Genomic DNA, 71,472 nt, shown 5'->3' on the forward strand with positions numbered 1-71,472 from the left:
CATTTAGAACGTGAGGCAACACTCTATTCACTTCACACAGTGAATTGAAGTGTTGGAACAGACTGCTTCTCTTTCAGAGAAATGCATGTGAGTTTCTTCCTAATGCTTTCAAGTAGCTTAAGGCACTATCAAAGGAAAGTGATTTTCTCTGAAAGGACAGCATTTAGAAAGTGAAGCAACACTCCATTCACTTCGCACAGTGAATTGAAGTGTTGGAACAGACTGCTTCTCTTTCAGAGAAACACATGTGAGTTTCTACCTAATGCTTGCAAGTAGCTTAAGGCACTTTCAAAGGAAAGTGATTTTCTCTGAAAGGACAGCATTTAGAAACTGAAGCAACACTCCGTTCACTTCGCACAGTGAATTGAAGTGTTGGAACAGACTGCTTCTCTTTAAGAGAAACGCATGTGAGTTTTTTGTGAATGCTTGAAAGTAGTTTAAGGCACTTTCAAAGGAAAGTGATTTTCTCTGAAAGGACAGCATTTAGAAAGTGAAGCAACACTCCATTCACTTCGCACAGTGAATTGAAATGTTGGAACAGACTGCTTCTCTTTCAGAGAAACACGTGTGAGTTTCTTCCTAATGCTTGCAAGTAGCTTAAGGCACTTTCAAAGGAAAGTGATTTTCTCTGAAAGGACAGCATTTAGAAAGTGAAGCAACAATCCATGCACTTCGCACAGTGAATTGAAGTGTTGGAACCGACTGCTTCTCTTTCAGATAAACGCATGTGAGTTTCTGGTGAATGCTTGTAAGTAGCTTAAAGCACTTTCAAAGGACAGTGATTTTCTCTGAAAGGACAGCATTTAGAAAGTGAAGCAACACTCCATTCCCTTCGTGCAGTGAATTGAAGTGTTGGAACAGAGTGCTTCTCTTTCATATAAACGCATTAGTGTTTCTTGTGAATGCTTGCAAGTTGCTTAAGGCACTTTCAAAGGAAAGTGATTTTCTCTGAAAGGACATAATTTAGAAAGTGAAGCAACACTCCATTCACTTCGCACAGTGAATTGAAGTGTTGGAACAGACTGTTTCTCTTTCAGAGAAATGCATGTGAGTTTCTGTTGAATGCTTGTAAGCAGCTTAAGGCACTTTCAAAGGAAAGTGATTTTCTCTGAAAGGACAGCATTTAGAAAGTGAAGCAACACTCCATTCACTTCGCACATTGAATTGAAGTGTTGGAAAAGACTGCTTCTCTTTCAGAGAAACGCATGTGAGTTTCTGGTGAATGCTTGTAAGTAGCTTAAGGCACTTTCAAAGGAAAGTGATTTTCTCTGAAAGGACAGCATTTAGAAAGTGAGGCAACATTCCATTCACTTCACACAGTGAATTGAAGTGTTGGAACAGACTGCTTCTCTTTCAGAGAAACGCATGTGAGTTTCTTCCTAATGCTTGCAAGTAGCTTAAGGCACTTTCAAAGGAAATTGATTTTCTCTGAAAGGACAGCATTTAGAAAGTGAAGCAACACTCCATTCACTTCGCACAGTGAATTGAAGTGTTGGAACAGACTGCTTCTCTTTCAGAGAAACGCATGAGTTTCTGGTGAATGCTTGTAAGTAGCTTAAGGCACTTTCAAAGGAAAGTGATTTTCTCTGAAAGGACAGCATTTAGAAAGTGAAGCAACACTCCATTCACTTCGCACAGTGAATTGAAGTGTTGGAACAGACTGCTTCTCTTTCAGAGAAATTCATGTGAGTTTAAGTTGAATGCTTGTAAGTAGCTTAAGGCACTTTCAAAGGAAAGTGATTTTCTCTGAAAGGACAGCATTTAGAAAGTGAAGCAACACTCCATTCACTTCGCAGAGTGAATTGAAGTTTTGGAACAGACTGCTTCTCTTTCAGAGAAACGCATGTGAGTTTCTGGTGAATGCTTGTAAGTAGCTTAAGGCACTTTCAAAGGAAAGTGATTTTCTCTGAAAGGACAGCATTTAGAAAGTGAAGCAACACTCCATTCACTTCGCACAGTGAATTGAAGTGTTGGAACAGACTGCTTCTCTTTCAGAGAAACGCATGTGAGTTTCTGGTGAATGCTTGTAAGTAGCTTAAGGCACTTTCAAAAGAAAGTGATTTTCTCTGAAAGGACAGCATTTAGAAAGTGAAGCAACACTCCATTCACTTCGCACAGTGAATTGAAGTGTTGGAACAGACTGCTTCTCTTTCAGAGAAACGCATGTGAGTTTCTGGTGAATGCTTGTAAGTAGCTTAGGGCACTTTCAAAGGAAAGTGATTTTCTCTGAAAGGACAGCATTTAGAAAGTGAAGCAACACTCCATTCACTTCGCACAGTGAATTGAAGTGTTGGAACAGACTGCTTCTCTTTCAGAGAAATGCATGTGAGTTTCTGTTGAATGCTTGTAAGCAGCTTAAGGCACTTTCAAAGGAAAGTGATTTTCTCTGAAAGGACAGCATTTAGAAAGTGAAGCAACACTCCATTCACTTCGCACATTGAATTGAAGTGTTGGAACAGACTGCTTCTCTTTCAGAGAAACGCATGTGAGTTTCTTGTGAATGCTTGCAAATTGCTTAAGGCACTTTCAAAGGAAAGTGATTTTCTCTGAAAGAACAGCATTTCGAAACTGAAGCACAACTCCATCCACTTCGCACAGTGAATTGAAGTGTTGGAACACACTGCTTCTCTTTAAGAGAAACGCATGTGAGTTTTTTGTGAATGCTTGAAAGTAGTTTAAGGCACTTTCAAAGGAAAGTGATTTTCTCTGAAAGGACAGCATTTAGAATGTGAAGCAACACTCCATTCACTTCGCACAGTGAATTGAAGTGTTGGAACAGACTGCTTCTCTTTCAGAGAAACGCATGTGAGTTTCTGGTGAATGCTTGTAAGTAGCTTAAGGCACTTTCAAAGGAAAGTGATTTTCTCTGAAAGGACAGCATTTAGAACGTGAGGCAACACTCTATTCACTTCACACAGTGAATTGAAGTGTTGGAACAGACTGCTTCTCTTTCAGAGAAATGCATGTGAGTTTCTTCCTAATGCTTTCAAGTAGCTTAAGGCACTATCAAAGGAAAGTGATTTTCTCTGAAAGGACAGCATTTAGAAAGTGAAGCAACACTCCATTCACTTCGCACAGTGAATTGAAGTGTTGGAACAGACTGCTTCTCTTTCAGAGAAACACATGTGAGTTTCTACCTAATGCTTGCAAGTAGCTTAAGGCACTTTCAAAGGAAAGTGATTTTCTCTGAAAGGACAGCATTTAGAAACTGAAGCAACACTCCGTTCACTTCGCACAGTGAATTGAAGTGTTGGAACAGACTGCTTCTCTTTAAGAGAAACGCATGTGAGTTTTTTGTGAATGCTTGAAAGTAGTTTAAGGCACTTTCAAAGGAAAGTGATTTTCTCTGAAAGGACAGCATTTAGAAAGTGAAGCAACACTCCATTCACTTCGCACAGTGAATTGAAATGTTGGAACAGACTGCTTCTCTTTCAGAGAAACACGTGTGAGTTTCTTCCTAATGCTTGCAAGTAGCTTAAGGCACTTTCAAAGGAAAGTGATTTTCTCTGAAAGGACAGCATTTAGAAAGTGAAGCAACAATCCATGCACTTCGCACAGTGAATTGAAGTGTTGGAACCGACTGCTTCTCTTTCAGAGAAACGCATGTGAGTTTCTGGTGAATGCTTGTAAGTAGCTTAAAGCACTTTCAAAGGACAGTGATTTTCTCTGAAAGGACAGCATTTAGAAAGTGAAGCAACACTCCATTCCCTTCGTGCAGTGAATTGAAGTGTTGGAACAGAGTGCTTCTCTTTCATATAAACGCATTAGTGTTTCTTGTGAATGCTTGCAAGTTGCTTAAGGCACTTTCAAAGGAAAGTGATTTTCTCTGAAAGGACATAATTTAGAAAGTGAAGCAACACTCCATTCACTTCGCACAGTGAATTGAAGTGTTGGAACAGACTGTTTCTCTTTCAGAGAAATGCATGTGAGTTTCTGTTGAATGCTTGTAAGCAGCTTAAGGCACTTTCAAAGGAAAGTGATTTTCTCTGAAAGGACAGCATTTAGAAAGTGAAGCAACACTCCATTCACTTCGCACATTGAATTGAAGTGTTGGAAAAGACTGCTTCTCTTTCAGAGAAACGCATGTGAGTTTCTGGTGAATGCTTGTAAGTAGCTTAAGGCACTTTCAAAGGAAAGTGATTTTCTCTGAAAGGACAGCATTTAGAAAGTGAGGCAACATTCCATTCACTTCACACAGTGAATTGAAGTGTTGGAACAGACTGCTTCTCTTTCAGAGAAACGCATGTGAGTTTCTTCCTAATGCTTGCAAGTAGCTTAAGGCACTTTCAAAGGAAATTGATTTTCTCTGAAAGGACAGCATTTAGAAAGTGAAGCAACACTCCATTCACTTCGCACAGTGAATTGAAGTGTTGGAACAGACTGCTTCTCTTTCAGAGAAACGCATGAGTTTCTGGTGAATGCTTGTAAGTAGCTTAAGGCACTTTCAAAGGAAAGTGATTTTCTCTGAAAGGACAGCATTTAGAAAGTGAAGCAACACTCCATTCACTTCGCACAGTGAATTGAAGTGTTGGAACAGACTGCTTCTCTTTCAGAGAAATTCATGTGAGTTTAAGTTGAATGCTTGTAAGTAGCTTAAGGCACTTTCAAAGGAAAGTGATTTTCTCTGAAAGGACAGCATTTAGAAAGTGAAGCAACACTCCATTCACTTCGCAGAGTGAATTGAAGTTTTGGAACAGACTGCTTCTCTTTCAGAGAAACGCATGTGAGTTTCTGGTGAATGCTTGTAAGTAGCTTAAGGCACTTTCAAAGGAAAGTGATTTTCTCTGAAAGGACAGCATTTAGAAAGTGAAGCAACACTCCATTCACTTCGCACAGTGAATTGAAGTGTTGGAACAGACTGCTTCTCTTTCAGAGAAACGCATGTGAGTTTCTGGTGAATGCTTGTAAGTAGCTTAGGGCACTTTCAAAGGAAAGTGATTTTCTCTGAAAGGACAGCATTTAGAAAGTGAAGCAACACTCCATTCACTTCGCACAGTGAATTGAAGTGTTGGAACAGACTGCTTCTCTTTCAGAGAAATGCATGTGAGTTTCTGTTGAATGCTTGTAAGCAGCTTAAGGCACTTTCAAAGGAAAGTGATTTTCTCTGAAAGGACAGCATTTAGAAAGTGAAGCAACACTCCATTCACTTCGCACATTGAATTGAAGTGTTGGAACAGACTGCTTCTCTTTCAGAGAAACGCATGTGAGTTTCTGGTGAATGCTTATAAGTAGCTTAAGGCACTTTCAAAGGAAAGTGATTTTCTCTGAAAGGACAGCATTTAGAAAGTGAGGCAACACTCCATTCACTTCACACAGTGAATTGAAGTGTTGGAACAGACTGCTTCTCTTTCAGAGAAACGCATGTGAGTTTCTTCCTAATGCTTGCAAGTAGCTTAAGGCACTTTAAAAGGAAAGTGATTTTCTCTGAAAGGACAGCATTTAGAAAGTGAAGCAACACTCCATTCACTTCGCACAGTGAATTGAAGTGTTGGAACAGACTGCTTCTCTTTCAGAGAAACGCATGAGTTTCTGGTGAATGCTTGTAAGTAGCTTAAGGCACTTTCAAAGGAAAGTGATTTTCTCTGAAAGGACAGCATTTAGAAAGTGAAGCAACACTCCATTCACTTCGCACAGTGAATTGAAGTGTTGGAACAGACTGCTTCTCTTTCAGAGAAATTCATGTGAGTTTAAGTTGAATGCTTGCAAGTAGCTTAAGGCACTTTCAAAGGAAAGTGATTTTCTCTGAAAGGACAGCATTTAGAAAGTGAAGCAACACTCCATTCACTTCGCAGAGTGAATTGAAGTTTTGGAACAGACTGCTTCTCTTTCAGAGAAACGCATGTGAGTTTCTGGTGAATGCTTGTAAGTAGCTTAAGGCACTTTCAAAGGAAAGTGATTTTCTCTCAAAGGACAGCATTTAGAAAGTGAATCAACACTCCATTCACTTCGCACATTGAATTGAAGTGTTGGAACAGACTGCTTCTCTTTCAGAGAAACGCATGTGAGTTTCTGGTGAATGCTTGTAAGTAGCTTAAGGCACTTTCAAAGGAAAGTGATTTTCTCTGAAAGGACAGCATTTAGAAAGTGAAGCAACACTCCATTCACTTCTCACAGTGAATTGAAGTGTTGGAACAGACTGCTTCTCTTTCAGAGAAACGCATGTGAGTTTCTGGTGAATGCTTGTAAGAAGCTTAAGGCACTTTCAAAGGAAAGTGATTTTCTCTGAAAGGACAGCATTTAGAAACTGAAGCAACACTCCATTCACTTCGCACAGTGAATTGAAGTGTTGGAACAGACTGCTTCTCTTTCAGAGAAACGCATGTGAGTTTTTTGTGAATGCTTGAAAGTAGTTTAAGGCACTTTCAAAGGAAAGTGATTTTCTCTGAAAGGACAGAATTTAGAAAGTGATGCAACACTCCATTCACTTCGCACAGTGAATTGAAGTGTTGGAACAGACTGCTTCTCTTTCAGAGAAACGCATGTGAGTTTCTTCCTAATGCTTGTAAGTAGCTTAAGGCACTTTCAAAGGAAAGTGATTTTCTCTGAAAGGACTGCATTTAGAAAGTGAAGCAACAATCCATGCACTTCGCACAGTGAATTGAAGTGTTGGAACCGACTGCTTCTCTTTCAGAGAAACGCATATGAGTTTCTGGTGAATGCTTGTAAGTAGCTTAAGGCATTTTCAAAGGACAGTGATTTTCTCTGAAAGGACAGCATTTAGAAAGTGAAGCAACACTCCATTCCCTTCGTGCAGTGAATTGAAGTGTTGGAACTGAGTGCTTCTCTTTCATATAAACGCATTAGTGTTTCTTGTGAATGCTTGCAAATTGCTTAAGGCACTTTCAAAGGAAAGTGATTTTCTCTGAAAGGACATAATTTAGAAAGTGAAGCAACACTCCATTCACTTCGCACAGTGAATTGAAGTGTTGGAACAGACTGTTTCTCTTTCAGAGAAATGCATGTGAGTTTCTGTTGAATGCTTGTAAGCAGCTTAAGGCACTTTCAAAGGAAAGTGATTTTCTCTGAAAGGACAGCATTTAGAAAGTGAAGCAACACTCCATTCACTTCGCACATTGAATTGAAGTGTTGGAAAAGACTGCTTCTCTTTCAGAGAAACGCATGTGAGTTTCTGGTGAATGCTTGTAAGTAGCTTAAGGCACTTTCAAAGGAAAGTGATTTTCTCTGAAAGGACAGCATTTAGAAAGTGAGGCAACACTCCATTCACTTCACACAGTGAATTGAAGTGTTGGAACAGACTGCTTCTCTTTCAGAGAAACGCATGTGAGTTTCTTCCTAATGCTTGCAAGTAGCTTAAGGCACTTTCAAAGGAAATTGATTTTCTCTGAAAGGACAGCATTTAGAAAGTGAAGCAACACTCCATTCACTTCGCACAGTGAATTGAAGTGTTGGAACAGACTGCTTCTCTTTGAGAGAAACGCATGAGTTTCTGGTGAATGCTTGTAAGTAGCTTAAGGCACTTTCAAAGGAAAGTGATTTTCTCTGAAAGGACAGCATTTAGAAAGTGAAGCAACACTCCATTCACTTCGCACAGTGAATTGAAGTGTTGGAACAGACTGCTTCTCTTTCAGAGAAATTCATGTGAGTTTAAGTTGAATGCTTGTAAGTAGCTTAAGGCACTTTCAAAGGAAAGTGATTTTCTCTGAAAGGACAGCATTTAGAAAGTGAAGCAACACTCCATTCACTTCGCAGAGTGAATTGAAGTTTTGGAACAGACTGCTTCTCTTTCAGAGAAACGCATGTGAGTTTCTGGTGAATGCTTGTAACTAGCTTAAGGCACTTTCAAAGGAAAGTGATTTTCTCTGAAAGGACAGCATTTAGAAAGTGAAGCAACACTCCATTCACTTCGCACAGTGAATTGAAGTGTTGGAACAGACTGTTTCTCTTTCAGAGAAATGCATGTGAGTTTCTGTTGAATGCTTGTAAGCAGCTTAAGGCACTTTCAAAGGAAAGTGATTTTCTCTGAAAGGACAGCATTTAGAAAGTGAAGCAACACTCCATTCACTTCGCACATTGAATTGAAGTGTTGGAAAAGACTGCTTCTCTTTCAGAGAAACGCATGTGAGTTTCTGGTGAATGCTTGTAAGTAGCTTAAGGCACTTTCAAAGGAAAGTGATTTTCTCTGAAAGGACAGCATTTAGAAAGTGAGGCAACACTCCATTCACTTCACACAGTGAATTGAAGTGTTGGAACAGACTGCTTCTCTTTCAGAGAAACGCATGTGAGTTTCTTCCTAATGCTTGCAAGTAGCTTAAGGCACTTTAAAAGGAAAGTGATTTTCTCTGAAAGGACAGCATTTAGAAAGTGAAGCAACACTCCATTCACTTCGCACAGTGAATTGAAGTGTTGGAACAGACTGCTTCTCTTTCAGAGAAATGCATGAGTTTCTGGTGAATGCTTGTAAGTAGCTTAAGGCACTTTCAAAGGAAAGTGATTTTCTCTGAAAGGACAGCATTTAGAAAGTGAAGCAACACTCCATTCACTTCGCACAGTGAATTGAAGTGTTGGAACAGACTGCTTCTCTTTCAGAGAAATTCATGTGAGTTTAAGTTGAATGCTTGCAAGTAGCTTAAGGCACTTTCAAAGGAAAGTGATTTTCTCTGAAAGGACAGCATTTAGAAAGTGAAGCAACACTCCATTCACTTCGCAGAGTGAATTGAAGTTTTGGAACAGACTGCTTCTCTTTCAGAGAAACGCATGTGAGTTTCTGGTGAATGCTTGTAAGTAGCTTAAGGCACTTTCAAAGGAAAGTGATTTTCTCTCAAAGGACAGCATTTAGAAAGTGAATCAACACTCCATTCACTTCGCACATTGAATTGAAGTGTTGGAACAGACTGCTTCTCTTTCAGAGAAACGCATGTGAGTTTCTGGTGAATGCTTGTAAGTAGCTTAAGGCACTTTCAAAGGAAAGTGATTTTCTCTGAAAGGACAGCATTTAGAAAGTGAAGCAACACTCCATTCACTTCGCACAGTGAATTGAAGTGTTGGAACAGACTGCTTCTCTTTCAGAGAAACGCATGTGAGTTTCTGGTGAATGCTTGTAAGTAGCTTAAGGCACTTTCAAAGGAAAGTGATTTTCTCTGAAAGGACAGCATTTAGAAAGTGAAGCAACACTCCATTCACTTCGCACAGTGAATTGAAGTGTTGGAACAGACTGCTTCTCTTTCAGAGAAACGCATGTGAGTTTTTTGTGAATGCTTGAAAGTAGTTTAAGGCACTCTCAAAGGAAAGTGATTTTCTCTGAAAGGACAGAATTTAGAAAGTGATGCAACACTCCATTCACTTCGCACAGTGAATTGAAGTGTTGGAACAGACTGCTTCTCTTTCAGAGAAACGCATGTGAGTTTCTTCCTAATGCTTGTAAGTAGCTTAAGGCACTTTCAAAGGAAAGTGATTTTCTCTGAAAGGACTGCATTTAGAAAGTGAAGCAACAATCCATGCACTTCGCACAGTGAATTGAAGTGTTGGAACCGACTGCTTCTCTTTCAGAGAAACGCATATGAGTTTCTGGTGAATGCTTATAAGTAGCTTAAGGCACTTTAAAAGGAAAGTGATTTTCTCTGAAAGGACAGCATTTAGAAAGTGAAGCAACACTCCATTCACTTCGCACAGTGAATTGAAGTGTTGGAACAGACTGCTTCTCTTTCAGAGAAATGCATGAGTTTCTGGTGAATGCTTGTAAGTAGCTTAAGGCACTTTCAAAGGAAAGTGATTTTCTCTGAAAGGACAGCATTTAGAAAGTGAAGCAACACTCCATTCACTTCGCACAGTGAATTGAAGTGTTGGAACAGACTGCTTCTCTTTCAGAGAAATTCATGTGAGTTTAAGTTGAATGCTTGCAAGTAGCTTAAGGCACTTTCAAAGGAAAGTGATTTTCTCTGAAAGGACAGCATTTAGAAAGTGAAGCAACACTCCATTCACTTCGCAGAGTGAATTGAAGTTTTGGAACAGACTGCTTCTCTTTCAGAGAAACGCATGTGAGTTTCTGGTGAATGCTTGTAAGTAGCTTAAGGCACTTTCAAAGGAAAGTGATTTTCTCTCAAAGGACAGCATTTAGAAAGTGAATCAACACTCCATTCACTTCGCACATTGAATTGAAGTGTTGGAACAGACTGCTTCTCTTTCAGAGAAACGCATGTGAGTTTCTGGTGAATGCTTGTAAGTAGCTTAAGGCACTTTCAAAGGAAAGTGATTTTCTCTGAAAGGACAGCATTTAGAAAGTGAAGCAACACTCCATTCACTTCGCACAGTGAATTGAAGTGTTGGAACAGACTGCTTCTCTTTCAGAAAAATGCATATGAGTTTCTGTTGAATGCTTGTAAGCAGCTTAAGGCACTTTCAAAGGAAAGTGATTTTCTCTGAAAGGACAGCATTTAGAAAGTGAAGCAACACTCCATTCACTTCGCACATTGAATTGAAGTGTTGGAACAGACTGCTTCTCTTTCAGAGAAACGCATGTGAGTTTCTGGTGAATGCTTGTAAGTAGCTTAAGGCACTTTCAAAGGAAAGTGATTTTCTCTGAAAGGACAGCATTTAGAAAGTGAGGCAACACTCCATTCACTTCACACAGTGAATTGAAGTGTTGGAACAGACTGCTTCTCTTTCAGAGAAACGCATGTGAGTTTCTTCCTAATGCTTGCAAGTAGCTTAAGGCACTTTCAAAGGAAAGTGATTTTCTCTGAAAGGACAGCATTTAGAAAGTGAAGCAACACTCCATTCACTTCGCACAGTGAATTGAAGTGTTGGAACAGACTGCTTCTCTTTCAGAGAAACGCATGCGTTTCTGGTGAATGCTTGTAAGTAGCTTAAGGCACTTTCAAAGGAAAGTGATTTTCTCTGAAAGGACAGCATTTAGAAAGTGAAGCAACACTCCATTCACTTCGCACAGTGAATTGAAGTGTTGGAACAGACTGCTTCTCTTTCAGAGAAATTCATGTGAGTTTAAGTTGAATGCTTGTAAGTAGCTTAAGGCACTTTCAAAGGAAAGTGATTTTCTATGAAAGGACAGCATTTAGAAAGTGAAGCAACACTCCATTCACTTCGCAGAGTGAATTGAAGTTTTGGAACAGACTGCTTCTCTTTCAGAGAAACGCATGTGAGTTTCTGGTGAATGCTTGTAAGTAGCTTAAGGCACTTTCAAAGGAAAGTGATTTTCTCTGAAAGGACAGCATTTAGAAAGTGAAGCAACACTCCATTCACTTCGCACAGTGAATTGAAGTGTTGGAACAGACTGCTTCTCTTTCAGAGAAACGCATGTGAGTTTCTGGTGAATGCTTGTAAGTAGCTTAAGGCACTTTCAAAGGAAAGTGATTTTCTCTGAAAGGACAGCATTTAGAAAGTGAAGCAACACTCCATTCACTTCGCACAGTGAATAAAAGTGTTGGAACAGACTGCTTCTCTTTCAGAGAAACGCATGTGAGTTTCTTGTGAATTATTGCAAGTCGCTTAAGGCACTTTCAAAGGAAAGTGATTTTCTCTGAAAGGACAGCATTTAGAAAGTGAAGCAACACTCCATTCCCTTCGTGCAGTGAATTGAAGTGTTGGAACAGACTGCTTCTCTTTCATAGAAACGCATTAGTGTTTCTTGTGAATGCTTGCAAGTTGCTTAAGGCACTTTCAAAGGAAAGTGATTTTCTCTGAAAGGACAGCATTTAGAAAGTGAAGCAACACTCAATTCACTTTGTACAGTGAATTGAAGTGTTGGAACAGACTGCTTCTCTTTCAGAGAAATGCATGTGAGTTTCTGTTGAATGCTTGTAAGTAGCTTAAGGCTCTTTCAAAGGAAAGTGATTTTCTTTGAAAGGACAGCATTTAGAAAGTAAAGCAACACTCCATTCCCTACGCGCAATGAATTGAAGTGTTGGAACAGACTGCTTCTCTTTCATAGAAACGCATTAGTGTTTCTTGGGAATGCTTGCAAGTAGCTTAAGGCACTTTCAAAGGAAATTGATTTTCTCTGAAAGGACAGCATTTAGAAAGTGAAGCAACACTCCATTCACTTCGCACAGTGAATTGAAGTGTTGGAACAGACTGCTTCTCTTTCAGAGAAACGCATGTGAGTTTCTTCCTAATACTTGTAAGTAGCTTAAGGCACTTTCAAAGGAAAGTGATTTTCTCTGAAAGGACAGCATTTAGAAAGTGAAGCAACACTCCATTCCCTTCGCACAGTGAATTGAAGTGTTGGAACAGACTGCTTCTCTTTCAGAGAAATGCATGTGAGTTTCTGTTGAATGCTTGTAAGTAGCTTAAGGCACTTTCAAAGGAAAGTGATTTTCTCTGAAAGGACAGCATTTAGAAAGTGAAGCAACACTCCATTCACTTCGCACGTTGAATTGAAGTGTTGGAACAGACTGCTTCTCTTTCAGAGAAACGCATGTGAGTTTCTGGTGAATGCTTGTAAGTAGCTTAAGGCACTTTCAAAGGAAAGTGATTTTCTCTGAAAGGACAGCATTTAGAAAGTGAGGCAACACTCCATTCACTTCACACAGTGAATTGAAATGTTGGAACAGACTGCTTCTCTTTCAGAGAAACGCATGTGAGTTTCTTCCTAATGCTTGCAAGTAGCTTAAGGCACTTTCAAAGGAAAGTGATTTTCTCTGAAAGGACAGCATTTAGAAAGTGAAGCATCACTCCATTCACTTCGCACAGTGAATTGAAATGTTGGAATAGTCTGCTTCTCTATCAGAGAAACGCATGTGAGTTTCTTCCTAACGCTTGCAAGTAGCTTAAGGCACTTTCAAAGGAAAGTGATTTTCTCTGAAAGGACAGCATTTAGAAAGTGAAGCAACACTCCATTCACTTCGCACAGTGAATTGAAGTGTTGGAACAGACTGCTTCTCTTTCAGAGAAACGCATGTGAGTTTCTGGTGAATGCTTGTAAGTAGCTTAAGGCACTTTCAAAGGAAAGTGATTTTCTCTGAAAGGACAGCATTTAGAAAGTGAAGCAACACTCCATTCCCTTCGTGCAGTGAATTGAAGTGTTGGAACAGAGTGCTTCTCTTTCATAGAAACGCATTAGTGTTTCTTGTGAATGCTTGCAAATTGCTTAAGGCACTTTCAAAGGAAAGTGATTTTCTCTGAAAGGACAGCATTTAGAAAGTGAAGCAACACTCAATTCACTTTGTACAGTGAATTGACGTGTTGGAACAGACTGCTTCTCATTCAGAGAAATGCATGTGAGTTTCTGTTGAATGCTTGTAAGTAGCTTAAGGCTCTTTCAAAGGAAAGTGATTTTCTATGAAAGGACAGCATTTAGAAAGTAAAGCAACACTCCATTCCCTTCGCGCAATGAATTGAAGTGTTGGAACAGACTGCTTCTCTTTCATAGAAACGCATTAGTGTTTCTTGGGAATGCTTGCAAGTAGCTTAAGGCACTCTCAAAGGAAAGTGATTTTCTCTGAAAGAACAGCATTTAGATAGTGAAGCAACACTCCATTCACTTCGCACAGTGAATTGAAGTGTTGGAACAGACTGCTTCTCTTTCAGAGAAACGCATGTGAGTTTCTTGTGAATTCTTGCAAGTTGCTTAAGGCACTTTCAAAGGAAAGTTATTTTCTCTGAAAGGACAGCATTTAGAAAGTGAGGCAGCACTCCATTCACTTCGCACAGTGAATTGAAGTGTTGGAACAGACTGCTTCTCTTTCAGAGAAATGCATGTGAGTTTCTGTTGAATGCTTGAAAGTAGCTTAAAGCACTTTCAAAGGAAAGTAATTTTCTCTGAAAGGACAGCATTTAGAAAGTGAAGCAACACTCCATTCACTTCGCACAGTGAATTGAAGTGTTGGAGCAGACTGCTTCTCTTTCAGAGAAACGCAAGTGAGTTTCTTGTGAATTATTGCAAGTCGCTTAAGGCACTTTCAAAGGAAAGTGATTTTCTCTGAAAGGACAGCATTTAGAAACTGAAGCAACACTCCATTCACTTCGCACAGTGAATTGAAGTGTTGGAACAGACTGCTTCTCTTTAAGAGAAACGCATGTGAGTTTTTTGTGAATGCTTGAAAGTAGTTTAAGGCACTTTCAAAGGAAAGTGATTTTCTCTGAAAGGACAGAATTTAGAAAGTGAGGCAACACTCCATTCACTTCGCACAGTGAATTGAAGTGTTGGAACAGACTGCTTCTCTTTCAGAGAAACGCATGTGAGTTTCTTCCTAATACTTGTAAGTAGCTTAAGGCACTTTCAAAGGAAAGTGATTTTCTCTGAAAGGACAGCATTTAGAAAGTGAAGCAACACTCCATTCCCTTCGCACAGTGAATTGAAGTGTTGGAACAGACTGCTTCTCTTTCAGAGAAATGCATGTGAGTTTCTGTTGAATGCTTGTAAGTAGCTTAAGGCACTTTCAAAGGAAAGTGATTTTCTCTGAAAGGACAGCATTTAGAAAGTGAAGCAACACTCCATTCACTTCGCACGTTGAATTGAAGTGTTGGAACAGACTGCTTCTCTTTCAGAGAAACGCATGTGAGTTTCTGGTGAATGCTTGTAAGTAGCTTAAGGCACTTTCAAAGGAAAGTGATTTTCTCTGAAAGGACAGCATTTAGAAAGTGAGGCAACACTCCATTCACTTCACACAGTGAATTGAAATGTTGGAACAGACTGCTTCTCTTTCAGAGAAACGCATGTGAGTTTCTTCCTAATGCTTGCAAGTAGCTTAAGGCACTTTCAAAGGAAAGTGATTTTCTCTGAAAGGACAGCATTTAGAAAGTGAAGCATCACTCCATTCACTTCGCACAGTGAATTGAAATGTTGGAATAGTCTGCTTCTCTATCAGAGAAACGCATGTGAGTTTCTTCCTAACGCTTGCAAGTAGCTTAAGGCACTTTCAAAGGAAAGTGATTTTCTCTGAAAGGACAGCATTTAGAAAGTGAAGCAACACTCCATTCACTTCGCACAGTGAATTGAAGTGTTGGAACAGACTGCTTCTCTTTCAGAGAAACGCATATGAGTTTCTGGTGAATGCTTGTAAGTAGCTTAAGGCACTTTCAAAGGACAGTGATTTTCTCTGAAAGGACAGCATTTAGAAAGTGAAGCAACACTCCATTCCCTTCGTGCAGTGAATTGAAGTGTTGGAACTGAGTGCTTCTCTTTCATATAAACGCATTAGTGTTTCTTGTGAATGCTTGCAAGTAGCTTAAGGCACTTTAAAAGGAAAGTGATTTTCTCTGAAAGGACAGCATTTAGAAAGTGAAGCAACACTCCATTCACTTCGCACAGTGAATTGAAGTGTTGGAACAGACTGCTTCTCTTTCAGAGAAATGCATGAGTTTCTGGTGAATGCTTGTAAGTAGCTTAAGGCACTTTCAAAGGAAAGTGATTTTCTCTGAAAGGACAGCATTTAGAAAGTGAAGCAACACTCCATTCACTTCGCACAGTGAATTGAAGTGTTGGAACAGACTGCTTCTCTTTCAGAGAAATTCATGTGAGTTTAAGTTGAATGCTTGCAAGTAGCTTAAGGCACTTTCAAAGGAAAGTGATTTTCTCTGAAAGGACAGCATTTAGAAAGTGAAGCAACACTCCATTCACTTCGCAGAGTGAATTGAAGTTTTGGAACAGACTGCTTCTCTTTCAGAGAAACGCATGTGAGTTTCTGGTGAATGCTTGTAAGTAGCTTAAGGCACTTTCAAAGGAAAGTGATTTTCTCTCAAAGGACAGCATTTAGAAAGTGAATCAACACTCCATTCACTTCGCACATTGAATTGAAGTGTTGGAACAGACTGCTTCTCTTTCAGAGAAACGCATGTGAGTTTCTGGTGAATGCTTGTAAGTAGCTTAAGGCACTTTCAAAGGACAGTGATTTTCTCTGAAAGGACAGCATTTAGAAAGTGAAGCAACACTCCATTCCCTTCGTGCAGTGAATTGAAGTGTTGGAACTGAGTGCTTCTCTTTCATATAAACGCATTAGTGTTTCTTGTGAATGCTTGCAAGTAGCTTAAGGCACTTTAAAAGGAAAGTGATTTTCTCTGAAAGGACAGCATTTAGAAAGTGAAGCAACACTCCATTCACTTCGCACAGTGAATTGAAGTGTTGGAACAGACTGCTTCTCTTTCAGAGAAATGCATGAGTTTCTGGTGAATGCTTGTAAGTAGCTTAAGGCACTTTCAAAGGAAAGTGATTTTCTCTGAAAGGACAGCATTTAGAAAGTGAAGCAACACTCCATTCACTTCGCACAGTGAATTGAAGTGTTGGAACAGACTGCTTCTCTTTCAGAGAAATTCATGTGAGTTTAAGTTGAATGCTTGCAAGTAGCTTAAGGCACTTTCAAAGGAAAGTGATTTTCTCTGAAAGGACAGCATTTAGAAAGTGAAGCAACACTCCATTCACTTCGCAGAGTGAATTGAAGTTTTGGAACAGACTGCTTCTCTTTCAGAGAAACGCATGTGAGTTTCTGGTGAATGCTTGTAAGTAGCTTAAGGCACTTTCAAAGGAAAGTGATTTTCTCTCAAAGGACAGCATTTAGAAAGTGAATCAACACTCCATTCACTTCGCACATTGAATTGAAGTGTTGGAACAGACTGCTTCTCTTTCAGAGAAACGCATGTGAGTTTCTGGTGAATGCTTGTAAGTAGCTTAAGGCACTTTCAAAGGAAAGTGATTTTCTCTGAAAGGACAGCATTTAGAAAGTGAAGCAACACTCCATTCACTTCGCACAGTGAATTGAAGTGTTGGAACAGACTGCTTCTCTTTCAGAAAAATGCATATGAGTTTCTGTTGAATGCTTGTAAGCAGCTTAAGGCACTTTCAAAGGAAAGTGATTTTCTCTGAAAGGACAGCATTTAGAAAGTGAAGCAACACTCCATTCACTTCGCACATTGAATTGAAGTGTTGGAACAGACTGCTTCTCTTTCAGAGAAACGCATGTGAGTTTCTGGTGAATGCTTGTAAGTAGCTTAAGGCACTTTCAAAGGAAAGTGATTTTCTCTGAAAGGACAGCATTTAGAAAGTGAGGCAACACTCCATTCACTTCACACAGTGAATTGAAGTGTTGGAACAGACTGCTTCTCTTTCAGAGAAACGCATGTGAGTTTCTTCCTAATGCTTGCAAGTAGCTTAAGGCACTTTCAAAGGAAAGTGATTTTCTCTGAAAGGACAGCATTTAGAAAGTGAAGCAACACTCCATTCACTTCGCACAGTGAATTGAAGTGTTGGAACAGACTGCTTCTCTTTCAGAGAAACGCATGCGTTTCTGGTGAATGCTTGTAAGTAGCTTAAGGCACTTTCAAAGGAAAGTGATTTTCTCTGAAAGGACAGCATTTAGAAAGTGAAGCAACACTCCATTCACTTCGCACAGTGAATTGAAGTGTTGGAACAGACTGCTTCTCTTTCAGAGAAATTCATGTGAGTTTAAGTTGAATGCTTGTAAGTAGCTTAAGGCACTTTCAAAGGAAAGTGATTTTCTATGAAAGGACAGCATTTAGAAAGTGAAGCAACACTCCATTCACTTCGCAGAGTGAATTGAAGTTTTGGAACAGACTGCTTCTCTTTCAGAGAAACGCATGTGAGTTTCTGGTGAATGCTTGTAAGTAGCTTAAGGCACTTTCAAAGGAAAGTGATTTTCTCTGAAAGGACAGCATTTAGAAAGTGAAGCAACACTCCATTCACTTCGCACAGTGAATTGAAGTGTTGGAACAGACTGCTTCTCTTTCAGAGAAACGCATGTGAGTTTCTGGTGAATGCTTGTAAGTAGCTTAAGGCACTTTCAAAGGAAAGTGATTTTCTCTGAAAGGACAGCATTTAGAAAGTGAGGCAACACTCCATTCACTTCGCACAGTGAATTGAAGTGTTGGAACAGACTGCTTCTCTTTCAGAGAAACACATGTGAGTTTCTTCCTAATGCTTGCAAGTAGCTTAAGGCACTTTCAAAGGAAAGTGATGCTCCTGAAAGGACAGCATTTAGAAAGTGAAGCAACACTCCATTCACTTCGCACAGTGAATTGAAGTGTTGGAACAGACTGCTTCTCTTTTAGAGAAACGCATGTGAGTTTCTGGTGAATGCTTGTTCGTAGCTTAAGGCACTTTCAAAGGAAAGTGATTTTCTCTGAAAGGACATAATTTAGAAAGTGAAGCAACACTCCATTCACTTTGCACAGTGAATTGAAGTGTTGGAACAGAATGCTTCTCGTTCAGAGAAACGGATGTGAGTTTTTTATGAATGCTTGAAAGTAGTTTAAGGCACTTTCAAAGGAAAGTGATTTTCTCTGAAAGGACAGCATTTAGAAAGTGAAGCAACACTCCATTCACTTCGCACAGTGAATTGAAGTGTTGGAACAGTCTGCTTCTCTTTCAGAGAAACGCATGTGAGTTTCTTCCTAATGCTTGCAAGTAGCTTAAGGCACTTTCAAAGGAAAGTGATTTTCTCTGAAAGGACAGCATTTAGAAAGTGAAGCAACACTCCATTCACTTCGCACAGTGAATTGAAGTGTTGGAACAGTCTGCTTCTCTTTCAGAGAAACGCATGTGATTTTCTTCCTAATGCTTGCAAGTAGCTTAAGGCACTTTCAAAGGAAAGTGATTTTCTCTGAAAGGACAGCATTTAGAAAGTGAAGCAACACTCCATTCACTTCGCACAGTGAATTGAAGTGTTGGAACAGACTGCTTCTATTTCAGAGAAACGCATGTGAGTTTTTTATGAATGCTTGAAAGTAGTTAAAGGCACTTTCAAAGGAAAGTGATTTTCTCTGAAAGGACAGCATTTAGAAAGTGAGGCAACACTCCATTCACTTCACACAGTGACTTGAAGTGTTGGAACAGACTGCTTCTCTTTCAGAGAAACGCATGTGAGTTTCTTCCTAATGCTTGCAAGTAGCTTAAGGCACTTTCAAAGGAAAGTGATTTTCTCTGAAAGTACAGCATTTAGAAAGTGAAGCAACACTCCATTCACTTCGCACAGTGAATTGAAGTGTTGGAACAGTCTGCTCCTCTTTCAGAGAATCGCATGTGAGTTTCTTCCTAATGCTTGCAAGTAGCTTAAGGCACTTTCAAAGGAAAGTGATTTTCTCTGAAAGGACAGCATTTAGAAACTGAAGCAACACTCCATTCACTTCGCACAGTGAATTGAAGTGTTGGAACAGACTGCTTCTCTTTCAGAGAAACGCATGTGAGTTTCCGGTGAATGCTTGTAAGTAGCTTAAGGCACTTTCAAAGGAAAGTGATTTTCTCTGAAAGGACAGCATTTAGAAAGTGAAGCAACACTCCATTCACTTCGCACAGTGAATTGAAGTGTTGGAAAAGACTGCTTCTCTTTCAGAGAAACGCATGTGAGTTTCTTGTGAATGCTTGTAAGTAGCTTAAGGCACTTTCAAAGGAAAGTGATTTTCTCTGAAAGGACAGCATTTAGAAAGTGAAGCAACACTCCATTCACTTCGCAGAGTGAATTGAAGTATTGGAACAGACTGCTTCTCTTTCAGAGAAACGGATGTGAGTTTCTGGTGAATGCTTGTAAGTAGCTTCAGGCACTTTCAAAGGAAAGTAATTTTCTCTGAAAGGACAGCATTTAGAAAGTGAAGCAACACTCCATTCACTTCGCACAGTGAATTGAAGTGTTGGAACAGACTGCTTCTCTTTCAGAGAAACGCATGTGAGTTTCTGGTGAATGCTTGTAAGGAGCTTAAGGCACTTTCAAAGGAAAGTGATTTTCTCTGAAAGGACAGCATTTAGAAAGTGAAGCAACACTCCATTCACTTCGCACAGTGAATTGAAGTGTTGGAACAGACTGCTTCTCTTTCAGAGAAACGTATGTGAGTTTCTTGTGAATACTTGCAAGTTGCTTAAGGCACTTTCAAAGGAAAGTGATTTTCTCTGAAAGGACAGCATTTAGAAAGTGAGGCAACACTCCATTCACTTCGCACAGTGAATTGAAGTGTTGGAACAGACTGCTTCTCTTTCAGAGAAACACATGTGAGTTTCTTCCTAATGCTTGCAAGTAGCTTAAGGCACTTTCAAAGGAAAGTGATTTTCCTGAAAGGACAGCATTTAGAAAGTGAAGCAACACTCCATTCACTTCGCACAGTGAATTGAAGTGTTGGAACCGACTGCTTCTCTTTCAGAGAAACGCATGTGAGTTTCTGGTGAATGCTTGTTAGTAGCTTAAGGCACTTTCAAAGGAAGTGATTTTCTCTGAAAGGACATAATTTAGAAAGTGAAGCAACACTCCATTCACTTTGCACAGTGAATTGAAGTGTTGGAACAGAATGCTTGTCTTTCAGAGAAACGGATGTGAGTTTTTTATGAATGCTTGAAAGTAGTTTAAGGCACTTTCAAAGGAAAGTGATTTTCTCTGAAAGGACAGCATTTAGAAAGTGAAGCAACACTCCATTCACTTCGCACAGTGAATTGAAGTGTTGGAACAGTCTGCTTCTCTTTCAGAGAAACGCATGTGAGTTTCTTCCTAATGCTTGCAAGTAGCTTAAGGCACTTTCAAAGGAAAGTGATTTTCTCTGAAAGGACAGCATTTAGAAAGTGAAGCAACACTCCATTCACTTCGCACAGTGAATTGAAGTGTTGGAACAGTCTGCTTCTCTTTCAGAGAAACGCATGTGAGTTTTTTCCTAATGCTTGCAAGTAGCTTAAGGCACTTTCAAAGGAAAGTGATTTTCTCTGAAAGGACAGCATTTAGAAAGTGAAGCAACACTCCATTCACTTCGCACAGTGAATTGAAGTGTTGGAACAGACTGCTTTTCTTTCAGAGAAACGCATGTGAGTTTCTTCCTAATGCTTGCAAGTAGCTTAAGGCACTATCAAAGGAAAGTGATTTTCTCTGAAAGGACAGCATTTAGAATGTGAAGCAACACTCCATTCACTTCGCACAGTGAATTGAAGTGTTGGAACAGACTGCTTCTCTTTCAGAGAAACGCATGTGAGTTTTTTATGATTGCTTGCAAGTAGCTTAAGGCAATTTCAAAGGACAGTGATTTTCTCTGAAAGGACAGCATTTAGAAAGTGAAGCAACACTCCATTCCCTTCGTGCAGTGAATTGAAGTGTTGGAACAGAGTGCTTCTCTTTCATATAAACGCATTAGTGTTTCTTGTGAATGCTTGCAAGTTGCTTAAGGCACTTTCAAAGGAAAGTGATTTTCTCTGAAAGGACATAATTTAGAAAGTGAAGCAACACTCCATTCACTTCGCACAGTGAATTGAAGTGTTGGAACAGACTGCTTCTCTTTCAGAGAAATGCATGTGAGTTTCTGTTGAATGCTTGTAAGTAGCTTAAGGCACTTTCAAAGGAAAGTGATTTTCTCTGAAAGGACAGCATTTAGAAAGTGAAGCAACACTCCATTCACTTCGCACATTGAATTGAAGTGTTGGAACAGACTGCTTCTCTTTCAGAGAAACGCATGTGAGTTTCTGGTGAATGCTTGTAAGGAGCTTAAGGCACTTTCAAAGGAAAGTGATTTTCTCTGAAAGTACAGCATTTAGAAAGTGAGGCAACACTCCATTCACTTCACACAGTGAATTGAAGTGTTGGAACAGACTGCTTCTCTTTCAGAGAAACGCATGTGAGTTTCTTCCTAATGCTTGCAAGTAGCTTAAGGCACTTTCAAAGGAAAGTGATTTTCTCTGAAAGGACAGCATTTAGAAAGTGAAGCAACACTCCATTCACTTCGCACAGTGAACTGAAGTGTTGGAACAGTCTGCTTCTCTTTCAGAGAAACGCATGTGAGTTTCTTCCTAATGCTTGCAAGTAGCTTAAGGCACTTTCAAAGGAAAGTGATTTTCTCTGAAAGGACAGCATTTAGAAAGTGAAGCAACACTCCATTCACTTCGCACAGTGAATTGAAGTGTTGGAACAGACTGCTTCTCTTTCAGAGAAACGCATGTGAGTTTCCGGTGAATGCTTGTAAGTAGCTTAAGGCACTTTCTAAGGAAAGTGATTTTCTCTGAAAGGACAGCATTTAGAAAGTGAAGCAACACTCCATTCACTTCGCACAAAGAATTGAAGTGTTGCAACAGACTGCTTCTCTTTCAGAGAAACGCATGTGAGTTTCTTCCTAATGCTTGCAAGTAGCTTAAGGCACTATCAAAGGAAAGTGATTTTCTCTGAAAGGACAGCATTTAGAAAGTGAAGCAACACTGAATTCACTTCGCACAGTGAATTGAAGTGTTGGAACAGACTGCTTCTCTTTCAGAGAAACTCATGTGAGTTTTTTATGAATGCTTGAAAGTAGTTAAAGGCACTTTCAAAGGAAAGTGATTTTCTCTGAAAGGACAGCATTTAGAAAGTGAGGCAACACTCCATTCACTTCACACAGTGACTTGAGGTGTTGGAACAGACTGCTTCTCTTTCAGAGAAATGCATGTGAGTTTCTTCCTAATGCTTGCAAGTAGCTTAAGGCACTTTCAAAGGAAAGTGATTTTCTCTGAAAGGACAGCATTTAGAAAGTGAAGCAACACTCCATTCACTTCGCAAAGTGAATTGAAGTGTTGGAACAGTCTGCTCCTCTTTCAGAGAAACGCATGTGAGTTTCTTCCTAATGCTTGCAAGTAGCTTAAGGCACTTTCAAAGGAAAGTGATTTTCTCTGAAAGGACAGCATTTAGAAAGTGAAGCAACACTCCATTCACTCCGCACAGTGAATTGAAGTGTTGGAACAGACTGCTTCTCTTTCAGAGAAACGCATGTGAGTTTCCGGTGAATGCTTGTAAGTAGCTTAAGGCACTTTCAAAGGAAAGTGATTTTCTCTGAAAGAACAGCATTTAGAAAGTGAAGCAACACTCCATTCACTTCGCACAGTGAATTGAACTGTTGGAACAGACTGCTTCTCTTTCAGAGAAATGCATGTGAGTTTAAGTTGAATGCTTGTAAGAAGCTTAAGGCACTTTCAAAGAAAAGTGATTTTCTCTGAAAGGACAGCACTTAGAAAGTGAAGCAACACTCCATTCACTTCGCACAGTGAATTGAAGTATTGGAACAGACTGCTTCTCTTTCAGAGAAACGGATGTGAGTTTCTGGTGAATGCTTGTAAGTAGCTTAAGGCACTTTCAAAGGACAGTGATTTTCTCTGAAAGGACAGCATTTAGAAAGTGAAGCAACACTCCATTCACTTCGCACAGTGAATTGAAGTGTTGGAACAGACTGCTTCTCTTTCATATAAACGCATTAGTGTTTCTTGTGAATGCTTGCAAGTTGCTTAAGGCACTTTCAAAGGAAAGTGATTTTCTCTGAAAGGACATAATTTAGAAAGTGAAGCAACACTCCATTCACTTCGCACAGTGAATTGAAGTGTTGGAACAGACTGCTTCTCTTTCAGAGAAACGCATGTGAGTTTATTCCTAATGCCTGCAAGTAGCTTAAGGTACTTTCAAAGGAAAGTGAATTTCTCTGAAAGGACAGCATTTAGAAAGTGAAGCAACACTCCATTCACTTCGCACAGTGAATTGAAGTGTTGGACCAGACTGCTTCTCTTTCAGAGAAACACAAGTGGATTTCTGGTGAATGCTTGTAAGTAGCTTAAGGCACTTTCAAAGGAAAGTGATTTTCTCTGAAAGGACAGCATTTAGAAAGTGGAGCAACACTCCATTCCCTTCGTGCTGTGAATTGAAGTGTTGGAGCAGAGTGCTTCTCTTTCATATAAACGCATTAGTGTTTCTGTTGAATGCTTGCAAGTTGCTTAAGGCACTTTCAAAGGAAAGTGATTTTCTATGAAAGGACAGCATTTAGAAACTGAAGCAACACTCCGTTCACTTCGCACAGTGAATTGAAGTGTTGGAACAGACTGCTTCTCTTTAAGAGAAACGCATGTGAGTTTTTTGTGAATGCTTGAAAGTCGTTTAAGGCACTTTCAAAGGAAAGTGATTTTCTCTGAAAGGACAGCATTTAGAAAGTGAAGCAACACTCCATTCACTTCGCACAGTGAATTGAAGTGTTGGAACAGACTGCTTCTCTTTCAGAGAAACGCATGTGAGTTTCTGTTGAATGCTTGTAAGTAGCTTAAGGCACTTTCAAAGGAAAGTGATTTTCTCTGAAAGGACAGCATTTAGAACGTGAGGCAACACTCTATTCACTTCACACAGTGAATTGAAGTGTTGGAACAGACTGCTTCTCTTTCAGAGAAACGCATGTGAGTTTCTTCCTAATGCGTGCAAGTAGCTTAAGGCACTATCAAAGGAAAGTGATTTTCTCTGAAAGGACAGCATTTAGAAAGTGAAGCAACACTCCATTCACTTCGCACAGTGAATTGAAGTGTTGGAACAGACTGCTTCTCTTTCAGAGAAACGCATGTGAGTTTTTTATGAATGCTTGAAAGTAGTTTAAGGCACTTTCAAAGGAAAGTGATTTTCTCTGAAAGGACAGCATTTAGAAAGTGAAGCAACACTCCATTCACTTCGCACAGTGAATTGAAGTGTTGGAACAGACTGCTTCTCTTTCAGAGAAACGCATGTGAGTTTCTTCCTAATCCTTGCAAGTAGGTTAAGACACTTTCAAAGGAAAGTGATTTTCTCTGAAAGGACAGCATTTAGAAAGTGAAGCAACACTCCATTCACTTCGCACAGTGAATTGAAGTGTTGGAACCGACTGCTTCTCTTTCAGAGAAACGCATGTGACTTTCTGGTGAATGCTTATAAGTAGCTTAAGGCACTTTCAAAGGACAGTGATTTTCTCTGAAAGGACAGCATTTAGAAAGTGAAGCAACACTCCAATCCCTTCGTGCAGTGAATTGAAGTGTTGGAACAGAGTGCTTCTCTTTCATATAAACGCATTAGTGTTTCTTGTGAATGCTTGCAAGTTGCTTAAGGCACTTTCAAAGGAAAGTGATTTTCTCTGAAAGGACAGCATTTAGAAAGTGAAGCAACACTCCATTCACTTCGCACAGTGAATTGAAGTGTTGGAACAGTCTGCTTCTCTTTCAGAGAAACGCATGTGAGTTTCTTCCTAATGCTTGCAAGTAGCTTAAGGCACTTTCAAAGGAAAGTGATTTTCTCTGAAAGGACAGCATTTAGAAAGTGAAGCAACACTCCATTCACTTCGCACAGTGAATTGAAGTGTTGGAACAGACTGCTTCTCTTTCAGAGAAACGCATGTGAGTTTCCGGTGAATGCTTGCAAGTAGCTTAAGGCACTTTCAAAGGAAAGTGATTTTCTCTGAAAGGACAGCATTTAGAAAGTGAAGCAACACTCCATTCACTTCGCACAGTGAATTGAAGTGTTGGAACAGACTGCTTCTCTTTCAGAGAAACGCATGTGAGTTTCTTCCTAATGCTTGCAAGTAGCTTAAGGCACTATCAAACGAAAGTGATTTTCTCTGAAAGGACAGCATTTAGAAAGTGAAGCAACACTAAATTCACTTCGCACAGTGAATTGAAGTGTTGGAACAGACTGCTTCTCTTTCAGAGAAACGCATGTGAGTTTTTTATGAATGCTTGAAAGTAGTTAAAGGCACTTTCAAAGGAAAGTGATTTTCTCTGAAAGGACAGCATTTAGAAAGTGAGGCAACACTCCATTCACTTCACAGAGTGACTTGAAGTGTTGGAACAGACTGCTTCTCTTTCAGAGAAACGCATGTGAGTTTCTTCCTAATGCTTGCAAGTAGCTTAAGGCACTTTCAAAGGAAAGTGATTTTCTCTGAAAGGACAGCATTTAGAAAGTGAAGCAACACTCCATTCACTTCGCACAGTGAATTGAAGTGTTGGAACAGACTGCTTCTCTTTCAGAGAAACGTATGTGAGTTTCTTGTGAATACTTGCAAGTTGCTTAAGGCACTTTCAAAGGAAAGTGATTTTCTCTGAAAGGACAGCATTTAGAAAGTGAGGCAACACTCCATTCACTTCGCACAGTGAATTGAAGTGTTGGAACAGACTGCTTCTCTTTCAGAGAAACACATGTGAGTTTCTTCCTAATGCTTGCAAGTAGCTTAAGGCACTTTCAAAGGAAAGTGATGCTCCTGAAAGGACAGCATTTAGAAAGTGAAGCAACACTCCATTCACTTCGCACAGTGAATTGAAGTGTTGGAACAGACTGCTTCTCTTTTAGAGAAACGCATGTGAGTTTCTGGTGAATGCTTGTTCGTAGCTTAAGGCACTTTCAAAGGAAAGTGATTTTCTCTGAAAGGACATAATTTAGAAAGTGAAGCAACACTCCATTCACTTTGCACAGTGAATTGAAGTGTTGGAACAGAATGCTTCTCTTTCAGAGAAACGGATGTGAGTTTTTTATGAATGCTTGAAAGTAGTTTAAGGCACTTTCAAAGGAAAGTGATTTTCTCTGAAAGGACAGCATTTAGAAAGTGAAGCAACACTCCATTCACTTCGCACAGTGAATTGAAGTGTTGGAACAGTCTGCTTCTCTTTCAGAGAAACGCATGTGAGTTTCTTCCTAATGCTTGCAAGTAGCTTAAGGCACTTTCAAAGGAAAGTGATTTTCTCTGAAAGGACAGCATTTAGAAAGTGAAGCAACACTCCATTCACTTCGCACAGTGAATTGAAGTGTTGGAACAGTCTGCTTCTCTTTCAGAGAAACGCATGTGAGTTTCTTCCTAATGCTTGCAAGTAGCTTAAGGCACTTTCAAAGGAAAGTGATTTTCTCTGAAAGGACAGCATTTAGAAAGTGAAGCAACACTCCATTCACTTCGCACAGTGAATTGAAGTGTTGGAACAGACTGCTTCTATTTCAGAGAAACGCATGTGAGTTTTTTATGAATGCTTGAAAGTAGTTAAAGGCACTTTCAAAGGAAAGTGATTTTCTCTGAAAGGACAGCATTTAGAAAGTGAGGAAACACTCCATTCACTTCACACAGTGACTTGAAGTGTTGGAACAGACTGCTTCTCTTTCAGAGAAACGCATGTGAGTTTCTTCCTAATGCTTGCAAGTAGCTTAAGGCACTTTCAAAGGAAAGTGATTTTCTCTGAAAGTACAGCATTTAGAAAGTGAAGCAACACTCCATTCACTTCGCACAGTGAATTGAAGTGTTGGAACAGTCTGCTCCTCTTTCAGAGAATCGCATGTGAGTTTCTTCCTAATGCTTGCAAGTAGCTTAAGGCACTTTCAAAGGAAAGTGATTTTCTCTGAAAGGACAGCATTTAGAAACTGAAGCAACACTCCATTCACTTCGCACAGTGAATTGAAGTGTTGGAACAGACTGCTTCTCTTTCAGAGAAACGCATGTGAGTTTCCGGTGAATGCTTGTAAGTAGCTTAAGGCACTTTCAAAGGAAAGTGATTTTCTCTGAAAGGACAGCATTTAGAAAGTGAAGCAACACTCCATTCACTTCGCACAGTGAATTGAAGTGTTGGAACAGACTGCTTCTCTTTCAGAGAAACGCATGTGAGTTTCTTGTGAATGCTTGTAAGTAGCTTAAGGCACTTTCAAAGGAAAGTGATTTTCTCTGAAAGGACAGCATTTAGAAAGTGAAGCAACACTCCATTCACTTCGCAGAGTGAATTGAAGTATTGGAACAGACTGCTTCTCTTTCAGAGAAACGGATGTGAGTTTCTGGTGAATGCTTGTAAGTAGCTTCAGGCACTTTCAAAGGAAAGTAATTTTCTCTGAAAGGACAGCATTTAGAAAGTGAAGCAACACTCCATTCACTTCGCACAGTGAATTGAAGTGTTGGAACAGACTGCTTCTCTTTCAGAGAAACGCATGTGAGTTTCTGGTGAATGCTTGTAAGAAGCTTAAGGCACTTTCAAAGGAAAGTGATTTTCTCTGAAAGGACAGCATTTAGAAAGTGAAGCAACACTCCATTCACTTCGCACAGTGAATTGAAGTGTTGGAACAGACTGCTTCTCTTTCAGAGAAACGTATGTGAGTTTCTTGTGAATACTTGCAAGTTGCTTAAGGCACTTTCAAAGGAAAGTGATTTTCTCTGAAAGGACAGCATTTAGAAAGTGAGGCAACACTCCATTCACTTCGCACAGTGAATTGAAGTGTTGGAACAGACTGCTTCTCTTTCAGAGAAACACATGTGAGTTTCTTCCTAATGCTTGCAAGTAGCTTAAGGCACTTTCAAAGGAAAGTGATTTTCCTGAAAGGACAGCATTTAGAAAGTGAAGCAACACTCCATTCACTTCGCACAGTGAATTGAAGTGTTGGAACCGACTGCTTCTCTTTCAGAGAAACGCATGTGAGTTTCTGGTGAATGCTTGTTAGTAGCTTAAGGCACTTTCAAAGGAAAGTGATTTTCTCTGAAAGGACATAATTTAGAAAGTGAAGCAACACTCCATTCACTTTGCACAGTGAATTGAAGTGTTGGAACAGAATGCTTCTCTTTCAGAGAAACGGATGTGAGTTTTTTATGAATGCTTGAAAGTAGTTTAAGGCACTTTCAAAGGAAAGTGATTTTCTCTGAAAGGACAGCATTTAGAAAGTGAAGCAACACTCCATTCACTTCGCACAGTGAATTGAAGTGTTGGAACAGTCTGCTTCTCTTTCAGAGAAACGCATGTGAGTTTCTTCCTAATGCTTGCAAGTAGCTTAAGGCACTTTCAAAGGAAAGTGATTTTCTCTGAAAGGACAGCATTTAGAAAGTGAAGCAACACTCCATTCACTTCGCACAGTGAATTGAAGTGTTGGAACAGTCTGCTTCTCTTTCAGAGAAACGCATGTGAGTTTTTTCCTAATGCTTGCAAGTAGCTTAAGGCACTTTCAAAGGAAAGTGATTTTCTCTGAAAGGACAGCATTTAGAAACTGAAGCAACACTCCATTCACTTCGCACAGTGAATTGAAGTGTTGGAACAGACTGCTTTTCTTTCAGAGAAACGCATGTGAGTTTCTTCCTAATGCTTGCAAGTAGCTTAAGGCACTATCAAAGGAAAGTGATTTTCTCTGAAAGGACAGCATTTAGAATGTGAAGCAACACTCCATTCACTTCGCACAGTGAATTGAAGTGTTGGAACAGACTACTTCTCTTTCAGAGAAACGCATGTGAGTTTTTTATGATTGCTTGCAAGTAGCTTAAGGCAATTTCAAAGGACAGTGATTTTCTCTGAAAGGACAGCATTTAGAAAGTGAAGCAACACTCCATTCCCTTCGTGCAGTGAATTGAAGTGTTGGAACAGAGTGCTTCTCTTTCATATAAACGCATTAGTGTTTCTTGTGAATGCTTGCAAGTTGCTTAAGGCACTTTCAAAGGAAAGTGATTTTCTCTGAAAGGACATAATTTAGAAAGTGAAGCAACACTCCATTCACTTCGCACAGTGAATTGAAGTGTTGGAACAGACTGCTTCTCTTTCAGAGAAATGCATGTGAGTTTCTGTTGAATGCTTGTAAGTAGCTTAAGGCACTTTCAAAGGAAAGTGATTTTCTCTGAAAGGACAGCATTTAGAAAGTGAAGCAACACTCCATTCACTTCGCACATTGAATTGAAGTGTTGGAACAGACTGCTTCTCTTTCAGAGAAACGCATGTGAGTTTCTGGTGAATGCTTGTAAGGAGCTTAAGGCACTTTCAAAGGAAAGTGATTTTCTCTGAAAGTACAGCATTTAGAAAGTGAGGCAACACTCCATTCACTTCACACAGTGAATTGAAGTGTTGGAACAGACTGCTTCTCTTTCAGAGAAACGCATGTGAGTTTCTTCCTAATGCTTGCAAGTAGCTTAAGGCACTTTCAAAGGAAAGTGATTTTCTCTGAAAGGACAGCATTTAGAAAGTGAAGCAACACTCCATTCACTTCGCACAGTGAACTGAAGTGTTGGAACAGTCTGCTTCTCTTTCAGAGAAACGCATGTGAGTTTCTTCCTAATGCTTGCAAGTAGCTTAAGGCACTTTCAAAGGAAAGTGATTTTCTCTGAAAGGACAGCATTTAGAAAGTGAAGCAACACTCCATTCACTTCGCACAGTGAATTGAAGTGTTGGAACAGACTGCTTCTCTTTCAGAGAAACGCATGTGAGTTTCCGGTGAATGCTTGTAAGTAGCTTAAGGCACTTTCTAAGGAAAGTGATTTTCTCTGAAAGGACAGCATTTAGAAAGTGAAGCAACACTCCATTCACTTCGCACAAAGAATTGAAGTGTTGCAACAGACTGCTTCTCTTTCAGAGAAACGCATGTGAGTTTCTTCCTAATGCTTGCAAGTAGCTTAAGGCACTATCAAAGGAAAGTGATTTTCTCTGAAAGGACAGCATTTAGAAAGTGAAGCAACACTGAATTCACTTCGCACAGTGAATTGAAGTGTTGGAACAGACTGCTTCTCTTTCAGAGAAACTCATGTGAGTTTTTTATGAATGCTTGAAAGTAGTTAAAGGCACTTTCAAAGGAAAGTGATTTTCTCTGAAAGGACAGCATTTAGAAAGTGAGGCAACACTCCATTCACTTCACACAGTGACTTGAGGTGTTGGAACAGACTGCTTCTCTTTCAGAGAAATGCATGTGAGTTTCTTCCTAATGCTTGCAAGTAGCTTAAGGAACTTTCAAAGGAAAGTGATTTTCTCTGAAAGGACAGCATTTAGAAAGTGAAGCAACACTCCATTCACTTCGCAAAGTGAATTGAAGTGTTGGAACAGTCTGCTCCTCTTTCAGAGAAACGCATGTGAGTTTCTTCCTAATGCTTGCAAGTAGCTTAAGGCACTTTCAAAGGAAAGTGATTTTCTCTGAAAGGACAGCATTTAGAAAGTGAAGCAACACTCCATTCACTCCGCACAGTGAATTGAAGTGTTGGAACAGACTGCTTCTCTTTCAGAGAAACGCATGTGAGTTTCCGGTGAATGCTTGTAAGTAGCTTAAGGCACTTTCAAAGGAAAGTGATTTTCTCTGAAAGAACAGCATTTAGAAAGTGAAGCAACACTCCATTCACTTCGCACAGTGAATTGAACTGTTGGAACAGACTGCTTCTCTTTCAGAGAAATGCATGTGAGTTTAAGTTGAATGCTTGTAAGAAGCTTAAGGCACTTTCAAAGAAAAGTGATTTTCTCTGAAAGGACAGCATTTAGAAAGTGAAGCAACACTCCATTCACTTCGCACAGTGAATTGAAGTATTGGAACAGACTGCTTCTCTTTCAGAGAAACGGATGTGAGTTTCTGGTGAATGCTTGTAAGTAGCTTAAGGCACTTTCAAAGGACAGTGATTTTCTCTGAAAGGACAGCATTTAGAAAGTGAAGCAACACTCCATTCACTTCGCACAGTGAATTGAAGTGTTGGAACAGACTGCTTCTCTTTCATATAAACGCATTAGTGTTTCTTGTGAATGCTTGCAAGTTGCTTAAGGCACTTTCAAAGGAAAGTGATTTTCTCTGAAAGGACATAATTTAGAAAGTGAAGCAACACTCCATTCACTTCGCACAGTGAATTGAAGTGTTGGAACAGACTGCTTCTCTTTCAGAGAAATGCATGTGAGTGTCTGTTGAATGCTTGTAAATAGCTTAAGGCACTTTCAAAGGAAAGTGATTTTCTCTGAAAGGACAGCATTTAGAAAGTGAAGCAACACTCCATTCACTTCGCACAGTGAATTGAAGTGTTGGAACAAACTGCTTCTCTTTCAGAGAAACGCATGTGAGTTTCTGGTGAATGCTTGTAAGTAGCTTAAGGCACTTTCAAAGGAAAGTGATTTTCTCTGAAAGGACAGCATTTAGAAAGTGAGGCAACACTCCATTCACTTAACACAGTGAATTGAAGTGTTGGAACAGACTGCTTCTCTTTCAGAGAAACGCATGTGAGTTTCTTCCTAATGCTTGCAAGTAGCTTAAGGCACTTTCAAAGGAAAGTGATTTTCTCTGAAAGGACAGCATTTAGAAAGTGAAGCAACACTCCATTCACTTCGCACAAGGAATTGAAGTGTTGGAACAGTCTGCTTCTCTTTCAGAGAAACGCATGTGAGTTTCTTCCTAATGCTTGCAAGTAGCTTAATGCACTTTCAAAGGAAAGTGATTTTCTCTGAAAGGACAGCATTTAGAAAGTGAAGCAACACTCCATTCACTTCGCACAGTGAATTGAAGTGTTGGAACAGACTGCTTTTCTTTCAGAGAAACGCATGTGAGTTTCTTCATAATGCTTGCAAGTAGCTTAAGGCACTATCAAAGGAAAGTGATTTTCTCTGAAAGGACAGCATTTAGAAAGTGAAGCAACACTCCATTCACTTCGCACAGTGAATTGAAGTGTTGGAACAGACTGCTTCTCTTTCAGAGCAACGCATGTGAGTTTCTGGTGAATGCTTATAAGTAGCTTAAATCACTTTCAAAGGACAGTGATTTTCTCTGAAAGAACAGCATTTAGAAAGTGAAGCAACACTCCATTCCCTTCGTGCAGTGAATTGAAGTGTTGGAACAGAGTGCTTCTCTTTCATATAAACGCATTAGTGTTTCTTGTGAATGCTTGCAAGTTGCTTAAGGCACTTTCAAAGGAAAGTGATTTTCTCTGAAAGGACATAATTTAGAAAGTGAAGCAACACTCCATTCACTTCGCACAGTGAATTGAAGTGTTGGAACAGACTGCTTCTCTTTCAGAGAAATGCATGTGAGTTTCTGTTGAATGCTTGTAAGTAGCTTAAGGCACTTACAAAGGAAAGTGATTTTCTCTGAAAGGACAGCATTTAGAAAGTGAAGCAACACTCCATTCACTTCGCACATTGAATTGAAGTGTTGGAACAGACTGCTTCTCTTTCAGAGAAACGCATGTGAGTTTCTGGTGAATGCTTGTAAGTAGCTTAAGGCACTTTCAAAGGAAAGTGATTTTCTCTGAAAGGACAGCATTTAGAAAGTGAGGCAACACTCCATTCACTTCACACAGTGAATTGAAGTGTTGGAACAGACTGCTTCTCTTTCAGAGAAACGTATGTGAGTTTCTTGTGAATACTTGCAAGTTGCTTAAGGCACTTTCAAAGGAAAGTGATTTTCTCTGAAAGGACAGCATTTAGAAAGTGAGGCAACACTCCATTCACTTCGCACAGTGAATTGAAGTGTTGGAACAGACTGCTTCTCTTTCAGAGAAACACATGTGAGTTTCTTCCTAATGCTTGCAAGTAGCTTAAGGCACTTTCAAAGGAAAGTGATTTTCCTGAAAGGACAGCATTTAGAAAGTGAAGCAACACTCCATTCACTTCGCACAGTGAATTGAAGTGTTGGAACCGACTGCTTCTCTTTCAGAGAAACGCATGTGAGTTTCTGGTGAATGCTTGTTAGTAGCTTAAGGCACTTTCAAAGGAAAGTGATTTTCTCTGAAAGGACATAATTTAGAAAGTGAGGCAACACTCCATTCACTTCGCACAGTGAATTGAAGTGTTGGAACAGACTGCTTCTCTTTCAGAGAAATGCATGTGAGTGTCTGTTGAATGCTTGTAAATAGCTTAAGGCACTTTCAAAGGAAAGTGATTTTCTCTGAAAGGACAGCATTTAGAATGTGAAGCAACAATCCATTCACTTCGCACAGTGAATTGAAGTGTTGGAACAGACTGCTTCTCTTTCAGAGAAACGCATGTGAGTTTTTTATGATTGCTTGCAAGTAGCTTAAGGCAATTTCAAAGGACAGTGATTTTCTCTGAAAGGACAGCATTTAGAAAGTGAAGCAACACTCCATTCCCTTCGTGCAGTGAATTGAAGTGTTGGAACAGAGTGCTTCTCTTTCATATAAACGCATTAGTGTTTCTTGTGAATGCTTGCAAGTTGCTTAAGGCACTTTCAAAGGAAAGTGATTTTCTCTGAAAGGACATAATTTAGAAAGTGAAGCAACACTCCATTCACTTCGCACAGTGAATTGAAGTGTTGGAACAGACTGCTTCTCTTTCAGAGAAATGCATGTGAGTTTCTGTTGAATGCTTGTAAGTAGCTTAAGGCACTTTCAAAGGAAAGTGATTTTCTCTGAAAGGACAGCATTTAGAAAGTGAAGCAACACTCCATTCACTTCGCACATTGAATTGAAGTGTTGGAACAGACTGCTTCTCTTTCAGAGAAACGCATGTGAGTTTCTGGTGAATGCTTGTAAGGAGCTTAAGGCACTTTCAAAGGAAAGTGATTTTCTCTGAAAGTACAGCATTTAGAAAGTGAGGCAACACTCCATTCACTTCACACAGTGAATTGAAGTGTTGGAACAGACTGCTTCTCTTTCAGAGAAACGCATGTGAGTTTCTTCCTAATGCTTGCAAGTAGCTTAAGGCACTTTCAAAGGAAAGTGATTTTCTCTGAAAGGACAGCATTTAGAAAGTGAAGCAACACTCCATTCACTTCGCACAGTGAATTGAAGTGTTGGAACAGTCTGCTTCTCTTTCAGAGAAACGCATGTGAGTTTCTTCCTAATGCTTGCAAGTAGCTTAAGGCACTTTCAAAGGAAAGTGATTTTCTCTGAAAGGACAGCATTTAGAAAGTGAAGCAACACTCCATTCACTTCGCACAGTGAATTGAAGTGTTGGAACAGACTGCTTCTCTTTCAGAGAAACGCATGTGAGTTTCCGGTGAATGCTTGTAAGTAGCTTAAGGCACTTTCTAAGGAAAGTGATTTTCTCTGATAGGACAGCATTTAGAAAGTGAAGCAACACTCCATTCACTTCGCACAAAGAATTGAAGTGTTGCAACAGACTGCTTCTCTTTCAGAGAAACGCATGTGAGTTTCTTCCTAATGCTTGCAAGTAGCTTAAGGCACTATCAAAGGAAAGTGATTTTCTCTGAAAGGACAGCATTTAGAAAGTGAAGCAACACTGAATTCATTTCGCACAGTGAATTGAAGTGTTGGAACAGACTGCTTCTCTTTCAGAGAAACGCATGTGAGTTTTTTATGAATGCTTGAAAGTAGTTAAAGGCACTTTCAAAGGAAAGTGATTTTCTCTGAAAGGACAGCATTTAGAAAGTGAGGCAACACTCCATTCACTTCACACAGTGACTTGAGGTGTTGGAACAGACTGCTTCTCTTTCAGAGAAATGCATGTGAGTTTCTTCCTAATGCTTGCAAGTAGCTTAAGGCACTTTCAAAGGAAAGTGATTTTCTCTGAAAGGACAGCATTTAGAAAGTGAAGCAACACTCCATTCACTTCGCAAAGTGAATTGAAGTGTTGGAACAGTCTGCTCCTCTTTCAGAGAAACGCATGTTTGTTTCTTCCTAATGCTTGCAAGTAGCTTAAGGCACTTTGAAAGGAAAGTGATTTTCTCTGAAAGGACAGCATTTAGAAAGTGAAGCAACACTCCATTCACTCCGCACAGTGAATTGAAGTGTTGGAACAGACTGCTTCTCTTTCAGAGAAACGCATGTGAGTTTCCGGTGAATGCTTGTAAGTAGCTTAAGGCACTTTCAAAGGAAAGTGATTTTCTCTGAAAGAACAGCATTTAGAAAGTGAAGCAACACTCCATTCACTTCGCACAGTGAATTGAAGTGTTGGAACACTCTGCTTCTCTTTCAGAGAAATGCATGTGAGTTTAAGTTGAATGCTTGTAAGAAGCTTAAGGCACTTTCAAAGAAAAGTGATTTTCTCTGAAAGGACAGCATTTAGAAAGTGAAGCAACACTCCATTCTCTTCGCACAGTGAATTGAAGTATTGGAACAGACTGCTTCTCTTTCAGAGAAACGGATGTGAGTTTCTGGTGAATGCTTGTAAGTAGCTTAAGGCACTTTCAAAGGACAGTGATTTTCTCTGAAAGGACAGCATTTAGAAAGTGAAGCAACACTCCATTCACTTCGCACAGTGAATTGAAGTGTTGGAACAGACTGCTTCTCTTTCATATAAACGCATTAGTGTTTCTTGTGAATGCTTGCAAGTTGCTTAAGGCACTTTCAAAGGAAAGTGATTTTCTCTGAAAGGACATAATTTAGAAAGTGAAGCAACACTCCATTCACTTCGCACAGTGAATTGAAGTGTTGGAACAGACTGCTTCTCTTTCAGAGAAATGCATGTGAGTGTCTGTTGAATGCTTGTAAGTAGCTTAAGGCACTTTCAAAGGAAAGTGATTTTCTCTGAAAGGACAGCATTTAGAAAGTGAAGCAACACTCCATTCACTTCGCACAGTGAATTGAAGTGTTGGAACAAACTGCTTCTCTTTCAGAGAAACGCATGTGAGTTTCTGGTGAATGCTTGTAAGTAGCTTAAGGCACTTTCAAAGGAAAGTGATTTTCTCTGAAAGGACAGCATTTAGAAAGTGAGGCAACACTCCATTCACTTCACACAGTGAATTGAAGTGTTGGAACAGACTGCTTCTCTTTCAGAGAAACGCATGTGAGTTTCTTCCTAATGCTTGCAAGCAGCTTAAGGCACTTTCAAAGGAAAGTGATTTTCTCTGAAAGGACAGCATTTAGAAAGTGAAGCAACACTCCATTCACTTCGCACAAGGAATTGAAGTGTTGGAACAGTCTGCTTCTCTTTCAGAGAAACGCATGTGAGTTTCTTCCTAATGCTTGCAAGTAGCTTAAGGCACTTTCAAAGGAAAGTGATTTTCTCTGAAAGGACAGCATTTAGAAAGTGAAGTAACACCCCATTCACTTTGCACAGTGAATTGAAGTGTTGGAACAGTCTGCTTTTCTTTCAGAGAAACGCATGTGAGTTTCTTCCTAATGCTTGCAAGTAGCTTAAGGCACTTTCAAAGGAAAGTGATTTTCTCTGAAAGGACAGCATTTAGAAAGTGAAGCAACACTCCATTCACTTCGCACAGTGAATTGAAGTGTTGGAACAGACTGCTTCTCTTTCAGAGAAACGCATGTGAGTTTCTGGTGAATGCTTGTAAGTAGCTTAAGGCACTTTCAAAGGAAAGTGATTTTCTCTGAAAGGACAGCATTTAGAAAGTGAAGCAACACTCCATTCACTTCGCACAGTGAATTGAAGTGTTGGAACAGACTGCTTCTCTTTCAGAGAAATGCATGTGAGTTTAAGTTGAATGCTTGTAAGTAGCTTAAGGCACTATCAAAGGAAAGTGATTTTCTCTGAAAGGACAGCATTTAGAAAGTGAAGCAACACTCCATTCACTTCGCACAGTGAATTGAAGTGTTGGAACACACTGCTTCTGTTTCAGAGAAACGTATGTGAGTTTCTTGTGAATGCTTGCAAGTTGCTTAAGGCACTTTCAAAGGAAAGTGATTTTCTCTGAAAGGACAGCATGTAGAAAGTGAAGCAACACTCCGTTCACTTCGCACAGTGAATTGAAGTGTTGGAACAGAGTGCTTCTCTTTCATATAAACGCATTAGTGTTTCTTGTGAATGCTTGCAAGTTGCTTAAGGCACTTTCAAAGGAAAGTGATTTTCTCTGAAAGGACATAATTAAGAAAGTGAAGCAACACTCCATTCACTTCGCACAGTGAATTGAAGTGTTGGAACAGACTGCTTCTCTTTCAGAGAAATGCATGTTAGTTTCTGTTGAATGCTTGTAAGTAGCTTAAGGCACTTTCAAAGGAAAGTGATTTTCTCTGAAAGGACAGCATTTAGAAAGTGATGCAACACTCCATTCACTTCGCACAGTGAATTGAAGTGTTGGAACAGTCTGCTTCTCTTTCAGAGAAACGCATGTGAGTTTCTTCCTAATGCTTGCAAGTAGCTTAAGGCACTTTCAAAGGAAAGTGATTTTCTCTGAAAGGACAGCATTTAGAAAGTGAAGCAACACTCCATTCACTTCGCACAGTGAATTGAAGTGTTGGAACAGACTGCTTCTCTTTCAGAGAAACGCATGTGAGTTTCTGGTGAATGCTTGTAAGTAGCTTAAGGCACTTTCAAAGGAAAGTGATTTTCTCTGAAAGGACAGCATTTAGAAACTGAAGCAACACTCAATTCCCTTCGTGCAGTGAATTGAAGTGTTGGAACAGAGTGCTTCTCTTTCATAGAAACGCATTAGTGTTTCTTGTGAATGCTTGCAAATTGCTTAAGGCACTTTCAAAGGAAAGTGATTTTCTCTGAAAGGAGAGCATTTAGAAACTGAAGCATAACTCCATTCACTTCGCACAGTGAATTGAAGTGTTGGAACAAACTGCTTCTCTTTAAGAGAAATGCATTTGAGTTTTTTGTGAATGCTTGAAAGTAGTTTAAGGCACTTTCAAAGGAAAGTGATTTTCTCTGAAAGGACAGCATTTAGAAAGTGAAGCAACACTCCATTCACTTCGCACAGTGAATTGAAGTGTTGGAACTGACTGCTTCTCTTTCAGAGAAACGCATGTGAGTTTCTGGTGAATGCTTGTAAGTAGCTTAAGGCACTTTCAAAGGAAAGTGATTTTCTCTGAAAGGACAGCATTTAGAACGTGAGGCAACACTCTATTCACTTCACACAGTGAATTGAAGTGTTGGAACAGACTGCTTCTCTTTCAGAGAAATGCATGTGAGTTTCTTCCTAATGCTTGCAAGTAACTTAAGGCACTATCAAAGGAAAGTGATTTTCTCTGAAAGGACAGCATTTAGAAAGTGAAGCAACACTCCATTCACTTCGCACAGTGAATTGAAGTGTTGGAACAGAGTGCTTCTCTTTCAGAGAAACACATGTGAGTTTCTTCCTAATGCTTGCAAGTAGCTTAAGGCACTTTCAAAGGAAAGTGATTTTCTCTGAAAGGACAGCATTTAGAAAGTGAAGCAACTCTCCATTCACTTCGCACAGTGAAATGAAGTGTTGGAACAGACTGCTTCTCTTTAAGAGAAATTCATGTGAGTTTAAGTTGAATGCTTGTAAGTTGCTTAAGGCACTTTCAAAGGAAAGTGATTTTCTCTGAAAGGACAGCATTTAGAAAGTGAAGCAACACTCCATTCACTTCGCAGAGTGAATTGAAGTTTTGGAACAGACTGCTTCTCTTTCAGAGAAACGCATGTGAGTTTCTGGTGAATGCTTGTAAGTAGCTTAAGGCACTTTCAAAGGAAAGTGATTTTCTCTGAAAGGACAGCATTTAGAAAGTGAAGCAACACTACATTCACTTCGCACAGTGAATTGAAGTGTTGGAACAGACTGCTTCTCTTTCAGAGAAACGCATGTGAGTTTCTGGTGAATGCTTGTAAGTAGCTTAAGGCACTTTCAAAGGAAAGTGATTTTCTCTGAAAGGACAGCATTTAAAAAGTGAAGCAACACTCCATTCACTTCGCACAGTGATTTGAAGTGTTGGAACAGACTGCTTCTCTTTCAGAGAAACGCATGTGAGTTTCTGGTGAATGCTTGTAAGTAGTTTAAGGCACTTTCAAAGGAAAGTGATTTTCTCTGAAAGGACAGCATTTAGAAAGTGAAGCAACACTCCATTCACTTCGCACAGTGAATTGAAGTGTTGGAACAGACTGCTTCTCTTTCAGAGAAACGCATGTGAGTTTCTGGTGAATGCTTGTAAGTAGCTTAAGGCACTTTCAAAGGACAGTGATTTTCTCTGAAAGGACAGCATTTTGAAGGTGAAGCAACACTCCATTCCCTTCGTGCAGTGAATTGAAGTGTTGGAACAGAGTGCTTCTCTTTCATATAAACGCATTAGTGTTTCTTGTGAATGCTTGCAAGTTGCTTAAGGCACTTTCAAAGGAAAGTGATTTTCTCTGAAAGGACATAATTAAGAAAGTGAAGCAACACTCCATTCACTTCGCACAGTGAATTGAAGTGTTGGAACAGACTGCTTCTCTTTCAGAGAAATGCATGTTAGTTTCTGTTGAATGCTTGTAAGTAGCTTAAGGCACTTTCAAAGGAAAGTGATTTTCTCTGAAAGGACAGCATTTAGAAAGTGATGCAACACTCCATTCACTTCGCACAGTGAATTGAAGTGTTGGAACAGTCTGCTTCTCTTTCAGAGAAACGCATGTGAGTTTCTTCCTAATGCTTGCAAGTAGCTTAAGGCACTTTCAAAGGAAAGTGATTTTCTCTGAAAGGACAGCATTTAGAAAGTGAAGCAACACTCCATTCACTTCGCACAGTGAATTGAAGTGTTGGAACAGACTGCTTCTCTTTCAGAGAAACGCATGTGAGTTTCTGGTGAATGCTTGTAAGTAGCTTAAGGCACTTTCAAAGGAAAGTGATTTTCTCTGAAAGGACAGCATTTAGAAACTGAAGCAACACTCAATTCCCTTCGTGCAGTGAATTGAAGTGTTGGAACAGAGTGCTTCTCTTTCATAGAAACGCATTAGTGTTTCTTGTGAATGCTTGCAAATTGCTTAAGGCACTTTCAAAGGAAAGTGATTTTCTCTGAAAGGACAGCATTTAGAAACTGAAGCATAACTCCATTCACTTCGCACAGTGAATTGAAGTGTTGGAACACACTGCTTCTCTTTAAGAGAAATGCATTTGAGTTTTTTGTGAATGCTTGAAAGTAGTTTAAGGCACTTTCAAAGGAAAGTGATTTTCTCTGAAAGGACAGCATTTAGAAAGTGAAGCAACACTCCATTCACTTCGCACAGTGAATTGAAGTGTTGGAACTGACTGCTTCTCTTTCAGAGAAACGCATGTGAGTTTCTGGTGAATGCTTGTAAGTAGCTTAAGGCACTTTCAAAGGAAAGTGATTTTCTCTGAAAGGACAGCATTTAGAACGTGAGGCAACACTCTATTCACTTCACACAGTGAATTGAAGTGTTGGAACAGACTGCTTCTCTTTCAGAGAAATGCATGTGAGTTTCTTCCTAATGCTTGCAAGTAACTTAAGGCACTATCAAAGGAAAGTGATTTTCTCTGAAAGGACAGCATTTAGAAAGTGAAGCAACACTCCATTCACTTCGCACAGTGAATTGAAGTGTTGGAACAGACTGCTTCTCTTTCAGAGAAACACATGTGAGTTTCTTCCTAATGCTTGCAAGTAGCTTAAGGCACTTTCAAAGGAAAGTGATTTTCTCTGAAAGGACAGCATTTAGAAAGTGAAGCAACTCTCCATTCACTTCGCACAGTGAAATGAAGTGTTGGAACAGACTGCTTCTCTTTAAGAGAAATTCATGTGAGTTTAAGTTGAATGCTTGTAAGTAGCTTAAGGCACTTTCAAAGGAAAGTGATTTTCTCTGAAAGGACAGCGTTTAGAAAGTGAAGCAACACTCCATTCACTTCGCAGAGTGAATTGAAGTTTTGGAACAGACTGCTTCTCTTTCAGAGAAACGCATGTGAGTTTCTGGTGAATGCTTGTAAGTAGCTTAAGGCACTTTCAAAGGAAAGTGATTTTCTCTGAAAGGACAGCATTTAGAAAGTGAAGCAACACTACATTCACTTCGCACAGTGAATTGAAGTGTTGGAACAGACTGCTTCTCTTTCAGAGAAACGCATGTGAGTTTCTGGTGAATGCTTGTAAGTAGCTTAAGGCACTTTCAAAGGAAAGTGATTTTCTCTGAAAGGACAGCATTTAAAAAGTGAAGCAACACTCCATTCACTTCGCACAGTGAATTGAAGTGTTGGAACAGACTGCTTCTCTTTCAGAGAAACGCATGTGAGTTTCTGGTGAATGCTTGTAAGTAGTTTAAGGCACTTTCAAAGGAAAGTGATTTTCTCTGAAAGGACAGCATTTAGAAAGTGAAGCAACACTCCATTCACTTCGCACAGTGAATTGAAGTGTTGGAACAGACTGCTTCTCTTTCAGAGAAACGCATGTGAGTTTCTGGTGAATGCTTGTAAGTAGCTTAAGGCACTTTCAAAGGAAAGTGATTTTCTCTGAAAGGACAGCATTTAGAAAGTGAAGCAACACTCACTTCCCTTCGTGCAGTGAATTGAAGTGTTGGAACAGAGTGCTTCTCTTTCATAGAAACGCATTAGTGTTTCTTGTGAATGCTTGCAAATTGCTTAAGGCACTTTCAAAGGAAAGTGATTTTCTCTGAAAGGACAGCATTTAGAAAGTGAAGCAACACTCCATTCACTTCGCACAGTGAATTGAAGTGTTGGAACAGACTGCTTCTCTTTCAGAGAAACGCATGTGAGGTTCTAGTGAATGCTTGTAAGTAGCTTAAGGCACTTTCAAAGGAAAGTGATTTTCTCTGAAAGGACAGCATTTAGAACGTGAGGCAACACTCTATTCACTTCACACAGTGAATTGAAGTGTTGGAACAGACTGCTTCTCTTTCAGAGAAATGCATGTGAGTTTCTTCCTAATGCTTGCAAGTAGCTTAAGGCACTATCAAAGGAAAGTGATTTTCTCTGAAAGGACAGCATTTAGAAAGTAAAGCAACACTCCATTCACTTCGCACAGTGAATTGAAGTGTTGGAACAGACTGCTTCTCTTTCAGAGAAACACATGTGAGTTTCTTCCTAATGCTTGCAAGTCGCTTAAGGCACTTTCAAAGGAAAGTGATTTGATCTGAAAGGACAGCATTTAGAAAGTGAAGCAACAATCCATGCACTTCGCACAGTGAATTGAAGTGTTGGAACCGATTGCTTCTCTTTCAGAGAAACGCATGTGAGTTTCTGGTGAATGCTTGTAAGTAGCTTAAGGCACTTTCAAAGGACAGTGATTTTCTCTGAAAGGACAGCATTTAGAAAGTGAAGCAACACTCCATTCCCTTCGTGCAGTGAATTGAAGTGTTGGAACAGAGTGCTTCTCTTTCATATAAACGCATTAGTGTTTCTTGTGAATGCTTGCAAGTTGCTTAAGGCACTTTCAAAGGAAAGTGATTTTCTCTGAAAGGACATAATTTAGAAAGTGAAGCAACACTCCATTCACTTCGCACAGTGAATTGAAGTGTTGGAACAGACTGCTTCTCTTTCAGAGAAATGCATGTGAGTTTCTGTTGAATGCTTGTAAGCAGCTTAAGGCACTTTCAAAGGAAAGTGATTTTCTCTGAAAGGACAGCATTTAGAAAGTGAAGCAACACTCCATTCACTTCGCACATTGAATTGAAGTGTTGGAACAGACTGCTTCTCTTTCAGAGAAACGCATGTGAGTTTCTGGTGAATGCTTGTAAGTAGCTTAAGGCACTTTCAAAGGAAAGTGATTTTCTCTGAAAGGACAGCATTTAGAAAGTGAGGCAACACTCCATTCACTTCACACAGTGAATTGAAGTGTTGGAACAGACTGCTTCTCTTTCAGAGAAACGCATGTGAGTTTCTTCCTAATGCTTGCAAGTAGCTTAAGGCACTTTAAAAGGAAAGTGATTTTCTCTGAAAGGACAGCATTTAGAAAGTGAAGCAACACTCCATTCACTTCGCACAGTGAATTGAAGTATTGGAACAGACTGCTTCTCTTTCAGAGAAACGCATGTGAGTTTCTGGTGAATGCTTGTAAGTAGCTTAAGGCACTTTCAAAGGAAAGTGATTTTCTCTGAAAGGACAGCATTTAGAAAGTGAAGCAACACTCCATTCACTTCGCACAGTGAATTGAAGTGTTGGAACAGACTGCTTCTCTTTCAGAGAAACGCATGTGAGTTTCTGGTGAATGCTTGTAAGTAGCTTAAGGCACTTTCAAAGGAAAGTGATTTTCTCTAAAAGGACAGCATTTAGAAAGTGAAGCAACACTCCATTCACTTCGCACAGTGAATTGAAGTGTTGGAACAGACTGCTTCTCTTTCAGAGAAACGCATGTTAGTTTCTGGTGAATGCTTGTAAGTAGCTTAAGGCACTTTCAAAGGAAAGTGATTTTCTCTGAAAGGACATAATTTAGAAAGTGAAGCAACACTCCATTCACTTCGCACAGTGAATTGAAGTGTTGGAACAGACTGCTTCTCTTTCAGAGAAATGCATGTGAGTTTCTGTTGAATGCTTGTAAGCAGCTTAAGGCACTTTCAAAGGAAAGTGATTTTCTCTGAAAGGACAGCATTTAGAAAGTGAAGCAACACTCCATTCACTTCGCACATTGAATTGAAGTGTTGGAACAGACTGCTTCTCTTTCAGAGAAACGCATGTGAGTTTCTGGTGAATGCTTGTAAGTAGCTTAAGGCACTTTCAAAGGAAAGTGATTTTCTCTGAAAGGACAGCATTTAGAAAGTGAGGCAACACTCCATTCACTTCACACAGTGAATTGAAGTGTTGGAACAGACTGCTTCTCTTTCAGAGAAACGCATGTGAGTTTCTTCCTAATGCTTGCAAGTAGCTTAAGGCACTTTCAAAGGAAAGTGATTTTCTCTGAAAGGACAGCATTTAGAAAGTGAAGCAACACTCCATTCACTTCGCACAGTGAATTGAAGTGTTGGAACAGACTGCTTCTCTTTCAGAGAAACGAATGAGTTTCTGGTGAATGCTTGTAAGTAGCTTAAGGCACTTTCAAAGGAAAGTGATTTTCTCTGAAAGGACAGCATTTAGAAAGTGAAGCAACACTCCATTCACTTCGCACAGTGAATTGAAGTGTTGGAACAGACTGCTTCTCTTTCAGAGAAATTCATGTGAGTTTAAGTTGAATGCTTGTAAGTAGCTTAAGGCACTTTCAAAGGAAAGTGATTTTCTCTGAAAGGACAGCATTTAGAAAGTGAAGCAACACTCCATTCACTTCGCAGAGTGAATTGAAGTTTTGGAACAGACTGCTTCTCTTTCAGAGAAACGCATGTGAGTTTCTGGTGAATGCTTGTAAGTAGCTTAAGGCACTTTCAAAGGAAAGTGATTTTCTCTGAAAGGACAGCATTTAGAAAGTGAAGCAACACTCCATTCACTTCGCACAGTGAATTGAAGTGTTGGAACAGACTGCTTCTCTTTCAGAGAAACGCATGTGAGTTTCTGGTGAATGCTTGTAAGTAGCTTAAGGCACTTTCAAAGGAAAGTGATTTTCTCTGAAAGGACAGCATTTAGAAAGTGAAGCAACACTCCATTCACTTCGCACAGTGAATTGAAGTGTTGGAACAGACTGCTTCTCTTTCAGAGAAACGCATGTGAGTTTCTGGTGAATGCTTGTAAGTAGCTTAAGGCACTTTCAAAGGAAAGTGATTTTCTCTGAAAGGACAGCATTTAGAAAGTGAAGCAACACTCCATTCACTTCACACAGTGAACTGAAGTGTTGGAACAGACTGCTTCTCTTTCAGAGAAACGCATGTAAGTTTCTTCCTAATGCTTGCAAGTAGCTTAAGGCACTATCAAAGGAAAGTGATTTTCTCTGAAAGGACAGCATTTAGAAAGTGAAGCAACACTCCATTCACTTCGCACAGTGAATTGAAGTGTTGGAACAGACTGCTTCTCTTTCAGAGAAACGCATGTGAGTTTTTTATGAATGCTTGAAAGAAGTTTAAGGCACTTTCAAAGGAAAGTGATTTTCTCTGAAAGGACAGCATTTAGAAAGTGAAGAAACACTCCATTCACTTCGCACAGTGAATTGAAGTGTTGGAACAGACTGCTTCTCTTTCAGAGAAACGCATGTGAGTTTCTGGTGAATGCTTGTAAGTAGCTTAAGGCACTTTCAAAGGAAAGTGATTTTCTCTGAAAGGACAGCATTTAGAAAGTGAAGCAACACTCACTTCCCTTCGTGCAGTGAATTGAAGTGTTGGAACAGAGTGCTTCTCTTTCATAGAAACGCATTAGTGTTTCTTGTGAATGCTTGCAAATTGCTTAAGGCACTTTCAAAGGAAAGTGATTTTCTCTGAAAGGACAGCATTTAGAAAGTGAAGCAACACTCCATTCACTTCGCACAGTGAATTGAAGTGTTGGAACAGTCTGCTTCTCTTTCAGAGAAACGCATGTGAGTTTCTTCCTAATGCTTGCAAGTAGCTTAAGGCACTTTCAAAGGAAAGTGATTTTCTCTGAAAGGACAGCATTTAGAAAGTGAAGCAACACTCCATTCACTTCGCACAGTGAATTGAAGTGTTGGAACAGACTGCTTCTCTTTCAGAGAAACGCATGTGAGTTTCTGGTGAATGCTTGTAAGTAGCTTAAGGCACTTTCAAAGGAAAGTGATTTTCTCTGAAAGGACAGCATTTAGAAACTGAAGCAACACTCAATTCCCTTCGTGCAGTGAATTGAAGTGTTGGAACAGAGTGCTTCTCTTTCATAGAAACGCATTAGTGTTTCTTGTGAATGCTTGCAAATTGCTTAAGGCACTTTCAAAGGAAAGTGATTTTCTCTGAAAGGACAGCATTTAGAAACTGAAGCATAACTCCATTCACTTCGCACAGTGAATTGAAGTGTTGGAACACACTGCTTCTCTTTAAGAGAAATGCATTTGAGTTTTTTGTGAATGCTTGAAAGTAGTTTAAGGCACTTTCAAAGGAAAGTGATTTTCTCTGAAAGGACAGCATTTAGAAAGTGAAGCAACACTCCATTCACTTCGCACAGTGAATTGAAGTGTTGGAACTGACTGCTTCTCTTTCAGAGAAACGCATGTGAGTTTCTGGTGAATGCTTGTAAGTAGCTTAAGGCACTTTCAAAGGAAAGTGATTTTCTCTGAAAGGACAGCATTTAGAACGTGAGGCAACACTCTATTCACTTCACACAGTGAATTGAAGTGTTGGAACAGACTGCTTCTCTTTCAGAGAAATGCATGTGAGTTTCTTCCTAATGCTTGCAAGTAACTTAAGGCACTATCAAAGGAAAGTGATTTTCTCTGAAAGGACAGCATTTAGAAAGTGAAGCAACACTCCATTCACTTCGCACAGTGAATTGAAGTGTTGGAACAGACTGCTTCTCTTTCAGAGAAACACATGTGAGTTTCTTCCTAATGCTTGCAAGTAGCTTAAGGCACTTTCAAAGGAAAGTGATTTTCTCTGAAAGGACAGCATTTAGAAAGTGAAGCAACTCTCCATTCACTTCGCACAGTGAAATGAAGTGTTGGAACAGACTGCTTCTCTTTAAGAGAAATTCATGTGAGTTTAAGTTGAATGCTTGTAAGTAGCTTAAGGCACTTTCAAAGGAAAGTGATTTTCTCTGAAAGGACAGCATTTAGAAAGTGAAGCAACACTCCATTCACTTCGCAGAGTGAATTGAAGTTTTGGAACAGACTGCTTCTCTTTCAGAGAAACGCATGTGAGTTTCTGGTGAATGCTTGTAAGTAGCTTAAGGCACTTTCAAAGGAAAGTGATTTTCTCTGAAAGGACAGCATTTAGAAAGTGAAGCAACACTACATTCACTTCGCACAGTGAATTGAAGTGTTGGAACAGACTGCTTCTCTTTCAGAGAAACGCATGTGAGTTTCTGGTGAATGCTTGTAAGTAGCTTAAGGCACTTTCAAAGGAAAGTGATTTTCTCTGAAAGGACAGCATTTAAAAAGTGAAGCAACACTCCATTCACTTCGCACAGTGAATTGAAGTGTTGGAACAGACTGCTTCTCTTTCAGAGAAACGCATGTGAGTTTCTGGTGAATGCTTGTAAGTAGTTTAAGGCACTTTCAAAGGAAAGTGATTTTCTCTGAAAGGACAGCATTTAGAAAGTGAAGCAACACTCCATTCACTTCGCACAGTGAATTGAAGTGTTGGAACAGACTGCTTCTCTTTCAGAGAAACGCATGTGAGTTTCTGGTGAATGCTTGTAAGTAGCTTAAGGCACTTTCAAAGGAAAGTGATTTTCTCTGAAAGGACAGCATTTAGAAAGTGAAGCAACACTCACTTCCCTTCGTGCAGTGAATTGAAGTGTTGGAACAGAGTGCTTCTCTTTCATAGAAACGCATTAGTGTTTCTTGTGAATGCTTGCAAATTGCTTAAGGCACTTTCAAAGGAAAGTGATTTTCTCTGAAAGGACAGCATTTAGAAAGTGAAGCAACACTCCATTCACTTCGCACAGTGAATTGAAGTGTTGGAACAGACTGCTTCTCTTTCAGAGAAACGCATGTGAGGTTCTAGTGAATGCTTGTAAGTAGCTTAAGGCACTTTCAAAGGAAAGTGATTTTCTCTGAAAGGACAGCATTTAGAACGTGAGGCAACACTCTATTCACTTCACACAGTGAATTGAAGTGTTGGAACAGACTGCTTCTCTTTCAGAGAAATGCATGTGAGTTTCTTCCTAATGCTTGCAAGTAGCTTAAGGCACTATCAAAGGAAAGTGATTTTCTCTGAAAGGACAGCATTTAGAAAGTAAAGCAACACTCCATTCACTTCGCACAGTGAATTGAAGTGTTGGAACAGACTGCTTCTCTTTCAGAGAAACACATGTGAGTTTCTTCCTAATGCTTGCAAGTCGCTTAAGGCACTTTCAAAGGAAAGTGATTTGATCTGAAAGGACAGCATTTAGAAAGTGAAGCAACAATCCATGCACTTCGCACAGTGAATTGAAGTGTTGGAACCGATTGCTTCTCTTTCAGAGAAACGCATGTGAGTTTCTGGTGAATGCTTGTAAGTAGCTTAAGGCACTTTCAAAGGACAGTGATTTTCTCTGAAAGGACAGCATTTAGAAAGTGAAGCAACACTCCATTCCCTTCGTGCAGTGAACTGAAGTGTTGGAACAGAGTGCTTCTCTTTCATATAAACGCATTAGTGTTTCTTGTGAATGCTTGCAAGTTGCTTAAGGCACTTTCAAAGGAAAGTGATTTTCTCTGAAAGGACATAATTTAGAAAGTGAAGCAACACTCCATTCACTTCGCACAGTGAATTGAAGTGTTGGAACAGACTGCTTCTCTTTCAGAGAAATGCATGTGAGTTTCTGTTGAATGCTTGTAAGCAGCTTAAGGCACTTTCAAAGGAAAGTGATTTTCTCTGAAAGGACAGCATTTAGAAAGTGAAGCAACACTCCATTCACTTCGCACATTGAATTGAAGTGTTGGAACAGACTGCTTCTCTTTCAGAGAAACGCATGTGAGTTTCTGGTGAATGCTTGTAAGTAGCTTAAGGCACTTTCAAAGGAAAGTGATTTTCTCTGAAAGGACAGCATTTAGAAAGTGAGGCAACACTCCATTCACTTCACACAGTGAATTGAAGTGTTGGAACAGACTGCTTCTCTTTCAGAGAAACGCATGTGAGTTTCTTCCTAATGCTTGCAAGTAGCTTAAGGCACTTTAAAAGGAAAGTGATTTTCTCTGAAAGGACAGCATTTAGAAAGTGAAGCAACACTCCATTCACTTCGCACAGTGAATTGAAGTATTGGAACAGACTGCTTCTCTTTCAGAGAAACGCATGTGAGTTTCTGGTGAATGCTTGTAAGTAGCTTAAGGCACTTTCAAAGGAAAGTGATTTTCTCTGAAAGGACAGCATTTAGAAAGTGAAGCAACACTCCATTCACTTCGCACAGTGAATTGAAGTGTTGGAACAGACTGCTTCTCTTTCAGAGAAACGCATGTGAGTTTCTGGTGAATGCTTGTAAGTAGCTTAAGGCACTTTCAAAGGAAAGTGATTTTCTCTAAAAGGACAGCATTTAGAAAGTGAAGCAACACTCCATTCACTTCGCACAGTGAATTGAAGTGTTGGAACAGACTGCTTCTCTTTCAGAGAAACGCATGTTAGTTTCTGGTGAATGCTTGTAAGTAGCTTAAGGCACTTTCAAAGGAAAGTGATTTTCTCTGAAAGGACATAATTTAGAAAGTGAAGCAACACTCCATTCACTTCGCACAGTGAATTGAAGTGTTGGAACAGACTGCTTCTCTTTCAGAGAAATGCATGTGAGTTTCTGTTGAATGCTTGTAAGCAGCTTAAGGCACTTTCAAAGGAAAGTGATTTTCTCTGAAAGGACAGCATTTAGAAAGTGAAGCAACACTCCATTCACTTCGCACATTGAATTGAAGTGTTGGAACAGACTGCTTCTCTTTCAGAGAAACGCATGTGAGTTTCTGGTGAATGCTTGTAAGTAGCTTAAGGCACTTTCAAAGGAAAGTGATTTTCTCTGAAAGGACAGCATTTAGAAAGTGAGGCAACACTCCATTCACTTCACACAGTGAATTGAAGTGTTGGAACAGACTGCTTCTCTTTCAGAGCAACGCATGTGAGTTTCTTCCTAATGCTTGCAAGTAGCTTAAGGCACTTTCAAAGGAAAGTGATTTTCTCTGAAAGGACAGCATTTAGAAAGTGAAGCAACACTCCATTCACTTCGCACAGTGAATTGAAGTGTTGGAACAGACTGCTTCTCTTTCAGAGAAACGAATGAGTTTCTGGTGAATGCTTGTAAGTAGCTTAAGGCACTTTCAAAGGAAAGTGATTTTCTCTGAAAGGACAGCATTTAGAAAGTGAAGCAACACTCCATTCACTTCGCACAGTGAATTGAAGTGTTGGAACAGACTGCTTCTCTTTCAGAGAAATTCATGTGAGTTTAAGTTGAATGCTTGTAAGTAGCTTAAGGCACTTTCAAAGGAAAGTGATTTTCTCTGAAAGGACAGCATTTAGAAAGTGAAGCAACACTCCATTCACTTCGCAGAGTGAATTGAAGTTTTGGAACAGACTGCTTCTCTTTCAGAGAAACGCATGTGAGTTTCTGGTGAATGCTTGTAAGTAGCTTAAGGCACTTTCAAAGGAATGTGATTTTCTCTGAAAGGACAGCATTTAGAAAGTGAAGCAACACTCCATTCACTTCGCACAGTGAATTGAAGTGTTGGAACAGACTGCTTCTCTTTCAGAGAAACGCATGTGAGTTTCTGGTGAATGCTTGTAAGTAGCTTAAGGCACTTTCAAAGGAAAGTGATTTTCTCTGAAAGGACAGCATTTAGAAAGTGAAGCAACACTCCATTCACTTCGCACAGTGAATTGAAGTGTTGGAACAGACTGCTTCTCTTTCAGAGAAACGCATGTGACTTTCTGGTGAATGCTTGTAAGTAGCTTAAGGCACTTTCAAAGGAAAGTGATTTTCTCTGAAAGGACAGCATTTAGAAAGTGAAGCAACACTCCATTAACTTCACACAGTGAACTGAAGTGTTGGAACAGACTGCTTCTCTTTCAGAGAAACGCATGTAAGTTTCTTCCTAATGCTTGCAAGTAGCTTAAGGCACTATCAAAGGAAAGTGATTTTCTCTGAAAGGACAGCATTTAGAAAGTGAAGCAACACTCCATTCACTTCGCACAGTGAATTGAAGTGTTGGAACAGACTGCTTCTCTTTCAGAGAAACGCATGTGAGTTTTTTATGAATGCTTGAAAGAAGTTTAAGGCACTTTCAAAGGAAAGTGATTTTCTCTGAAAGGACAGCATTTAGAAAGTGAAGAAACACTCCATTCACTTCGCACAGTGAATTGAAGTGTTGGAACAGACTGCTTCTCTTTCAGAGAAACGCATGTGAGTTTCTGGTGAATGCTTGTAAGTAGCTTAAGGCACTTTCAAAGGAAAGTGATTTTCTCTGAAAGGACAGCATTTAGAAAGTGAAGCAACACTCACTTCCCTTCGTGCAGTGAATTGAAGTGTTGGAACAGAGTGCTTCTCTTTCATAGAAACGCATTAGTGTTTCTTGTGAATGCTTGCAAATTGCTTAAGGCACTTTCAAAGGAAAGTGATTTTCTCTGAAAGGACAGCATTTAGAAAGTGAAGCAACACTCCATTCACTTCGCACAGTGAATTGAAGTGTTGGAACAGACTGCTTCTCTTTCAGAGAAACGCATGTGAGGTTCTAGTGAATGCTTGTAAGTAGCTTAAGGCACTTTCAAAGGAAAGTGATTTTCTCTGAAAGGACAGCATTTAGAACGTGAGGCAACACTCTATTCACTTCACACAGTGAATTGAAGTGTTGGAACAGACTGCTTCTCTTTCAGAGAAATGCATGTGAGTTTCTTCCTAATGCTTGCAAGTAGCTTAAGGCACTATCAAAGGAAAGTGATTTTCTCTGAAAGGACAGCATTTAGAAAGTAAAGCAACACTCCATTCACTTCGCACAGTGAATTGAAGTGTTGGAACAGACTGCTTCTCTTTCAGAGAAACACATGTGAGTTTCTTCCTAATGCTTGCAAGTCGCTTAAGGCACTTTCAAAGGAAAGTGATTTTCTCTGAAAGGACAGCATTTAGAAAGTGAAGCAACAATCCATGCACTTCGCACAGTGAATTGAAGTGTTGGAACCGATTGCTTCTCTTTCAGAGAAACGCATGTGAGTTTCTGGTGAATGCTTGTAAGTAGCTTAAGGCACTTTCAAAGGACAGTGATTTTCTCTGAAAGGACAGCATTTAGAAAGTGAAGCAACACTCCATTCCCTTCGTGCAGTGAATTGAAGTGTTGGAACAGAGTGCTTCTCTTTCATATAAACGCATTAGTGTTTCTTGTGAATGCTTGCAAGTTGCTTAAGGCACTTTCAAAGGAAAGTGATTTTCTCTGAAAGGACATAATTTAGAAAGTGAAGCAACACTCCATTCACTTCGCACAGTGAATTGAAGTGTTGGAACAGACTGCTTCTCTTTCAGAGAAATGCATGTGAGTTTCTGTTGAATGCTTGTAAGCAGCTTAAGGCACTTTCAAAGGAAAGTGATTTTCTCTGAAAGGACAGCATTTAGAAAGTGAAGCAACACTCCATTCACTTCGCACATTGAATTGAAGTGTTGGAACAGACTGCTTCTCTTTCAGAGAAACGCATGTGAGTTTCTGGTGAATGCTTGTAAGTAGCTTAAGGCACTTTCAAAGGAAAGTGATTTTCTCTGAAAGGACAGCATTTAGAAAGTGAGGCAACACTCCATTCACTTCACACAGTGAATTGAAGTGTTGGAACAGACTGCTTCTCTTTCAGAGAAACGCATGTGAGTTTCTTCCTAATGCTTGCAAGTAGCTTAAGGCACTTTAAAAGGAAAGTGATTTTCTCTGAAAGGACAGCATTTAGAAAGTGAAGCAACACTCCATTCACTTCGCACAGTGAATTGAAGTATTGGAACAGACTGCTTCTCTTTCAGAGAAACGCATGTGAGTTTCTGGTGAATGCTTGTAAGTAGCTTAAGGCACTTTCAAAGGAAAGTGATTTTCTCTGAAAGGACAGCATTTAGAAAGTGAAGCAACACTCCATTCACTTCGCACAGTGAATTGAAGTGTTGGAACAGACTGCTTCTCTTTCAGAGAAACGCATGTGAGTTTCTGGTGAATGCTTGTAAGTAGCTTAAGGCACTTTCAAAGGAAAGTGATTTTCTCTAAAAGGACAGCATTTAGAAAGTGAAGCAACACTCCATTCACTTCGCACAGTGAATTGAAGTGTTGGAACAGACTGCTTCTCTTTCAGAGAAACGCATGTTAGTTTCTGGTGAATGCTTGTAAGTAGCTTAAGGCACTTTCAAAGGAAAGTGATTTTCTCTGAAAGGACATAATTTAGAAAGTGAAGCAACACTCCATTCACTTCGCACAGTGAATTGAAGTGTTGGAACAGACTGCTTCTCTTTCAGAGAAATGCATGTGAGTTTCTGTTGAATGCTTGTAAGCAGCTTAAGGCACTTTCAAAGGAAAGTGATTTTCTCTGAAAGGACAGCATTTAGAAAGTGAAGCAACACTCCATTCACTTCGCACATTGAATTGAAGTGTTGGAACAGACTGCTTCTCTTTCAGAGAAACGCATGTGAGTTTCTGGTGAATGCTTGTAAGTAGCTTAAGGCACTTTCAAAGGAAAGTGATTTTCTCTGAAAGGACAGCATTTAGAAAGTGAGGCAACACTCCATTCACTTCACACAGTGAATTGAAGTGTTGGAACAGACTGCTTCTCTTTCAGAGAAACGCATGTGAGTTTCTTCCTAATGCTTGCAAGTAGCTTAAGGCACTTTCAAAGGAAAGTGATTTTCTCTGAAAGGACAGCATTTAGAAAGTGAAGCAACACTCCATTCACTTCGCACAGTGAATTGAAGTGTTGGAACAGACTGCTTCTCTTTCAGAGAAACGAATGAGTTTCTGGTGAATGCTTGTAAGTAGCTTAAGGCACTTTCAAAGGAAAGTGATTTTCTCTGAAAGGACAGCATTTAGAAAGTGAAGCAACACTCCATTCACTTCGCACAGTGAATTGAAGTGTTGGAACAGACTGCTTCTCTTTCAGAGAAATTCATGTGAGTTTAAGTTGAATGCTTGTAAGTAGCTTAAGGCACTTTCAAAGGAAAGTGATTTTCTCTGAAAGGACAGCATTTAGAAAGTGAAGCAACACTCCATTCACTTCGCAGAGTGAATTGAAGTTTTGGAACAGACTGCTTCTCTTTCAGAGAAACGCATGTGAGTTTCTGGTGAATGCTTGTAAGTAGCTTAAGGCACTTTCAAAGGAAAGTGATTTTCTCTGAAAGGACAGCATTTAGAAAGTGAAGCAACACTCCATTCACTTCGCACAGTGAATTGAAGTGTTGGAACAGACTGCTTCTCTTTCAGAGAAACGCATGTGAGTTTCTGGTGAATGCTTGTAAGTAGCTTAAGGCACTTTCAAAGGAAAGTGATTTTCTCTGAAAGGACAGCATTTAGAAAGTGAAGCAACACTCCATTCACTTCGCACAGTGAATTGAAGTGTTGGAACAGACTGCTTCTCTTTCAGAGAAACGCATGTGAGTTTCTGGTGAATGCTTGTAAGTAGCTTAAGGCACTTTCAAAGGAAAGTGATTTTCTCTGAAAGGACAGCATTTAGAAAGTGAAGCAACACTCCATTCACTTCGCAGAGTGAATTGAAGTGTTGGAACAGACTGCTTCTCTTTCAGAGAAATGCATGTGAGTTTCTGGTGAATGCTTGTAAGTAGCTTAAGGCACTTTCAAAGGAAAGTGATTTTCTCTGAAAGGACAGCATTTAGAAACTGAAGCAACACTCCATTCACTTCGCACAGTGAATTGAAGTGTTGGAACAGACTGCTTCTCTTTCAGAGAAACGCATGTGAGTTTCTGGTGAATGCTTGTAAGTAGCTTAAGGCACTTTCAAAGGAAAGTGATTTTCTCTGAAAGGACAGCATTTAGAAAGTGAAGCAACACTCAATTCCCTTCGTGCAGTGAATTGAAGTGTTGGAACAGAGTGCTTCTCTTTCACAGAAACGCATTAGTGTTTCTTGTGAATGCTTGCAAATTGCTTAAGACACTTTCAAAGGAAAGTGATTTTCTCTGAAAGGACAGCATTTAGAAACTGAAGCACAACTCCATTCACTTCGCACAGTGAATTGAAGTGTTGGAACACACTGCTTCTCTTTAAGAGAAACGCATGTGAGTTTTTTGTGAATGCTTGAAAGTAGTTTAAGGCACTTTCAAAGGAAAGTGATTTTCTCTGAAAGGACAGCATTTAGAAAGTGAAGCAACACTCCATTCACTTCGCACAGTGAATTGAAGTGTTGGAACAGACTGCTTCTCTTTCAGAGAAACGCATGTGAGTTTTTTATGAATGCTTGAAAGAAGTTTAAGGCACTTTCAAAGGAAAGTGATTTTCTCTGAAAGGACAGCATTTAGAAAGTGAAGAAACACTCCATTCACTTCGCACAGTGAATTGAAGTGTTGGAACAGACTGCTTCTCTTTCAGAGAAACGCATGTGAGTTTCTGGTGAATGCTTGTAAGTAGCTTAAGGCACTTTCAAAGGAAAGTGATTTTCTCTGAAAGGACAGCATTTAGAAAGTGAAGCAACACTCACTTCCCTTCGTGCAGTGAATTGAAGTGTTGGAACAGAGTGCTTCTCTTTCATAGAAACGCATTAGTGTTTCTTGTGAATGCTTGCAAATTGCTTAAGGCACTTTCAAAGGAAAGTGATTTTCTCTGAAAGGACAGCATTTAGAAAGTGAAGCAACACTCCATTCACTTCGCACAGTGAATTGAAGTGTTGGAACAGACTGCTTCTCTTTCAGAGAAACGCATGTGAGGTTCTAGTGAATGCTTGTAAGTAGCTTAAGGCACTTTCAAAGGAAAGTGATTTTCTCTGAAAGGACAGCATTTAGAACGTGAGGCAACACTCTATTCACTTCACACAGTGAATTGAAGTGTTGGAACAGACTGCTTCTCTTTCAGAGAAATGCATGTGAGTTTCTTCCTAATGCTTGCAAGTAGCTTAAGGCACTATCAAAGGAAAGTGATTTTCTCTGAAAGGACAGCATTTAGAAAGTAAAGCAACACTCCATTCACTTCGCACAGTGAATTGAAGTGTTGGAACAGACTGCTTCTCTTTCAGAGAAACACATGTGAGTTTCTTCCTAATGCTTGCAAGTCGCTTAAGGCACTTTCAAAGGAAAGTGATTTTCTCTGAAAGGACAGCATTTAGAAAGTGAAGCAACAATCCATGCACTTCGCACAGTGAATTGAAGTGTTGGAACCGATTGCTTCTCTTTCAGAGAAACGCATGTGAGTTTCTGGTGAATGCTTGTAAGTAGCTTAAGGCACTTTCAAAGGACAGTGATTTTCTCTGAAAGGACAGCATTTAGAAAGTGAAGCAACACTCCATTCCCTTCGTGCAGTGAATTGAAGTGTTGGAACAGAGTGCTTCTCTTTCATATAAACGCATTAGTGTTTCTTGTGAATGCTTGCAAGTTGCTTAAGGCACTTTCAAAGGAAAGTGATTTTCTCTGAAAGGACATAATTTAGAAAGTGAAGCAACACTCCATTCACTTCGCACAGTGAATTGAAGTGTTGGAACAGACTGCTTCTCTTTCAGAGAAATGCATGTGAGTTTCTGTTGAATGCTTGTAAGCAGCTTAAGGCACTTTCAAAGGAAAGTGATTTTCTCTGAAAGGACAGCATTTAGAAAGTGAAGCAACACTCCATTCACTTCGCACATTGAATTGAAGTGTTGGAACAGACTGCTTCTCTTTCAGAGAAACGCATGTGAGTTTCTGGTGAATGCTTGTAAGTAGCTTAAGGCACTTTCAAAGGAAAGTGATTTTCTCTGAAAGGACAGCATTTAGAAAGTGAGGCAACACTCCATTCACTTCACACAGTGAATTGAAGTGTTGGAACAGACTGCTTCTCTTTCAGAGAAACGCATGTGAGTTTCTTCCTAATGCTTGCAAGTAGCTTAAGGCACTTTAAAAGGAAAGTGATTTTCTCTGAAAGGACAGCATTTAGAAAGTGAAGCAACACTCCATTCACTTCGCACAGTGAATTGAAGTATTGGAACAGACTGCTTCTCTTTCAGAGAAACGCATGTGAGTTTCTGGTGAATGCTTGTAAGTAGCTTAAGGCACTTTCAAAGGAAAGTGATTTTCTCTGAAAGGACAGCATTTAGAAAGTGAAGCAACACTCCATTCACTTCGCACAGTGAATTGAAGTGTTGGAACAGACTGCTTCTCTTTCAGAGAAACGCATGTGAGTTTCTGGTGAATGCTTGTAAGTAGCTTAAGGCACTTTCAAAGGAAAGTGATTTTCTCTAAAAGGACAGCATTTAGAAAGTGAAGCAACACTCCATTCACTTCGCACAGTGAATTGAAGTGTTGGAACAGACTGCTTCTCTTTCAGAGAAACGCATGTTAGTTTCTGGTGAATGCTTGTAAGTAGCTTAAGGCACTTTCAAAGGAAAGTGATTTTCTCTGAAAGGACATAATTTAGAAAGTGAAGCAACACTCCATTCACTTCGCACAGTGAATTGAAGTGTTGGAACAGACTGCTTCTCTTTCAGAGAAATGCATGTGAGTTTCTGTTGAATGCTTGTAAGCAGCTTAAGGCACTTTCAAAGGAAAGTGATTTTCTCTGAAAGGACAGCATTTAGAAAGTGAAGCAACACTCCATTCACTTCGCACATTGAATTGAAGTGTTGGAACAGACTGCTTCTCTTTCAGAGAAACGCATGTGACTTTCTGGTGAATGCTTGTAAGTAGCTTAAGGCACTTTCAAAGGAAAGTGATTTTCTCTGAAAGGACAGCATTTAGAAAGTGAGGCAACACTCCATTCACTTCACACAGTGAATTGAAGTGTTGGAACAGACTGCTTCTCTTTCAGAGAAACGCATGTGAGTTTCTTCCTAATGCTTGCAAGTAGCTTAAGGCACTTTCAAAGGAAAGTGATTTTCTCTGAAAGGACAGCATTTAGAAAGTGAAGCAACACTCCATTCACTTCGCACAGTGAATTGAAGTGTTGGAACAGACTGCTTCTCTTTCAGAGAAACGAATGAGTTTCTGGTGAATGCTTGTAAGTAGCTTAAGGCACTTTCAAAGGAAAGTGATTTTCTCTGAAAGGACAGCATTTAGAAAGTGAAGCAACACTCCATTCACTTCGCACAGTGAATTGAAGTGTTGGAACAGACTGCTTCTCTTTCAGAGAAATTCATGTGAGTTTAAGTTGAATGCTTGTAAGTAGCTTAAGGCACTTTCAAAGGAAAGTGATTTTCTCTGAAAGGACAGCATTTAGAAAGTGAAGCAACACTCCATTCACTTCGCAGAGTGAATTGAAGTTTTGGAACAGACTGCTTCTCTTTCAGAGAAACGCATGTGAGTTTCTGGTGAATGCTTGTAAGTAGCTTAAGGCACTTTCAAAGGAAAGTGATTTTCTCTGAAAGGACAGCATTTAGAAAGTGAAGCAACACTCCATTCACTTCGCACAGTGAATTGAAGTGTTGGAACAGACTGCTTCTCTTTCAGAGAAACGCATGTGAGTTTCTGGTGAATGCTTGTAAGTAGCTTAAGGCACTTTCAAAGGAAAGTGATTTTCTCTGAAAGGACAGCATTTAGAAAGTGAAGCAACACTCCATTCACTTCGCACAGTGAATTGAAGTGTTGGAACAGACTGCTTCTCTTTCAGAGAAACGCATGTGAGTTTCTGGTGAATGCTTGTAAGTAGCTTAAGGCACTTTCAAAGGAAAGTGATTTTCTCTGAAAGGACAGCATTTAGAAAGTGAAGCAACACTCCATTCACTTCGCACAGTGAATTGAAGTGTTGGAACAGACTGCTTCTCTTTCAGAGAAATGCATGTGAGTTTCTGGTGAATGCTTGTAAGTAGCTTAAGGCACTTTCAAAGGAAAGTGATTTTCTCTGAAAGGACAGCATTTAGAAACTGAAGCAACACTCCATTCACTTCGCACAGTGAATTGAAGTGTTGGAACAGACTGCTTCTCTTTCAGAGAAACGCATGTGAGTTTCTGGTGAATGCTTGTAAGTAGCTTAAGGCACTTTCAAAGGAAAGTGATTTTCTCTGAAAGGACAGCATTTAGAAAGTGAAGCAACACTCAATTCCCTTCGTGCAGTGAATTGAAGTGTTGGAACAGAGTGCTTCTCTTTCACAGAAACGCATTAGTGTTTCTTGTGAATGCTTGCAAATTGCTTAAGACACTTTCAAAGGAAAGTGATTTTCTCTGAAAGGACAGCATTTAGAAACTGAAGCACAACTCCATTCACTTCGCACAGTGAATTGAAGTGTTGGAACACACTGCTTCTCTTTAAGAGAAACGCATGTGAGTTTTTTGTGAATGCTTGAAAGTAGTTTAAGGCACTTTCAAAGGAAAGTGATTTTCTCTGAAAGGACAGCATTTAGAAAGTGAAGCAACACTCCATTCACTTCGCACAGTGAATTGAAGTGTTGGAACAGACTGCTTCTCTTTCAGAGAAATGCATGTGAGTTTCTTCCTAATGCTTGCAAGTAGCTTAAGGCACTATCAAAGGAAAGTGATTTTCTCTGAAAGGACAGCATTTAGAAAGTGAAGCAACACTCCATTCACTTCGCACAGTGAATTGAAGTGTTGGAACAGACTGCTTCTCTTTCAAAGAAACACATGTGAGTTTCTTCCTAATGCTTGCAAGTAGCTTAAGGCACTTTCAAAGGAAAGTGATTTTCTCTGAAAGGACAGCATTTAGAAAGTGAAGCAACAATCCATGCACTTCGCACAGTGAATTGAAGTGTTGGAACTGACTGCTTCTCTTTCAGAGAAACGCATGTGAGTTTCTGGTGAATGCTTGTAAGTAGCTTAAGGCACTTTCAAAGGACAGTGATTTTCTCTGAAAGGACAGCATTTAGAAAGTGAAGCAACACTCCATTCGCTTCGTGCAGTGAATTGAAGTGTTGGAACAGAGTGCTTCTCTTTCATATAAACGCATTAGTGTTTCTTGTGAATGCTTGCAAGTTGCTTAAGGCACTTTCAAAGGAAAGTGATTTTCTCTGAAAGGACATAATTTAGAAAGTGAAGCAACACTCCATTCACTTCGCACAGTGAATTGAAGTGTTGGAACAGACTGCTTCTCTTTCAGAGAAATGCATGTGAGTTTCTGTTGAATGCTTGTAAGCAGCTTAAGGCACTTTCAAAGGAAAGTGATTTTTCTCTGAAAGGACAGCATTTAGAAAGTGAAGCAACACTCCATTCACTTCGCACATTGAATTGAAGTGTTGGAACAGACTGCTTCTCTTTCAGAGAAACGCATGTGAGTTTCTGGTGAATGCTTGTAAGTAGCTTAAGGCACTTTCAAAGGAAAGTGATTTTCTCTGAAAGGACAGCATTTAGAAAGTGAGGCAACACTCCATTCACTTCACAGAGTGAATTGAAGTGTTGGAACAGACTGCTTCTCTTTCAGAGAAACGCATGTGAGTTTCTTCCTAATGCTTGCAAGTAGCTTAAGGCACTTTCAAAGGAAACTGATTTTCTCTGAAAGGACAGCATTTAGAAAGTGAAGCAACACTTCATTCACTTCGCACAGTGAATTGAAGTGTTGGAACAGACTGCTTCTCTTTCACAGAAATGCATTAGTGTTTCTTGTGAATGCTTGCAAATTGCTTAAGACACTTTCAAAGGAAAGTGATTTTCTCTGAAAGGACAGCATTTAGAAACTGAAGCACAACTCCATTCACTTCGCACAGTGAATTGAAGTGTTGGAACACACTGCTTCTCTTTAAGAGAAACGCATGTGAGTTTTTTGTGAATGCTTGAAAGTAGTTTAAGGCACTTTCAAAGGAAAGTGATTTTCTCTGAAAGGACAGCATTTAGAAAGTGAAGCAACACTCCATTCACTTCGCACAGTGAATTGAAGTGTTGGAACAGACTGCTTCTCTTTCAGAGAAATGCATGTGAGTTTCTTCCTAATGCTTGCAAGTAGCTTAAGGCACTATCAAAGGAAAGTGATTTTCTCTGAAAGGACAGCATTTAGAAAGTGAAGCAACACTCCATTCACTTCGCACAGTGAATTGAAGTGTTGGAACAGACTGCTTCTCTTTCAAAGAAACACATGTGAGTTTCTTCCTAATGCTTGCAAGTAGCTTAAGGCACTTTCAAAGGAAAGTGATTTTCTCTGAAAGGACAGCATTTAGAAAGTGAAGCAACAATCCATGCACTTCGCACAGTGAATTGAAGTGTTGGAACTGACTGCTTCTCTTTCAGAGAAACGCATGTGAGTTTCTGGTGAATGCTTGTAAGTAGCTTAAGGCACTTTCAAAGGACAGTGATTTTCTCTGAAAGGACAGCATTTAGAAAGTGAAGCAACACTCCATTCCCTTCATGCAGTGAATTGAAGTGTTGGAACAGAGTGCTTCTCTTTCATATAAACGCATTAGTGTTTCTTGTGAATGCTTGCAAGTTGCTTAAGGCACTTTCAAAGGAAAGTGATTTTCTCTGAAAGGACATAATTTAGAAAGTGAAGCAACACTCCATTCACTTCGCACAGTGAATTGAAGTGTTGGAACAGACTGCTTCTCTTTCAGAGAAATGCATGTGAGTTTCTGTTGAATGCTTGTAAGCAGCTTAAGGCACTTTCAAAGGAAAGTGATTTTCTCTGAAAGGACAGCATTTAGAAAGTGAAGCAACACTCCATTCACTTCGCACATTGAATTGAAGTGTTGGAACAGACTGCTTCTCTTTCAGAGAAACGCATGTGAGTTTCTGGTGAATGCTTGTAAGTAGCTTAAGGCACTTTCAAAGGAAAGTGATTTTCTCTGAAAGGACAGCATTTAGAAAGTGAGGCAACACTCCATTCACTTCACAGAGTGAATTGAAGTGTTGGAACAGACTGCTTCTCTTTCAGAGAAACGCATGTGAGTTTCTTCCTAATGCTTGCAAGTAGCTTAAGGCACTTTCAAAGGAAACTGATTTTCTCTGAAAGGACAGCATTTAGAAAGTGAAGCAACACTTCATTCACTTCGCACAGTGAATTGAAGTGTTGGAACAGACTGCTTCTCTTTCAGAGAAACGCATGAGTTTCTGGTGAATGCTTGCAAGTAGTTTAAGGCACTTTCAAAGGAAAGTGATTTTCTCTGAAAGGACAGCATTTAGAAAGTGAAGCAACTCTCCATTCACTTCGCACAGTGAATTGAAGTGTTGGAACAGACTGCTTCTCTTTCAGAGAAACGCATGTGAGTTTCTGGTGAATGCTTGTAAGTAGCTTAAGGCACTTTCAAAGGAAAGTGATTTTCTCTGAAAGGACAGCATTTAGAAAGTGAAGCAACACTCCATTCACTTCGCAGAGTGAATTGAAGTTTTGGAACAGACTGCTTCTCTTTCAGAGAAACGCATGTGAGTTTCTGGTGAATGCTTGTAAGTAGCTTAAGGCACTTTCAAAGGAAAGTGATTTTCTCTGAAAGGACAGCATTTAGAAAGTGAAGCAACACTCCATTCACTTCGCACAGTGAATTGAAGTGTTGGAACAGACTGCTTCTCTTTCAGAGAAACGCATGTGAGTTTCTGGTGAATGCTTGTAAGTAGCTTAAGGCACTTTCAAAGGAAAGTGATTTTCTCTGAAAGGACAGCATTTAGAAAGTGAAGCAACACTCCATTCACTTCGCACAGTGAATTGAAGTGTTGGAACAGACTGCTTCTCTTTAAGAGAAACGCATGTGAGTTTTTTGTGAATGCTTGAAAGTAGTTTAAGGCACTTTCAAAGGAAAGTGATTTTCTCTGAAAGGACAGAATTTAGAAAGTGATGCAACACTCCATTCACTTCGCACAGTGAATTGAAGTGTTGGAACAGACTGCTTCTCTTTCAGAGAAACGCATGTGAGTTTCTTCCTAATGCTTGTAAGTAGCTTAAGGCACTTTCAAAGGAAAGTGATTTTCTCTGAAAGGACAGCATTTAGAAAGTGAAGCAACACTCAATTCCCTTCGTGCAGTGAATTGAAGTGTTGGAACAGAGTGCTTCTCTTTCATAGAAACGCATTAGTGTTTCTTGTGAATGCTTGCAAGTTGCTTAAGGGACTTTGAAAGAAAAGTGATTTTCTCTGAAAGGACATAATTGAGAAAGTGAAGCAACACTCCATTCACTTCGCACAGTTAATTGAAGTGTTGGAACAGACTGCTTCACTTTCAGAGAAATGCATGTGAGTTTCTGTTGAATGCTTGTAAGCAGCTTAAGGCACTTTCAAAGGAAAGTGATTTTCTCTGAAAGGACAGCATTTAGAAAGTGAAGCAACACTCCATTCACTTCGCACATTGAATTGAAGTGTTGGAACAGACTGCTTCTCTTTCAGAGAAACGCATGTGAGTTTCTGGTGAATGCTTGTAAGTAGCTTAAGGCACTTTCAAAGGAAAGTGATTTTCTCTGAAAGGACAGCATTTAGAAAGTGAGGCAACACTCCATTCACTTCACACAGTGAATTGAAGTGTTGGAACAGACTGCTTCTCTTTCAGAGAAACGCATGTGAGTTTCTTCCTAATGCTTGCAAGTAGCTTAAGGCACTTTAAAAGGAAAGTGATTTTCTCTGAAAGGACAGCATTTAGAAAGTGAAGCAACACTCCATTCACTTCGCACAGTGAATTGAAGTGTTGGAACAGACTGCTTCTCTTTCAGAGAAACGCATGAGTTTCTGGTGAATGCTTGTAAGTAGCTTAAGGCACTTTCAAAGGAAAGTGATTTTCTCTGAAAGGACAGCATTTAGAAAGTGAAGCAACACTCCATTCACTTCGCACAGTGAATTGAAGTGTTGGAACAGACTGCTTCTCTTTCAGAGAAATTCATGTGAGTTTAAGTTGAATGCTTGTAAGTAGCTTAAGGCACTTTCAAAGGAAAGTGATTTTCTCTGAAAGGACAGCATTTAGAAAGTAAAGCAACACTCCATTCACTTCGCAGAGTGAATTGAAGTTTTGGAACCGACTGCTTCTCTTTCAGAGAAACGCATGTGAGTTTCTGGTGAATGCTTGTAAGTAGCTTAAGGCACTTTCAAAGGAAAGTGATTTTCTCTGAAAGGACAGCATTTAGAAAGTGAAGCAACACTCCATTCACTTCGCACAGTGAATTGAAGTGTTGGAACAGACTGCTTCTCTTTCAGAGAAACGCATGTGAGTTTTTTCCTAATGCTTGTAAGTAGCTTAAGGCACTTTCAAAGGAAAGTGATTTTCTCTGAAAGGACAGCATTTAGAAACTGAAGCAACACTCCATTCACTTCGCACAGTGAATTGAAGTGTTGGAACAGACTGCTTCTCTTTCAGAGAAACGCATGTGAGTTTCTTGTGAATTATTGCAAGTCGCTTAAGGCACTTTCAAAGGAAAGTGATTTTCTCTGAAAGGACAGCATTTAGAAACTGAAGCAACACTCCATTCACTACGCACAGTGAATTGAAGTGTTGGAACACACTACTTCTCTTTAAGAGAAACGCATGTGAGTTTTTTGTGAATGCTTGAAAGTAGTTTAAGGCACTTTCAAAGGAAAGTGATTTTCTCTGAAAGGACATAATTTAGAAAGTGATGGAACACTCCATTCACTTCGCACAGTGAATTGAAGTGTTGGAACAGACTGCTTCTCTTTCATAGAAACGCATTAGTGTTTCTTGGGAATGCTTGCAAGTAGCTTAAGGCACTTTCAAAGGAAATTGATTTTCTCTGAAAGGACAGCGTTTAGATAGTGAAGCAACACTCCATTCACTTCGCGCAGTGAATTGAAGTGTTGGAACAGACTGCTTCTCTTTCAGAGAAACGCATGTGAGTTTCTGGTGAATGCTTGTAAGTAGCTTAAGGCACTTTCAAAGGAAAGTGATTTTCTCTGAAAGGACAGCATTTAGAAAGTGAGGCAACACTCCATTCACTTCACACAGTGAATTTAAGTGTTGGAACAGACTGCTTCTCTTTCAGAGAAACGCATGTGAGTTTCTTCCTAATGCTTGCTAGTAGCTTAAGGCACTTTAAAAGGAAAGTGATTTTCTCTGAAAGGACAGCATTTAGAAAGTGAAGCAACACTCCATTCACTTCGCACAGTGAATTGAAGTGTTGGAACAGACTGCTTCTCTTTCAGAGAAACGCATGAGTTTCTGGTGAATGCTTGTAAGTAGATTAAGGCACTTTCAAACGAAAGTGATTTTCTCTGAAAGGACAGCATTTAGAAAGTGAAGCAACTCTCCATTCACTTCGCACAGTGAATTGAAGTGTTGGAACAGACTGCTTCTCTTTCAGAGAAATTCATGTGAGTTTAAGTTGAATGCTTGTAAGTAGCTTAAGGCACTTTCAAAGGAAAGTGATTTTCTCTGAAAGGACAGCATTTAGAAAGTGAAGCAACACTCCATTCACTTCGCAGAGTGAATTGAAGTTTTGGAACAGACTGCTTCTCTTTCAGAGAAACGCATGTGAGTTTCTGGTGAATGCTTGTAAGTAGCTTAAGGCACTTTCAAAGGACAGTGATTTTCTCTGAAAGGACAGCATTTAGAAAGTGAAGCAACACTCCATTCCCTTCATGCAGTGAATTGAAGTGTTGGAACAGAGTGCTTCTCTTTCATATAAACGCATTAGTGTTTCTTGTGAATGCTTGCAAGTTGCTTAAGGCACTTTCAAAGGAAAGTGATTTTCTCTGAAAGGACATAATTTAGAAAGTGAAGCAACACTCCATTCACTTCGCACAGTGAATTGAAGTGTTGGAACAGACTGCTTCTCTTTCAGAGAAATGCATGTGAGTTTCTGTTGAATGCTTGTAAGCAGCTTAAGGCACTTTCAAAGGAAAGTGATTTTCTCTGAAAGGACAGCATTTAGAAAGTGAAGCAACACTCCATTCACTTCGCACATTGAATTGAAGTGTTGGAACAGACTGCTTCTCTTTCAGAGAAACGCATGTGAGTTTCTGGTGAATGCTTGTAAGTAGCTTAAGGCACTTTCAAAGGAAAGTGATTTTCTCTGAAAGGACAGCATTTAGAAAGTGAGGCAACACTCCATTCACTTCACAGAGTGAATTGAAGTGTTGGAACAGACTGCTTCTCTTTCAGAGAAACGCATGTGAGTTTCTTCCTAATGCTTGCAAGTAGCTTAAGGCACTTTCAAAGGAAACTGATTTTCTCTGAAAGGACAGCATTTAGAAAGTGAAGCAACACTTCATTCACTTCGCACAGTGAATTGAAGTGTTGGAACAGACTGCTTCTCTTTCAGAGAAACGCATGAGTTTCTGGTGAATGCTTGCAAGTAGTTTAAGGCACTTTCAAAGGAAAGTGATTTTCTCTGAAAGGACAGCATTTAGAAAGTGAAGCAACTCTCCATTCACTTCGCACAGTGAATTGAAGTGTTGGAACAGACTGCTTCTCTTTCAGAGAAACGCATGTGAGTTTCTGGTGAATGCTTGTAAGTAGCTTAAGGCACTTTCAAAGGAAAGTGATTTTCTCTGAAAGGACAGCATTTAGAAAGTGAAGCAACACTCCATTCACTTCGCAGAGTGAATTGAAGTTTTGGAACAGACTGCTTCTCTTTCAGAGAAACGCATGTGAGTTTCTGGTGAATGCTTGTAAGTAGCTTAAGGCACTTTCAAAGGAAAGTGATTTTCTCTGAAAGGACAGCATTTAGAAAGTGAAGCAACACTCCATTCACTTCGCACAGTGAATTGAAGTGTTGGAACAGACTGCTTCTCTTTCAGAGAAACGCATGTGAGTTTCTGGTGAATGCTTGTAAGTAGCTTAAGGCACTTTCAAAGGAAAGTGATTTTCTCTGAAAGGACAGCATTTAGAAAGTGAAGCAACACTCCATTCACTTCGCACAGTGAATTGAAGTGTTGGAACAGACTGCTTCTCTTTAAGAGAAACGCATGTGAGTTTTTTGTGAATGCTTGAAAGTAGTTTAAGGCACTTTCAAAGGAAAGTGATTTTCTCTGAAAGGACAGAATTTAGAAAGTGATGCAACACTCCATTCACTTCGCACAGTGAATTGAAGTGTTGGAACAGACTGCTTCTCTTTCAGAGAAACGCATGTGAGTTTCTTCCTAATGCTTGTAAGTAGCTTAAGGCACTTTCAAAGGAAAGTGATTTTCTCTGAAAGGACAGCATTTAGAAAGTGAAGCAACACTCAATTCCCTTCGTGCAGTGAATTGAAGTGTTGGAACAGAGTGCTTCTCTTTCATAGAAACGCATTAGTGTTTCTTGTGAATGCTTGCAAATTGCTTAAGGCACTTTCAAAGGAAAGTGATTTTCTCTGAAAGGACAGCATTTAGAAACTGAAGCACAACTCCATTCACTTCGCACAGTGAATTGAAGTGTTGGAAGACACTGCTTCTCTTTAAGAGAAACACATGTGAGTTTTTTGTGAATGCTTGCAAGTAGCTTAAGGCACTTTCAAAGGAAAGTGATTTTCTCTGAAAGGACAGCATTTAGAAAGTGAAGCAACAATCCATGCACTTCGCACAGTGAATTGAAGTGTTGGAACCGACTGCTTCTCTTTCAGAGAAACGCATGTGAGTTTATGGTGAATGCTTGTAAGTAGCTTAAGGCACTTTCAAAGGACAGTGATTTTCTCTGAAAGGACAGCATTTAGAAAGTGAAGCAACACTCCATTCCCTTTGTGCAGTGAATTGAAGTGTTGGAACAGAGTGCTTCTCTTTCATATAAACGCATTAGTGTTTCTTGTGAATGCTTGCAAGTTGCTTAAGGGACTTTGAAAGAAAAGTGATTTTCTCTGAAAGGACATAATTGAGAAAGTGAAGCAACACTCCATTCACTTCGCACAGTTAATTGAAGTGTTGGAACAGACTGCTTCACTTTCAGAGAAATGCATGTGAGTTTCTGTTGAATGCTTGTAAGCAGCTTAAGGCACTTTCAAAGGAAAGTGATTTTCTCTGAAAGGACAGCATTTAGAAAGTGAAGCAACACTCCATTCACTTCGCACATTGAATTGAAGTGTTGGAACAGACTGCTTCTCTTTCAGAGAAACGCATGTGAGTTTCTGGTGAATGCTTGTAAGTAGCTTAAGGCACTTTCAAAGGAAAGTGATTTTCTCTGAAAGGACAGCATTTAGAAAGTGAGGCAACACTCCATTCACTTCACACAGTGAATTGAAGTGTTGGAACAGACTGCTTCTCTTTCAGAGAAACGCATGTGAGTTTCTTCCTAATGCTTGCAAGTAGCTTAAGGCACTTTAAAAGGAAAGTGATTTTCTCTGAAAGGACAGCATTTAGAAAGTGAAGCAACACTCCATTCACTTCGCACAGTGAATTGAAGTGTTGGAACAGACTGCTTCTCTTTCAGAGAAACGCATGAGTTTCTGGTGAATGCTTGTAAGTAGCTTAAGGCACTTTCAAAGGAAAGTGATTTTCTCTGAAAGGACAGCATTTAGAAAGTGAAGCAACACTCCATTCACTTCGCACAGTGAATTGAAGTGTTGGAACAGACTGCTTCTCTTTCAGAGAAATTCATGTGAGTTTAAGTTGAATGCTTGTAAGTAGCTTAAGGCACTTTCAAAGGAAAGTGATTTTCTCTGAAAGGACAGCATTTAGAAAGTAAAGCAACACTCCATTCACTTCGCAGAGTGAATTGAAGTTTTGGAACCGACTGCTTCTCTTTCAGAGAAACGCATGTGAGTTTCTGGTGAATGCTTGTAAGTAGCTTAAGGCACTTTCAAAGGAAAGTGATTTTCTCTGAAAGGACAGCATTTAGAAAGTGAAGCAACACTCCATTCACTTCGCACAGTGAATTGAAGTGTTGGAACAGACTGCTTCTCTTTCAGAGAAACGCATGTGAGTTTTTTCCTAATGCTTGTAAGTAGCTTAAGGCACTTTCAAAGGAAAGTGATTTTCTCTGAAAGGACAGCATTTAGAAACTGAAGCAACACTCCATTCACTTCGCACAGTGAATTGAAGTGTTGGAACAGACTGCTTCTCTTTCAGAGAAACGCATGTGAGTTTCTTGTGAATTATTGCAAGTCGCTTAAGGCACTTTCAAAGGAAAGTGATTTTCTCTGAAAGGACAGCATTTAGAAACTGAAGCAACACTCCATTCACTACGCACAGTGAATTGAAGTGTTGGAACACACTACTTCTCTTTAAGAGAAACGCATGTGAGTTTTTTGTGAATGCTTGAAAGTAGTTTAAGGCACTTTCAAAGGAAAGTGATTTTCTCTGAAAGGACATAATTTAGAAAGTGATGGAACACTCCATTCACTTCGCACAGTGAATTGAAGTGTTGGAACAGACTGCTTCTCTTTCATAGAAACGCATTAGTGTTTCTTGGGAATGCTTGCAAGTAGCTTAAGGCACTTTCAAAGGAAATTGATTTTCTCTGAAAGGACAGCGTTTAGATAGTGAAGCAACACTCCATTCACTTCGCGCAGTGAATTGAAGTGTTGGAACAGACTGCTTCTCTTTCAGAGAAACGCATGTGAGTTTCTGGTGAATGCTTGTAAGTAGCTTAAGGCACTTTCAAAGGAAAGTGATTTTCTTTGAAAGGACAGCATTTAGAAAGTGAGGCAACACTCCATTCACTTCACACAGTGAATTTAAGTGTTGGAACAGACTGCTTCTCTTTCAGAGAAACGCATGTGAGTTTCTTCCTAATGCTTGCAAGTAGCTTAAGGCACTTTAAAAGGAAAGTGATTTTCTCTGAAAGGACAGCATTTAGAAAGTGAAGCAACACTCCATTCACTTCGCACAGTGAATTGAAGTGTTGGAACAGACTGCTTCTCTTTCAGAGAAACGCATGAGTTTCTGGTGAATGCTTGTAAGTAGATTAAGGCACTTTCAAACGAAAGTGATTTTCTCTGAAAGGACAGCATTTAGAAAGTGAAGCAACTCTCCATTCACTTCGCACAGTGAATTGAAGTGTTGGAACAGACTGCTTCTCTTTCAGAGAAATTCATGTGAGTTTAAGTTGAATGCTTGTAAGTAGCTTAAGGCACTTTCAAAGGAAAGTGATTTTCTCTGAAAGGACAGCATTTAGAAAGTGAAGCAACACTCCATTCACTTCGCAGAGTGAATTGAAGTTTTGGAACAGACTGCTTCTCTTTCAGAGAAACGCATGTGAGTTTCTGGTGAATGCTTGTAAGTAGCTTAAGGCACTTTCAAAGGACAGTGATTTTCTCTGAAAGGACAGCATTTAGAAAGTGAAGCAACACTCCATTCCCTTCATGCAGTGAATTGAAGTGTTGGAACAGAGTGCTTCTCTTTCATATAAACGCATTAGTGTTTCTTGTGAATGCTTGCAAGTTGCTTAAGGCACTTTCAAAGGAAAGTGATTTTCTCTGAAAGGACATAATTTAGAAAGTGAAGCAACACTCCATTCACTTCGCACAGTGAATTGAAGTGTTGGAACAGACTGCTTCTCTTTCAGAGAAATGCATGTGAGTTTCTGTTGAATGCTTGTAAGCAGCTTAAGGCACTTTCAAAGGAAAGTGATTTTCTCTGAAAGGACAGCATTTAGAAAGTGAAGCAACACTCCATTCACTTCGCACATTGAATTGAAGTGTTGGAACAGACTGCTTCTCTTTCAGAGAAACGCATGTGAGTTTCTGGTGAATGCTTGTAAGTAGCTTAAGGCACTTTCAAAGGAAAGTGATTTTCTCTGAAAGGACAGCATTTAGAAAGTGAGGCAACACTCCATTCACTTCACAGAGTGAATTGAAGTGTTGGAACAGACTGCTTCTCTTTCAGAGAAACGCATGTGAGTTTCTTCCTAATGCTTGCAAGTAGCTTAAGGCACTTTCAAAGGAAACTGATTTTCTCTGAAAGGACAGCATTTAGAAAGTGAAGCAACACTTCATTCACTTCGCACAGTGAATTGAAGTGTTGGAACAGACTGCTTCTCTTTCAGAGAAACGCATGAGTTTCTGGTGAATGCTTGCAAGTAGTTTAAGGCACTTTCAAAGGAAAGTGATTTTCTCTGAAAGGACAGCATTTAGAAAGTGAAGCAACTCTCCATTCACTTCGCACAGTGAATTGAAGTGTTGGAACAGACTGCTTCTCTTTCAGAGAAACGCATGTGAGTTTCTGGTGAATGCTTGTAAGTAGCTTAAGGCACTTTCAAAGGAAAGTGATTTTCTCTGAAAGGACAGCATTTAGAAAGTGAAGCAACACTCCATTCACTTCGCAGAGTGAATTGAAGTTTTGGAACAGACTGCTTCTCTTTCAGAGAAACGCATGTGAGTTTCTGGTGAATGCTTGTAAGTAGCTTAAGGCACTTTCAAAGGAAAGTGATTTTCTCTGAAAGGACAGCATTTAGAAAGTGAAGCAACACTCCATTCACTTCGCACAGTGAATTGAAGTGTTGGAACAGACTGCTTCTCTTTCAGAGAAACGCATGTGAGTTTCTGGTGAATGCTTGTAAGTAGCTTAAGGCACTTTCAAAGGAAAGTGATTTTCTCTGAAAGGACAGCATTTAGAAAGTGAAGCAACACTCCATTCACTTCGCACAGTGAATTGAAGTGTTGGAACAGACTGCTTCTCTTTAAGAGAAACGCATGTGAGTTTTTTGTGAATGCTTGAAAGTAGTTTAAGGCACTTTCAAAGGAAAGTGATTTTCTCTGAAAGGACAGAATTTAGAAAGTGATGCAACACTCCATTCACTTCGCACAGTGAATTGAAGTGTTGGAACAGACTGCTTCTCTTTCAGAGAAACGCATGTGAGTTTCTTCCTAATGCTTGTAAGTAGCTTAAGGCACTTTCAAAGGAAAGTGATTTTCTCTGAAAGGACAGCATTTAGAAAGTGAAGCAACACTCAATTCCCTTCGTGCAGTGAATTGAAGTGTTGGAACAGAGTGCTTCTCTTTCATAGAAACGCATTAGTGTTTCTTGTGAATGCTTGCAAATTGCTTAAGGCACTTTCAAAGGAAAGTGATTTTCTCTGAAAGGACAGCATTTAGAAACTGAAGCACAACTCCATTCACTTCGCACAGTGAATTGAAGTGTTGGAAGACACTGCTTCTCTTTAAGAGAAACACATGTGAGTTTTTTGTGAATGCTTGCAAGTAGCTTAAGGCACTTTCAAAGGAAAGTGATTTTCTCTGAAAGGACA

The sequence above is a fragment of the Myodes glareolus genome, chromosome 21, assembly GCF_982192425.1.
Source record: "Myodes glareolus chromosome 21, mMyoGla1.1, whole genome shotgun sequence".
Taxonomy (NCBI): Eukaryota; Metazoa; Chordata; class Mammalia; order Rodentia; family Cricetidae; genus Myodes; species Myodes glareolus.